We start from the raw sequence: 60,948 nt of genomic DNA on the forward strand, positions 1-60,948 counted from the left end.
TTGGACTAAGGCAATATATGTGTTAAGGTGTCTTGCCGAGTTTTTATGCCCTGTTCCTTTGTAAGTGTTCTATTTCCAGTCTAGAAAGAGGACCCCGCTCAGTTGCTGGTGTCTGTAGAACGAGAAGTCGGTTTAAAAACATCCAGCATAACAGTAACTTTAAAGATGATGTGACTGTTCAGCCAAAGTAGGTTAAATGTTTAATTCACGTAAGACTAGCGCCACAGGTTGGCCAGACGATTATTCACCTTGAGGGAATGGTCGAGTGTTGCCACCCCATTTTTTTCAATCCAGCTAAGGCCAGGGGTCGTATTAACAAAGATTCACAGAAGGGTTAAGAATTCTTAAAGTTGGGAAATTCTTAATTTTACTCTTTAAAATGCAGTATAGTGCCCCCGAGAATGCCCAGACACCCCTGCAAGGAGTCCACAGAGGAGCAATGACAGTGCGCCGGGACTTGGAGCGACAACGGCATAAGTCAACCTGGGCCGCGTGCCCCTATGACCCGGAGCTTGCCTGGCGCCACCATAGCAGGAATACCGGACTACCTTCCGGGCGAGCCTTCACCAACAAGCTAAGGGGTGGAGCTGCCTATTCAGATCCTGCCAGCACCCCAGAGACGGCCTGTAGCCACTCACCCCTCGCTAAGGAGACGGCCTGTAGCCGCTCACCCCTCGCTAAGGAGACGGCCTGTAGCTGCTCACCCCTCGCTCTCACCCCTCGCTAAGGAGACGGCCTGTAGCCGCTCTAAGGGTTTCAAGGAGATGGCCTGTGGCTGCTCTGAAGGTGTCTTCCTTGAGACAGCGTGTAGCCGCTTGCCCCTAGCTAAGGAGACGGCCTGTAGCCACTCTGAGGGCAATCGGGAGACGGCCTGTAGTAGCTCCCGCCTTCGTCAGGAGATGGCCTGTAGCCACTCTGAAGGTGTTCTTCCTGAGACGGCCTGTAGCCGCTCAAACCTCCTCCTGAAGGAGATGGCCTGTAGCCGCTCCCACCTTCATCAGGACACGGCCTGTAGCTGCTCCAAAGGTGTTCCCCCTGAGACAGCTTGTAGCCGCTCACCCCTTCTGAAGGAGATGGCCTGTAGCCACTCTGAGGGTAATGAGGAGATGGCCTGTAGCCGCTCCCGTCTTCATCAGGAGACGGCCTGTAGCCGCTCCAAAGGTGTTCCCCCTGAGATGGCCTGTATAGCCACTTACCACTCCTGATGGAGACGGCCTGTAGCCACTCTGAGGGTAATGAGGAAATGGCCTGTAGCCACTCCAAAGGTGTTCCCCTTGAGACGGCCTGTAGCCGCTCAACACCCCTGCTGAAGGAGATGGCCTGTAGCCGCTCCCTCCTTCATCAGGAGACGGCCTGTAGCCGCTCCCTCTTTCGTCAGGAGACGGCCTGTAGCCGCTCCCTCCTTCGTCAGGAGACGGCCTGTAGCCACTCTGAAGGTGCCTTTGGGTCTGCTGGCAGCCAGCCACTCTCTCAGGCCACGGCTAGTAGCCGGGCCTTGGCAACGGCCTGTAGCTGCGCCCCCAGGAAGCTATGGCCAGTAGCCGGGCCCTACGGCAAGAGGCGGCCTGTAGCTTCTCCTCCGCCTGGAACTGACGCCTTTTCCCCGACCCCCGACACAGAGGGAGTCTCGGGCCTAGAGGAGTATTCAAGAGGCCCCGCAGTCTCCCCCGGCCTCTGTTCCCTACAACTGGCACTGGAGGAGACCCACCTGACGGACCCCGATGCAGACCGGTGCCGCAGCCCCTTCCTGCAGAGAGGAGCATGTGGATGAAGGAGACAAATGAGGAAACGGCGTTGGAGTGTTGACGTGGATGTGACCGAAATCAGTAAGAAAAATACTTTGAGATGGTTTGGCCATGTGGAGAGGATAGAGAATGAGAGACTGACTAGAAGATTATGAGTCACGGAAGGGGGGGGGGAGAGGACCAAGCATGAGATGAAGGGATGGATTGGTGACACGAGAGAGGGTGTTTGAATTGGAGGAAGGGCAGCCAGATGGCTGAAGAAAGGGCGACATGGGCGCGATTTATTTGTGACCACCTCTTAGGGATTCTGGCGTCTGCCCATAGATATAATAATAAGTCTGTGTGCCAAAACTGACCTAGATGACTACATTAATAACACATCTTACCCAGCCTTCTTTCCAGATACTTATATAATCAGGAATACTATTTTTTACTCTTCATTATTAGATTCAGTCTAATTTGGTTGTGAAACACCCCGTACTCCTGTATGTAATACATTTTACAAATGCCTCTCTTTTATAACACAGAATATACCTTCTTTTTATCGAAGGGTATGTGGCTACACCCAAAAACCACGGTATGACCACACTCGCGAATGTCCAATCACTATAACTTTATATAACTGTATTGGCTGAAGAAGGTGGGGCAAGACCCATCACCTAATTCTTTTGTTGTATTAGCGGTCTGTACCTTTTACAGCAATAAATTCATTTGGTAACTAAGAGTGAATATGAATACTAAACACACGTGTTAAAATACGCTCAAGAAAGTATCATGTTGACAATGAAGGCGTGCTAAACATCATGAAATAAAATTGTAATGCTAGGTGTTTTTGGGTCAGCCTCCCGTCCCTAGAGCACCTAGTAAGTAGCTGGGTTCTCTTTCTAGACCGGAGCTTAGACAAATAAGAGAGAGGCAGGACACAAAAACTCAAGGCAACACCTTACGTGTGTATTACTAAATCTTACACAGGAACGAGCAGATGTCACAAATACAAACAAGCTGGACAATTATAATCCTTGGGCTGCAGATATGGAATAATAGTATCACCCAGGATACTGTACAGAACCAGATTGGTTAGGGGGAACAACACTTGAGCTAGACACTATGTTGGTGGGAGAGTTTAGATGTCCTAGGCCGGTGGTGGTGGTTGTCTCGATTTCCCAAGGTAGCGTTAACATTTTACACTGGGCCTAAGCGTGACCTTATCGAGACGTGCCGTCACTGTTGTATAGAGTGTTCACTGTACCTTGGCCAGTAGATCACTTTTACATTACTTTATGTACCCGGGTGGAGCTGGCGGTACTGGAACTTCAACTCAGGGGCCTATGTATGATCTTCAGTCTTACGGCGGCGCAGTACACTATGGTAGGCCCATCACCACCGGCCCACTTTACTCTGCCACTCCTACACTGTCTGTATGCTGCGTGTGTTCATTTTCACTCACTGTCAGGTCGGACGTGTCACAGTCAGGCGGCGGCGGAGTCTCAGCCTCCCTACTGACGGGGCTTGGATCCGCCAGGGGCGGCTAGGTCCTGGGGGGACAGCGCGTAGAGGCGCCCTCTCTCGTCCGGGGCTGCTGGGGGCGTAGGGGCCCGAGGCTTCCGGGCTCGGAGTGGGAATCTGGCCCTCTGGACTGGGGCCAAACAGTCGCCTGAACTTTTGAGTCAGGCGCCTGATGGAGGATGAGGATCTCCGGCGTCTGGGTGCAGGGAGGTCCCGCCTGGGAGCCTGAGGGGCTATTGGGAGGCTGCGGTCCCCGCAGGTCGGGGACGCCATCAGGAGTGTGCTGCGGTGTCAGCCAGTGTCGGGGTCTGTCAGAGGTGTCTCCACCGGCTGTAGGGAGACGAGCCTGGTGGTGGTCACAGGGCCTCCCCAATACTCCTCCAGGCTGGGGGCTCCCTCCAAGTCGTGGGTAGGTGGACCAGGCTCAGCACCTGATGAAGGAGTGTCTTCAGGCCGTCTCTAGCGGTAGGGCCCGGCTACTGGCAGTGGCTGTCTCGGGACACCTTCGGAGCGGCTACTGGCCACCTCCTGCAAGAGGGTAGAGTGGCTACAGGCCAACTCTCCAGGAGCACCTTCAGAGTGGCTTCTGGCCGTCTCCCGACAAAGGTGGGAGCAGCTTGTGGCTGTCTCCTGATTGACCTCTGGAGCAGCTTCAGGCTGTCTCCTGTAGGAGGGTGAGTGGCTACCAGCTGTCTCTCCAGGGGCACCTTCAGAGGGGCTTCTAGCCATGTCCTGATTGACCTCCGGAGCAGCTTCAGGACGTCTCCTGTAGGAGGGTGAGTGGCTACCGGCCGTCTCTCCAGGGGCACCTTCAGAGCGGCTTCCGGCTGTCTCCTGACGAAGGCTGGAGTGGCTACTGGTCGTCTACCTCTGGAGCGACTTCAGGCCGTCTCCTGTAGGAGGGTGAGCGGCTACTGGCCATCTCTCCAGGGGCACCTTCAGAGTGGCTTTTGGCCGTCTCCTGACGAAGGCAGGAGTGGCTACCGGCCGTCTTCTGACTGGCCTCCAGAGCAGTTTCAGGCCATCTCGTGTAGGAGGGTAAGCGGCTGCAGGCTGTCTCTCTGAGGGGCACCTTCCGAGCGGCTTCAGGCCATCTCATGATGAAGGCGGGAGCGGCTTCAGGCCATCTCCTCTTTTCCTCCAGAGCGGCTTCAGGCCGTCTCCTGTAGGAGGGCGAGCGGCTGCAGGCAGTCTCTCCGAGGGGCACCTTCCGAGCGGCTTCAGGCCGTCTCCTAGTTTCCTCCAGTGCAGCTTCATGCCGTCTCCTGTAGGAGGGTGAGCGGCTACCGGCCGTCTCAACGGTGCTGTTAGGAACTGAAGAAACAGTTCCACCCCGGTCTGATCTGTGGGCAGCTCGCCCGGCAGGTCGTCTTTTGTTCCTGCTATGGTGGCGGCGAGCGAGTTCCGTGTCATAGGGGCGCGCGGCCCGGGCGGACTTACGTCCCTCTCGCACGGAGCTGGACCGCGCGCTGTCTACCTCTCCGTGGGCTCTTTCTAGGGGTGTCGTGTTGTTTCCAGAGCCCAAACCCGGCATTTTAAAAATAAATGAAATGCATAAAATATAGAGCAATTTTGGTGGCCGTTACATTCATACATTGACAAAAGAAGGGGAAATTTGGCCGATACAGTATGACTACGCAGAATTTTGACCACTTCGTCTTGATGAGACAGAGGATTTGACCCGCTACCTCGTCACACAAGACGAAGAATTTTGACCGTTACATTCTGACACGACGGAGAATTTTGACCATTGTACATGGCACAGAATGGAGAATTATGAAACGCTGTAGTGTACGACTTACCTAAAAAAGAGCATCTTGTTTACTCCTCCAAGAAACCCAACTTAGTGCTAGACTCAGTTTCCAGTCCAAGTATACAGGAAATTATTCAAAAGCAACGTTCAGATCGAGGTTACTTGCTTCTTATGCAGCAACACTTCTTCCCCTGGTTATACGTGTCCCTTCATTTAATCTGCCTACATGCTTCCATTCCTTCGCATCAGCAAGTTTACTGTCAATCTCACCACAGCGCGTATCTCCGCACTCCGCGCCTCAGTAACTGCATCTCAGTGCCTGTGGTTATCTGGTCGTGCCTGAATTTTGCGTCTCCGAGGGTGAGTTTTGCATTTCCTTTCCTTTGTGTGATTGTGTCTCCGTGCGCGTGTATTGTAACTCCGCGCCTTTGCATTGTAGCCTATATCCGTGCCTGTGTACTGTATCTCCATATCTGAACTGTATACCCATTCCTATGTATTGTATCTCGATGCTTGAGTATTGCTGTGTTCCAGGAGCGATAGCCACAGACGTATTTAAGATCAATCCCCCTTCGTTTTTTTTTTTTTTTTTTTTTTTTAACATGAAAAATGTATACATCTTTTCCTTCATGCATAATAATAATAATAATAATAATAATAATAATAATAATAATCTTGCTTACATGAAAATTATTGTGTACTTAAAATTTGTTATTGAAGGAAGGACAGAGAAAAGTGTTTGTCATGTCTTTCTTCCAGCAAATGCACAAGAGTGGATTGGTAGTATAGTAGGTGTTGTTGTTTCTTCTTTTTCTGTTTCTCCTCCTCCTCCTCATCATCATCATCATCATCATAATCATCCTCATCCTCATCATTATCAACAAAATCATCATCATGGTCCTCCTCTTCCTCCTCCTCCTCCTTTTTCCTAATCTAGGCCATGTGTATTGTGTCTTGTACTGATCACTGTTCTTCCTCATTGATCTCGCCACGTAATCTAAATGTGCTAAGGTGAGTATTTGGGGCTAAGAATTACTTAAATGGGTCATGTGTGTGAATACCTCACGTGTCATTAGCCTCTCGTTATGAGCAACCTTTGATTTTTTTTTACTTTTCAGGTTCACAGACAAAAGTGTAGGCGAAGAGTTGACAAAGTTTGACATTAAGCGACCTTGATACGTGTTATGTTGGATGTTTTTATACCGACTTCTCGTTCTGAAGACACCAGCGACCGAGCGGGGTCCTCTTTCTAGACCGGAAATAGAACACTTACAAAGGAACAGGGCATAAAAACTCGGCAAGACACCTTAACACATATATTGCCTTAATCCAACTTCCTTACAATATACATACAATGATACACTGAATGTGGATCGGATATAGTGACAGGTCAGTTAATATTGGTACATTACATCACATAGGCACTATTCTTACACCTGAGTTATTACACAAGAGAATATCACATAGGTATGGTGACACTGTTCATATACTTGGTCCCGTGGACTTTGCGTGGTACACTGGTCTCTTTGCACTTGGGTATCGCCACACACTAGTATATTACTCTGGTTCCGGGGTGCTTAGGTACTACCACAGCTCTCTGAGTGGACTGGGGTAGAGACACTTTACGGGTGGTGATCCTGTCGCACTGTTTCTATAACACATACAGTCACTGTCACTATTGAGTCTCTAATACGACACTGGGGTCTTGTGGCGTCGTCACTGGACTGTCGGAGTCTGGGCTCATTTGAGGTGGCGCCCGGGGGTTGGAGGGAGCCCTACTGGTGAGCCCTCGTGTAGAAGCCACGGGACAGCTCTCAGGGGCGTCACGGTCCAGGGCGCGTTTCTGGTCGGGTGCAGGGAGGACCTTTCCAATCAAGGCCTCGACCTGGTGAGGGGCCCTCGGGGCTGGGGCCAAACAGTGTCGGAGTCAGGCCTGCCGCTACTTGCTCTGGGCAGAGGGCCGACGGTGAGTGGGTCTAGAGCAGTCCCGCCCTGAGGTCCGAGGGCTGGCCCTGGGAGGCCTGGGACTGCGGTCGCCTCTAGGTTGGGGCGCCGTCAGGGGTTGACTGTGGCACCTTGCCTGCGGGGGGTCTGTCAGGACCTGGCGTCGTCCAGGGGCGTGAACCCCGCCTTCAGCGACAGAACCTCGCCACCACTCCTGGAACGGCAGCATCTCCAGGGAACCACACCTGGAGGGAGAGACAGAAGGGCATCCCACGCAGCCACAGGGTGGAGAGTGGGCTGCTCAAGGGACCTTCTCCTCCAGGAGAACCTTCTGGACTGTGGGCGAAGGGCGTACAGTGGCTGTCCCTTTCCCCGATGCATACAGTGGCCGTTGTCGCGGTTCCACAGTCCCTTGGGCTAGCAGCAGAAGGACGTACAGTGGCCGTCGCCGCGGGGCTGCTCCCAAAGGAGGAAGAGGCAGATGAGGGACGTACAGTGGCCGTTCCCTCCCTGGCGCATACAGTGACCGTTGCCGCGGGTCTGCCTGCCCATCGGGAAGTAGCTGAGGGGTGTACAGTGGCTGTTCCCTCCCCGGTATGTACAGTGGCCTTTAACACAGTTTTGAGGTGTAAGCGAACAGTTGACCCAAGGTGTAAGCAAACAGTTGACACAGTTTTGAGGAGTACGCGAACAGTTGACACAGTTTAGAGGTGTATGCGAACAGATGACACAGTTTCGATGTGTGAGCGAACAGTTGACACAGTTTAGAGGTGTAAGCGAACAGTTGACACAGTTTAGAGGTGTACGAGAACAGTTGACACAGGCTTGAGGTGCAGATGGCCCATTGACACAATTTAAGGAGTAAAACAGCCACTGACTGCGATCGTACGTGAACCCTAGGTGGTACATGATGTGGGCCATGACTGAGACTACGCTAAGGCCCGTACGGGAGGCGGATCGGTACGTGAACCCACTAGAGGACCGGTACAGGGAATCCAGTTACCAGCTGCTCTCACACAGACAAGTAAGGAGAGAGAAAGAGAGAGAGAGAGAAAACATCGTAAACCCCATCTTGATAACATTCTTGCGTGATAAATGGGACGGCAGACTCCTTTTTTTTTTTTTTTTCTTTTAATTACCTGACGAAGATAGAAATTGTGTGTGTGTGTGTGTGTGTGTGTGTGTGTGTAAATTCACCGGGTCGGTCAGGATCACCTGATGGTAATTCACCGGGTCGGTCAGGATCACTTGATGGTCGTGATCGTCAGCTTTTACCCTCCCGGAAGGGAGCTGAGAGCTCATATAGTCCGATCTAAGGGCAAGGCTGTGACCTTCACACACGCACACACCTGTCCCCTTGCTCAAGGGGGACAGTAACCACCCACTTCGTCAGTGAAACTTTTCGCAACCTGAGCGAGGCGCGAACTCCCGCCTACCAGATGGCAAGCGAGAACGCTACCACTGCGCCAGCGAGCGGTGTGTGTGTGTGTGTGTGTGTGTGTGTGTGTGTGTGTGTGTGTGTGTGTTTTCCACATCGTACCTGTCTGAGCTCTGTAATATGGGATACAAGCTAACAAAATTTAAGAATCATAAACGCCCCACATTTGACCGTCAGAACTTGGGAACTGCTCTTTCTTTCTCGATTTCTAATTTAGCTCCTTCAATATGGGTAACGTTTATTCTACACTGGTAACATTCAGACGATTTTATCCATTTTCCGGGGGTGTTTGGAACTGGAAGGGTTATTTACAGCTTTCCTTAACCTCCAGTGCGAGAAGACATCCCTGACTTGAAAATCGTCAGGAAGTAGCTGCAGTAAATAAAAAGGTCACCGGACTGAAAAGGTTAAAACTACCGCCGAACTTGTCTTCATTTGTTTTCATTTTTTTTTTTTATGCTTCTCAGTCGTATGTTTTATATTTCGTATATGATGTAATACTGTCTTTCTTCGCTTTTCTTCACGGCCATTTTTCCAACGTACGGCCAACAGTTTTTTCATTAGTCTGTCTTCCCAGCCTGATTTGTCTTATGTAATGTAATGCGGCTGATACTATCTTGACTCTTTTTTCTTCCCAGTCATATTTTCGTGGAGCGTTCCTACTGCCCCCTCTCTGGTTTCCTTTCATGATTCTGTCTTTACTAGTTTTTCTTACCACTGTCTCTGTTTTCGCTTCATATTGTCTTTCTTCGTTTATCCCAGCAATATTATCTATTTTTGCATCACGATTGTCTATTTGTTTCCCTCCTCAGCCCCTATTCCCAACAGTATTTTCGCCCCATGATTATCTTTATTCGTTTTTCTTCCCAGCCATATTCTCGTGTAATGTTTGTCACTCTCTTTTCACTCCATCATCAGTCAGCGGACATGGACAGCGAGATAGCCCTACCGACGGAGGGTGGCAACTCTGATCCAGTTACTTTATCCTGGAGTTCCGTCAACGTCTACAGCAAAGATAGCCCCAAGTCCAACAGGCTGAGATTTCCTCTCTTCACTGACACGTCCACATTCAGCCCGAAGCGTCCTTGGCGATTAAACGTCCATATCCTCAAAAATGGTAGGTTAGGTTAGGTTAGGTTGGATTCCAGGCCTAAGCACCCTTAATCTCTCACATCCCCAGCAGTTGCAGGTTTGAATTATCGTGAACTCAACGAGGCTTTCCTAATTGTCCTGGGCAACATATTGTGCATAATGAACTTGATTATTTTTGCATGTTATTTATGTCCTTTCATTATCGACATACAGTAATTTCAAAAACCGAAAAACAAAATCGAAGAAAAGAAAATATTAACATGCTTTGTAAAGAAGTAGATTGGTAAAGAAAAGGTACTAGACAGTCTTCTTTGCCGACGAGAATACAGGCTTTTGATGTGAAAAGTGACGGTATTCTAAATGGCTTTGGAGCTTTCGTAACCGATGAGTCACCTATTATCTGTACTTCATATATTCCACTCCGACCTGTTCTACAAAGCAGCTATAGCTTCGCAAAAAGACTGCAATAAGCATTATACGCATCAAACACTGACACAGTACATAATGCTCCACGTACTTACATGACAGTGCATTTTTTTTATTTGTATGTGTATAGACATGAGTTATACACAGAAAATTTAAAAAATCCACCCATCGCTACTAGAGAATTGCAGCTAGTCACAGATTGGCTATCTAAAAATGGTGCAGGTCATCAGATATAATGAGTAAATCAATATTACAAATATTCTTATTGACAAAGAAGCATATTCTGAGCCTCCTCGCACCTCTCTTACCGTATGTCACCGACCCTACATTTCATCAAATTCTTATGCAGCTCCCCTCACACCTCACCCCACCCTTACTCAGTTCAAGCCTTTGTGAGTAAGGACAACTGAAAGCTCTGTGCAGGTAACGCTACAAGGAAATCACAACCACTCACAACTCAATATATTTACAATAATGTGCAGGTCATCAGTAACATACAACTGACATGAAGAATAATTCAACATTAGCTTTTGTATTTAGACAACAAAATACAGTTATCATGAATGTCAGTTTGAAAACCTCGCTCTAGTGGAATTACAACCAATCACAGCTTCGATATATATATATATATATATATATATATATATATATATATATATATATATATATATATTATAATAATAATAATAATAATGATAATAATAAATCTGGTGGTACGTTGGGGCGCTCACCATCCACTCACTCAATGTAGTGCAGCTCGGGTGGCTGTCCTTTTCTCTCTTCCTTCTTTCTTCCCCTCCTTCCTCTTATGTCGTTTTTTCCTTCATTCTTTCCTCTTCCTTCTGTCAACGGGTAACTCTGCTGAGTGACAAGCCAAATGGTTTCCTTTACACTAGGGAACCATTTACTACGCTGGGTGGTAACCATATATTTTTTTTTTTATAGATAATGAATTGAGGAAGGAAAACAAAGTAAAAAAAAAAAAAAATCCATGTGCCTAAAGGCATCCTCCATTCATAAAATATTTATAACAACTGGATTTAAATTGAAGTGGATTAAATGTTTGTGGGAAACAACTCCCAGGAAGTGAATTCCAAACTATGGCCCCTGGCGGTTTAGTAGGCAATTAAGGCGCTCCAAGAGCCTGTGTCGGTTCATATCCAGAAGGTGATTGGGGTTTATTGCTCACGTAATGCCACTCAGCGATGAGTGAGGCTGGACACTTTCATCTTAAATGTCAGGAGTAACTTGCCTAGCCCCAAGCTCCTACATTTCTCATGGGGCAACACAGGTTTAGATGATGTATGTATGTATGTATGTAAAGTCATAATTAATATAGCCTACAAAGGATATGAAGAATGATAAAGTATTAGCATTCTTATAGACAAGGCAATAAATTTTGAGCCTCTTGTTACTTCTTTCACTTCACTCATCCAGGTCATTTCAGCAGATCCTTTTGCGACTCCACTCACACCTCACCCCACCCTCCCTCATTCATTTCATCGATCCGGATGGGAGCCTCAGTGTGCGTGCATTTTTTCCATCAGTGTGTGGGTCGTGCCGGCCGGGGGAGCTGCTGGCCATCATGGTAGCCTTCACGTGCATTTTTTCCGTCAGTGTGTGGGGTGTGCCGGCCGGGGGAGCTGCTGGCCATCATGGGTGCCTCGGGGGCGGGCAAGACCACCCTGCTCAACGTGCTGACTTATCGCAACAATGACCGGCTCAGAGTGACCGGCGATCTCTTCGTCAACGGCAGCCGAGTCCAGCCGGACGACCTCACCAGCCGGTCAGCCTACGTGCAGCAGGACTACCTCTTCATTGGCATGCTGACCGTGAGGGAGCAGCTGGTCTTCCAGGTGGGTATTACAGTCCTACAGGTGGGTCTTACAAAGTCTGACGGGACAATCTCACCAGTCGGTCAGTTTACGTGTAACAGGATGACCTCTTCATCTGCATGCTGACTATGAGGGAGCAGCTGTCTCCCAGGTGGGTCTTACAATCTTATGGATGTCTTACAAGGTCTGACAGGACGACCTCACCAGCCGGTCAACCTATGTGCAGCAGGACGAGATCTGCTTCGGCGTGCTGACTACGATTGCAACTGGTCTTCCAGGTGTATCTTACAGCTTAGCAGATTGGTCTTCCAGTGTCATCCAGATGAATATTTCAGATGGGTCTTCCAGGGAGGGGTAGTTTGGGTTATCCAGGTATGGATCTTTCAAGTGGTGCAGTGAGGGTCTTCCACATGAGTTTTCCAGGGTCTTGCAGGGGCAGTGAGGGTCTTCCACACTGTTCCTCAAGGGTTTTCTGGGTAGGGCAGTGGGGGTCTTCCATTATGGATCATCCAGAGTCTTCCAGGTTGGGTAGTGAGGGTCTTCCACTTGTCTTCCAGGGTCTTCCAGGTGGGTCAGTGAGGGTCTTCCACATTAGTCTTCCACGGTCTTCCAGGTGGGTCAGTGAGGGTCTTCCATGTGTAATCCAGAGTCTTCCAGGTGTAGAAATGGAAGGTGTATCAGGTGTGTAAATCGTAGGAGGACTGAGGGGCCTTTGGGAACGGACTATAACACAAACTGTATATATATATATATAAATGATATGCTCTCGTCCGTCTTTCTCAGGCGATGCTACAGATGCCCAGACACCTGACGAAGGAGCAGCGGCTGAGGCGGGTGAGCAGCGTTATATCAGAGGTTAGTCTCTCTCTCTCTCTCTCTCTCTCAAGCCAGTAAGTGGTAGAAAAAATAATTTGTCAATCTTATTATATTTTGTTTTCAAAAAATTTATTATACATACAGTATATGGATGTGTGTTAACTGAAGTTTCCTTTAAAATTATTCGTGATAATGCAAGATCTACATGGGCACATCGAGCGTTTTAGAAAGATGGAACTTTTTGATTTTATTACACATAATCTCTGAGGATAAAATCACAAACGAAGGAACTGGAACACATGCGCTACTTTTTCCTCTTAGTGTGTGTGTGTGTGTGTGTGTGTGTGTGTGTGTGTGTGTGTGTGTGTGTGTGTGTGTGTGTGTGTGTGTGTGTGTGATATCTTTACGCTCACATTTTCAGTTTCTCTCTTTTTCCTTGTGCTGCCTATGCTGACTTTAATGGACGTGCAGCTTGGCCTACTGAACTGCCAACACAGCCTCATTGGAGAACCCGGGGAAAGGAAGTGCATATCCGGGGGGGAGAGGAAGAGACTCAGCTTTGCCTGTGAGGTGGGTCATGATACCTGTGAGGTGAAGGAGACGTGAGTGGGCTGTGATCTAGGCGACATAGAAGGCTTCGTGGCATCGTTTTGTTAGCGATTTATTAGCCTATTACACCATGACAGTCTCTGTTAAGCTGTTTATGTATGTCTAGTGCCGACAGTGTTTACCTCATTAACATACAAGGTGTAAGACGTAATATCTAAAAGTGATAGCATGATGAGAGGTGCTAGGAGAGTATGAGTCTATGCAAATACGACTCCCGTAGGTGCTGCAAAATATAATAAGACACAGTGATTCTCATGAATATTGAATCGCTGCAAGAACACGTTTATGGTACGCTAGTAATTTATTAAAATTATATAATTATATATGGAAGGGTGCAAGGAATAAATGTGTTGGGAGAGTTGAATGATTCTTTGATCACGAAGGAAGAAGTGGAGAAGGCAGTAAAGATGAAAACAGGGAAAGCTGCAGGTATGGATGGGTGTGCTGTGGAATGCCTGAAGGGTGGTGGAGTGACTATTGTTGACTGGTTAGTAAGATTGTTGAATGTGTGCTTTGAGAAAGGTATGGTGCCAATTGACTGGGCAAGTGCTTGTGTGGTCCCGTTGTATAAAGGTAAGGGTGATAAGTATGAATGTACTAGCTTTAGGGGTATAAGTCTGTTGAGTGTTGTAGGGAAGGTGTATGGTAGAGTGTTAATTATGAGAGTTAGAGAGGGTACAGAGGGAGTGATGAGCAGTGTGACTTTAGGAGAGGGAGGGGATGCGTTGATCAGGTGTTTGCTGTGAGACAAATGTGTGAAAAGTATTTAGCGAAAGGCAAGGATGTGTTTTGGGCATTTATGGATTTAGAGAAAGCGTATGACAGAATTGATAGGGAGGCTTTGTGGACTGTTTTAAGATTGTATGGACTTGATGGTAGGTTACTAAAAGGGGTGAAAGGTTTTTATGTAAATAGCAGAGCGTGTGTAAGAGTGGGAAATGCTGTGAGTGATTGGTTTCCCGTTAGAGTGGGGCTGCGACAGGGATGTGTGATGTCGCCTTGGTTGTTTAATATTTACATAGATAGTGTTGTAAGGGAGGTGAATGCAAGAGTTTTAGGTGGTCTGAGTCTGGTAAATGTTGATGGTGGAGAGAGGAATCTGAAGCAGCTGCTGTTTGCAGATGATACTGCACTGGTGAGTGATTCAGAGGAGAGATTGAGACAGTTGGTAGAGGAGTTTGGAAGGGTGTGTGAAAGGAGGAAATTGAAAGTAAAAGAAAATAAGAGTAAAGTGATGGTACGAGGTTGATAGATGGTAGGGGGATGAATATAGTTTTGAATGGTGAGTTGCTTAAGGAGGTAGATTGTTTTAAATATCTAGGGTCACATATTGCTGTGGATGGAAGAATAGATGCAGAAGTGAAGTTTAGAATAAATGAAGTGGGAAAGGTGCTGGGAGGAATGAAAAAAGTGTTTAAATGTCGTTTGCTTAGAATGGATGTAAAGAGAAGGCTGTATGAGGGTGTTGTGGTACCGACTGCATTATATGGGGCTGAAACATGGAATATGGGTGTAGCAGAGAGGAAATGTTTGAATGTAATGGAGATGAGGTGTCTGAGGAGTACGTGTGGAGTGACGCGTATGGAACGGGTGCGAAATGATGAAGTGCGAAGGAGAACTGGAGTTGTTCGGGAGATGGCTGGTAGAGTTGAGCAGAGGGTGTTGCAATGGTTTGGGCATATGGAGAGAATGGATAATGAGCGATTGGTGAAAAAGACAACTAGATCTGATTTGAGAGGTGTAAGGCTGAGAGGAAGACCACGAATAGGATGGATGGACAGTGTGAAGAGAGCGCTGGATGCGAGAGGGATGTCTGTTGAGCAAGGAAGAGTGGCTGTGCGTGACAGAAATAAATGGAGAGAAATTGTGAATGAATAAGTGATGACGCAGCCCTGAGGGGATATTCTCCCGCATTTGGTCTGATCAGCTAGTCAGGTCAGGTGCGGGTAAGGGGATGGGTCTGTTATGATGTGGCAAGGGTAAACCAGTTCTGCTGTCGGGCCCTGCTGCGGATGTCACTGATTGCATTGCGCAGTTGACCCTTGTGCGGTGTGGTTCGGTGAGGATCTGTCCGTTCTCCCCTTTGGAGCGAAGATGCGAATGAATGTGTTTGAATGGATGAGTAAATGAAGAGTGTGTCGTCCTGTCTCGGCTACCTCCCTTTCCCTGGGGGAAGCAGCCTAGGTATATAGATAGATAGATAAAAACACGAACCAGTTCCTAGTAACACATAGCTGTTAGGGAGACATGTTTATCGTGGCAACTGGTTAGGGTCTTTTCCTCTGAGACTTTGTCATCGCTACTCCTGTAGGTGCTGACCAACGCCTCCCTGATGTTCTGCGATGAGCCTACCTCCGGCCTGGACTCGTTCATGGCGCAGAATGTGGTGGCGGTGTTGAAGAACATGGCGGAGCGTGGCAAGACCATCATTTCCACCATCCACCAACCCAGCTCAGAGGTGTTCGCCATGTTTGACCGCCTCCTGCTGATTGCCGACGGCAGAGTCGCCTTCTTGGGGGACACAGATCAAGCCCTGGAATTTTTTACGAAGTGAGTTAATCTGAAATAAATGGAAAGTTTTTTTTTTTTTCTTTTTTAAATCAGTCTGTACTATCGGTCTATCTGTCTATCTATATCTATCTCTGTCTCTATCTATCTATCTATCTATCTGTCTGTGTACTTATCTACCACTCCGTTTAACATGATGAAAGGTTTCAGTATTAATGATGAACTTCCAAATTTTGATGAAACGTTACTTTCATGTTCCTTTGTTCATCCATTTCTCTTGTTAGGATGGGTTTGCCGTGTCCGAGGCAGTTCAACCCGGCGGATCACTTCCTGGACCAGCTGAGCTTCACACCCGGAACAACCCGAGCCGGGCAGGACGAGAAGAGAATCCGCTTCCTGTGTGACTCGTTTGGGGCCAGCTCGTTGGGTAACATGCTGGCAAAAGATGTAGCAGCCAACCAGCAACCACATACTTCGGTAAATATGAATGATTACTTGAAAATCTCTTATCTGGTACGCAAGGCATGGTTAGTTGCCAATGTCTCTGGGAGGTACAGTACTGCCGTGCAAATGAAATGGGGCCAAAATCCCTATGGTTAGTCTGGAACAACACTCACAGGTGGGGAACTCTTGTACAAGTTCAGTCTGGGACTACTACACATGCCCATCTCTTATTTAATTGTTTTTACTGTACCAAACCATTGTGTATATTACCAGAACATGCATTGTACTGTGCATACTTTTTTGACAGCGCTGCGTGTGGGATGGTTAAGAACACATTGGACCTACTTATGAACAGTGGACAGCAATAATTGGAGAACGATGATGATAATGATGATGAGGATGCGGATGATGAGGAGGAGGAGGAATACAATAATCACCATCCTTCCAGCAGACATGACCATAGATCAGTGTTGTTTGTTGCCTTCCACTTTTTCCCCACCGTCTCACTGGACGCCCCCACCCCCATCCCGCCCTCTTTCAGCAGTTTGTTACGCCTTAGAGTGTGTAACGTTACGCTGTTCGCTCTTCTCGGTTCTATTCGTTATGGGATTACCGATTATTGCATTTGAGTGTACCTCTTAAATTTATGCTTCTCTCCCACAGGATGGGTGAGTCAGCTGCTTGTAATACAGTGGATTGTCCATTAGTTTCATCTACAGCCATTCCTGTGTACAGAGTGATGATGGAGGGCGTGCTGGTGGGGAAGGTGTTGATTTACATCTATCCCTCCGTCACTGCATCTCCATCTGTTTTTGTTTCTGTCTGTCTTCATCTTTTTACGTCTTTCTGTATCTATTTCTACAGCGGAGGACTAGTGATGGTGACAGTGATGTTGGGGATGGTGGTGAAGCTGTGAAGTGGATGTTGCATCTATCTTTATCTGTCTCTATGTGTATATCTATCGTTGTCAACCTACATGTATCAGTTTCTACAGCAGAGGGATAGTGATGGTGATAGTGGCGATGGTGGTGGAGTGGTCGGTGATGTGGGCGGGCGTGGGGGTTACCGTAGTGGGTGGGCGTGGCAGCTGCGTTGGCTCTTGTGGCGGACTAGGTTGCAAGTCCTAAGGGAGCCGCGACTCATCAAAGTTCGCCTCATACAAAGCCTGGTAACTTCCTGCTGTTGTTATGTGCTCACGATATTAGTACCTTACCCTGCCTCACCCCTGCCTTACTCTCCCTCACTCTTCCTTACACCTGCCTTTTCCTGCTTATGGTTGCCTTACTTTGCCTTACGCAACCTTATCCTCTCGTTACCATACCTAACGTTGCTGACCCCTATCTTGCCCTGTCTCGACCCTGCCTTACTCTGCCTCTATTGCTTATAGTCTACTGAAGCAACCTTTGCAGTTCTGTCTGTCTGACTGTCTGTCAGACAGACAGACAGACAGAGACAGACAGACACACAGACAGACAGAACTGCAAGGGTTGCTTCAGTAGACTAGAGAGAGAGAGAGAGAGAGAGAGAGAGAGAGAGAGTGTGTGTGTGTGTGTGTGTGTGTGTGTGTGTGTGTGTGTGTGTGTGTGTGTGTGTGTGTGTGTGTGTGTGTGTGTGTATTTATCTTTCTGTCTAATTATTTATCTGCCCGTCTGCAAGTATTAGTCTATATCCTTCTATCCATCCACCTATCTGTATATCTATATATGGTATAAACTGATATACATTTTTTTTTTTAATTCGACTTGCCCTACAATTGAACTCTACATCTTGTGTGCTGAGTTATAACACTAGAATATCTAGTGGAAGTCACAGCGAAATACTAGGAAAAATATATAAAAAAACATGCCACCATCTTTTTCTGCCACTTAGCTACGTGAAATGTGCTGCAAAAGGGCGAAAATCTGGCTATGGAGAGGCCGTAAGACTAGCATTGTCCTTTTCGTCACTGAGGTACGTGAAATAAGATACAAAAGGACGATAATCTGTACCATGTTAAGGTGAGGGTGTGGCTGCTAAAGGACGAAAATCATGGCCATGCTAAGATGAAAGAACTGTACCGTAAAGGGACGAAGATTTGGGCCAGGTTAAGGTAAAAGATCCATGCAATGAAGGGACGAAAATCTCGGCCATGCTAAGATGAAAGAATTAGACTGCAAATGGAGGAAAATATGGGCCAGGTTAAGGTAAAAGGCCTATGCTATAAGGGGACGAAATGTGAAAGATAGGCTGAAAATGAAAAAAAAAGGCGAAATTTTGTACCAGGTTTTAAAGTGAAAGTACAGTGTGATCCTCTTCTTGTCGCAGTCCATGGCGGTGGTGATGGGGTTCTTGTATGGAAGGCAGGGCAATGATCAGGCCGCAGTCTTCAGCATCAATGGCTTTCTCGTCTTACTCACCTCCAGTTTGACGTATATGAATGTCTCGGCAGTCATCCATGTAAGTTGGTTATCAATCTGTAAGTTGTTTATTTGCTGGTGGATTGTTTGTTAGTCGTTTATTTACGTGAGATTTTAGAGATTTCGTAACTCCCTATCCGTTAGCGATTTATTTTGCACATTCCGTCTCAGTATCCCGTTATGGTCATTATTTCTTAACTCAACCTTTAGCGTGTGTGTGTGTGTGTGTTTTTTTTTTTCATATTAAACCTTATTATAATCTTGTATGTTATTGATAGAAACTGTGTCAGTATTAAAAGGATATAAACAACATAAACGTATAAGAATGAGTTAAGGTATACTGTATAAAATAAATTGCCAAGGAAGAGGTGATACGAATCTTCCTATGACGTCTAGAATTGGCCCATATAGCTTATTTTCCTTTTTCCTTTTTTTTCCTCTATTTTTCTTGTTCTTGTCCTCCTTCTACTGGGAGAAAACTCTTGAATGTCGAGATGTCAGTTTACGGTAGGTTAGCCTCGAACTCTCATACCTCGAGGTAAACAACAGGGTATTATTATTATTATTATTATTATTATTGCATGTTGTGTCTCCATATACTGTTCTCTTTTCTGGTAGACATTCACTGCGGACCGTCACGTGTTCTACCGTGATCACGAGAGCTGGATGTACCGTCCCTCCTGCTACTTCCTGGCCCGCTTTCTCACGGCCGCGCCCATCTTCGTCCTCGCCACCATTTTTCTTGTCGTGCCCACCTACTTCATCATGGGCCTCAACCCAGACCCCGCTAGGTTCGCCATCTATCTCCTCGTTTCCCTCCTTCTGGTCTGGTGCGGAGTGTCCCTTGGTGAGTCTGTTGATAGGTATTCTGGGTGACACAAGAGGGTTAGTTGCCCTTTTTTCTTGGCGATTTATTATTTTTCGTGCATGTTGATATTATCATATATGGTAATTACTTAATTTTGGTTATGGTATACCCTGCCTCAGTAACATGCAAGAGGGTTACGAAGGTGTGATGTGTAAAATGAATCATTACGAAATCTCCAAAGTGAATCATAGGGTTCCGTAGGGTCCTGAGAGTGTTTACTTAAGTAAAGGTCCATGAGAATATAATAGACAGCGTCAGCAAAATATACGAAGGAGACAAAACAATGATAAATTTAAGCAAAGACATAAAAAATGAGATAGAAATCACTGGTGGAATCAGGCAAGGATGCACAGGATCAACAACACTATTCAAATTAATAACCTTCGTGATATTAAACCACCTTGAAAGTGTAGGCCTTGGCTATAGAGATAACAGAGTTGAAATCAACACCTTGTTTTTTGCTAATGATGACCTACAATTTTCACAGACAATAACGGAGGCCAAAGCTAACATTAGAAGGTTAATAAATATTAGTAAAACCTGTGGACTAGAAATAAATAAAGCAAAAAGTAAATTCATTATATTCAATATGAAGGAGAAACCAACAGATATAGAGGGTATAGAAGTGGTAAATTCAATTAAGTATTTGGGGGTAACAATAGTGGATTCTAAAGACTGCTTTAAGGGACATAAAGAAAACATCATTATGAAAGCACGAAGACTAGCAAACTTAACCTACTCTGTTATGACTAGGAGCTGCAATAAAATTTTAATCGGTAAAACTTACTGGAAGAGCCTAGCACTCCCTGGAGTTCTGTATGCTGCAGAAGTAATTGATTTTAATAAAGAAGAAGTGGACAAACTACAGAAAATAGAAAATGGGGTGTATGAAACAATGCTGGGAGGTAATATGAGCACTGCAGTAGGCTGCCTGAGGGGCGAAGTAGGAGCCTCACTAATGGAAACAAAAATAAAGAGGGCAAAGCTTCAATATCTCCAAGGTATTTTAAAGAGAAGAAATAATGCACTATTAATTGAAATTGTAGAAGAGCTGAGGAAACGCAAGAGCAAGTGGATGAGGGAATGTGAGAAGGCACTAAAAGATCTTGACCTACAGTAAATACAGAAGGGTTAAAAAATATTACAAAAGATGAACTAACCAGGAAAATATATGATGAGGACACAAAAAGGTGGAGAAAAGACATGGAAAATAAATCAAGCTTAGAAGTATATAAAAAATGGAAGAAAGAAATAGGTGGAGTAGATGAAATATATGATAATACACCAGCCTCCATAGTTCTGTTTAAATGCAGATCTAATACACTAAATTTAGCAAATAGAAATAGATTCAAGGGAACTGAGACAAATTGTCCAATGTGTAATGCAGAGACAGAAGACGATACACTTTTTATTAGACTGCACAGGATATATGGAAGAAAGAACACAACTGGTAGAATTACAACAGCCATATATAGAGGAAAGAAATAGTATACTGGGGAACCTCCTATTTAATACAAGTGGTATTGAAAAAAAGAAATTAATAATATTTAAATGCTGGAAAAAAAGAGAAAGGAAGGTGAAGGAGCTCAGAAATTCAGGCGACTGATTATAGTTTACACGTAGTAAAAGAAGAGGTGTGACCACAGAAAGACACAGAAGAAAGAGAAAAGAGAAAGAAGGAAATCGATTAGAGGTGCCGTTGTAAAGGCAATACCTCAACAACATCACATCACATCACATGTTTACTTAAGGTAAAGCAACATTGCAGGGACGGTTGACTGAACGAAATATTTATTGTTGTAATGGTATGCAGAGTACATATACAACAAAAGGAGGTGGTGGTTCTTGCCACACACCGTCTTCAGCAAACATTGTTATACATACTCTGGATACAAACTTGCGCGTGCAGATAAGAGAGAGAGAGAGAAAAAAAAAGTGGGTCTTGTCACAGACCCCTTCAGCAGAGATGAAATTACATACAAGGGGCGATTTTTATTAAGCTAATGGAGTAACATACAAGGGACAATTTTGATTAAGCTGAGAATGCGTCATAAGAGCTTTAGAATGTTAAGCTTTGCTAATCTAACCCAACTAACACCAGGCGATTTTGTTGGGCTGATACTGAGTCACAGGAGCCTCGGAGTGTTGAAACAGATACAGCAGGATTTATTAAACCGAGTAAGTGTAAGATCCTTTGTGTTAAAGCTGATACGATGCGATTTTCTCCGGCTAAGAATGAACTTACGAGCCTGAGAGTGTTAATAGGAGTCACTGTTGCAGGGTACTTTATGTCGTGTGTGGCGCCCAGCGTAAACAGTGCCCTCACCATGGTGGGTCCCTGCATGCTGCTTTTCTTCATCCTCAGTGGATACCTCATTAATGTTAGGTGAGTCATGGGTAAAAATGTAAGTAAGTAAGGTATCAAGTAAGTAGATAATTAGATAAGTAAATAAGTAAGTAATCAAGTTAATTAGTAATCAAGTTAGTAGAATCCCCTCCATCACTAGGCTGCCCTCTTTCCGACTCACGCCCTATTCATATACCTGTCTACCCTATCCCTTCATCTCTTTCTCAGTCTCCCCCTCCTCTTCCTTCACCTCACATACACTTTCCTTGTCAGTCTCTCATCTTCCATCTTCTTCACAGAACCAAACCATCACAAAGTACTCCAAATGCTCTCCAGCACATACACATCAACGCCACAACACTCCTCCACTTCCTTATTTGCCTGTCTCTCCATGTAACTTCACACACTCCTCAGAATATAAAACACGTCATCGAACTGAAGGGTTAAGTGGGAGAGAAGTATGGAAGGGAAAGGTGGGATGGAAATGAAAAGCAGTGTGTAAGGAATGTTAAGCTGTATAAGAATGGTAGGAATGAGGCAAGGTTGTTTTTTATTATTATTATATTTTCTCTGGTTTTTGCAAATTCACCTAGTTTCTCTCTCTCTCTCTCTCTCTCTCTCTCTCCAGTATATATATATATATATATATATATATATATATATATATATATATATATATATATATATATATATATATATCAACCAATGGGCGGGAGTCGGCGTTGTCACCATCTTCCTCACACACAGCCAGATCTGCCATCTCTCTCTCTCATTAATTCTCTCCCTCCGTCTTTCTCAGGACCATTCCTACCGTGTTTCGAGTACTTCAGTACATGTCCTTTCTCTGGTACGGTACGGAGGCTCTCATGACGAACCAGTGGGCAGGAGTAAACAACCTCACCTGCGCAAACAGTTACTCTTGCTCTCCTGACGGTCACGCAGTCCTTGAACGCCTCGGCTACTCGAAGGAACTACTGCCTTACGACATCCTGGCCTTATTAGTGATCGGGTTTATTTTTATGTGTTTGGCCTTCGGGATCTTTCTACTGAAGGCGCGTAAGCATCGGATCGGGGCAGTGATCAGAAAATAGAAGACGTGTTTTAAAAATGGATAAATCCCAAGTTTTTGATGGTAATTTTTGAAGCATGTGATGATTCTGCAAAATGTCGTGCCATATTGTGTTGTTGCTGACTATCCTCTGTGATGTGTGCTGACTGTTGTAGTCTTCGTAATGTGAGATGCAGGCTGACCACATCTGACAGTTACAGGTGTCCTGTAAGAGATTGTCAAAAACTATGGGCTTGCTCACGCCTTCGAACGATATGTTAGTAAGTTCTGGTTTCCACGGAGCCACAGCAACTGCGAAACTTTCACTCTAATGCTTTGATCATTAGGCCATTTTTGTTTAAGTCTGCGGTCCTAACTTTTTCGATAATCAAACTTAATCGAAAAGGTTAGGTCCCTTAACATTACTGTATAATCTTTGTATAAGGTAGGTTGTTAGGAAGATGATAAAAAAAAAAAAAATAGAAGTACGGAAAAAAAAACATCATATTTATATTTAGATCTTCGTGAATACATCGCAGAATGCATACGAGACTGATTCATTGGGTTGTTATTTATGACAGCCTCAGAGACCTAAGAGACTGGGTATGAGTGTAGAAAAACATTCAGCTACATAGCCATAAGAGTCTGCCGGTACACCTCATCCGACTGTGGCAATGGAAGGTGTTACATGAACTATTTTCTTGTGGTAGCATTATGAACCACACAGCAGATGAGTGTGAAAAGGAAGGATACTCTTTCTCATTTGGGAAGGACTGAAAAATGTGGAAGGTAAGACAGGACACGGTGCTGCCAGAGGTATGTAGGCGGCTTTCTCTCTCTCTCTCTCTCTCTCTCTCTCAGCTTTTGTACGATGCTGTATTACTGGAATCTATGTATTGTAGAGCCACGTTGTATATTAAAATTAAAAAGATTTAAATGTATTGTATCAGTAACTTTATAGTCATGTAAATAGGGTAGATTTAAATAAACGCACACTAAACTACATGAGAGGCTTCGTAACACCTCTTCCTAAGCGATTTATTCTGCCTGTGACACTTTAACACTTTCTTGTAAGTTATTTATGTCGTTTTAGTAAGTGTTGGGGCAAGGGAGAGGAGGGGGAACAGAGTGTGCATGTGTTGGGATCAGAATCACTTAGGGTAGGTCAGGCCAGGTGGACCCACTTTGGTGTTGTTGGTCTCCTCTTCCTCTTCTTCCTCCTCCTCCTCCTCCTCCTCCTCTTCTCTCTCTCTCTCTCTCTCTCTCTCTCTCTCATTCGGTCCTCTATTGTCCCACCAGGAGCCTAGGGGCACGGGGCTAGGCTACTTTAAAAATTTAAGACGAGTATGACCAGTCCCTCTTCCCTGAGTAGTGTTATGTGAGCAGTAAACCCCAACCATACCTTGGATGTAAACCCTTTTGGCCCATATTTATTTGAAGCGACTTAACACTCGTTCACCAGGCGTCCATTTGGTTGTATGAATACCACTCAACGTTGTCAGCAATTTCCTGTGCTACAAGAAACCATTTGGCTTGTCACTCAGTCTAGAGTTACGTAAAGCAGTACTACATCAAGTTACTGGATAGTGCATCTTACCTCACTCTACTCTTATGTGGGAAGATATGGTCAGGATGATGATGATGATGATGGTGGTGGTGGTGGTGATGATGATGGTGGTGGTGGTGGTGATGATGATGGTGGTGGTGGTGGTGATGATGATGGTGGTGGTGGTGGTGATGATGATGATGATGATGGTGGTGGTGATGTTTATGATGATGATGATGATGATGGTGGTGGTGGTGGTGGTGGTGGTGGTAATGATGATGATGATGAACAAAACAGTTTTTACCACTTGAATTCATTCATGAGGATTATTTAAAAAGAAGCATAATTAAATTTGCATGTCTAAAGCTCTGAGACAAAAATAAAGGATAACGGAAAAATGAAAGTTATGGAGCAAGGATTAGGATGGATGATTGTGTCAGGAGTGGGCAGTAAGAGAGAAAGGACGTTGGTGTAGTGGTGTGTTGTGGTGTGGTATAGAGGTGTAGTGCATTAGCAGTGTTGTGCTGTGGTGATGTGTTGCAGTGGTGTAGTGTAGTGGTGCGGTGTGTAGTGGTGTGGTATGGAGGTGTAGTGTATTAGCAGTATTGTGGTGTAATGAGGTGTTGTAATGGTGTGGTGTGGTGTAGTGTAGTGGTGTAGTGATGTGTTGTAGTGGTGTAGTGTAGTGATGTGTTGTAGTGGTGTAGTGTAGTGATGTGTTGTAGTGGTGTAGTGTAGTGATGTGTTGTAGTGGTGTGGTGTGGTGTAGTGGTGTGGTGTAATGGTGTGGTGTAGTGGTGTGGTGCAGTGATGTGTTGTAGTGGTGTGGTGTGGTGTAGTGGTGTAGTGGTGTGGTGTGGTGTAGTGGTGTGGTGTGGTGTAGTGGTGTGGTGTAATGGTGTGGTGTAGTGGTGTGGTGTAGTGGTGTGGTGCAGTGATGTGTTATAGTGGTGTGGTGTGGTGTAGTGGTGTGGTGTAATGGTGTGGTGTAGTGGTGTGGTGAGTGTTCCTGTATTATAATCTCTCCATCAGTCCCACGAATCTTTTATTCTCCCCGACGAGGAGAGTATAATTTCATTTTTTTTTTTTTTTTGCTTGTCTGTTAGGATTACTCAAAAACTAAAAGAGACTTGGGCCAAGTTTTGTAGGTTGGTAGCCCATATCCCAGGGGACAATAGATTAACTTTTGGAACCGATCCGGGCCGTATTACAGATTCTGGATCCGGAAAACACTTTTTGCGAAACCCTAATCAGTGATAAGAAACTCTAACCCATTTTGAAGAGTGGTTTGGAAATTAGGTTGCCCTTGTCGGAGAGAGGTGCGCTCCACTGAGTGCCCCTCTAGTTTATCATGGAATGCATCGGTTCTGTTAGGTAAGTATTTAAATGTATCCTTTAGTCTGTTACCTATTGTGCATTTCATTTCGATTTGATATGAGACGATTTTTTTGCATTCAAAACTATGTGGTACCATGTAAAGCCTGTCTCCATAAACTTTTTCGAACAAGAGAGAGAGAGAGAGAGAGAGAGAGCTTTGTCCATCTACCTATTTATGTAGCAGAAATTTCTGTTCATCCTTTTAGTGAATTGTCGGGTCCATTAAAGCATCCATTTTCAAGACCATTCCACAAGCACATCTAAGTATAACATTATCTCTGCAATATCACCCTGAAAAATGAAATGAATAATAAATAATGCATAAAAATACCATAAAAATACAATAAAGCTTACGACAGTCAATCTTATCATTACGAATCCCACCTTAGGACAATACTACTTATTCTTCCTAAAAATAAATACACTAATCATGAAGTAAAAGAAAAGAAAGCGTACAACAGTGAATCTCGTAATTACGGTTGAGAATCGACACTGAGGACAATACAGCCTGTCATCATTATCCATGCTTTCCCTGTCGCTGTCTCCCGGCATCACTGCTTGATTTGAGCTTACTGTCTTATGCATCCTCACATCTTCCTCCCAACCCACCCCTCACCTCACCTCACATCCGACCCCACATCTCACCCAACACACCCTCACCTCACCGCCTCATTCGTCGCTTATTTACTGTGTACTGAAGAGTCGCACAGCCTCGTATCGGCCCGCGAGCTTGTTCAGTTAATCCTGCAGCACCGCCATTGTATGTGAGTCACAGTAGTTCACCTTTTTCCCTGTGAGCCGTTTTCTAGGTGGCATAGGATATTTCGTAGTGCCTCTTCCTTAGCGATTTATTTTGCATATTACTCTTCAACGTTCCCGTCTAGTATGGACATAACCTCCATCAGTAACCTACACGAGGGTACTGATATGTAATTATCGGAATAAATCTCTAAGGAAAAGATGTTACGGAATCTCCAGTCACTCAGAATACGATCTCTTCATTTTCCCTCTGTTCTCGTTACACTATTACCCCCACCCTCTTAAGTCATCGTGATTCATCTTATATTTCTCCCTATCCTATATTTCTTCGTTTTTCCCTTGTCACCTCTTTCCCCCATACATATCATAATTCTCGAGCTGATCAGTTTCACAGCCTCCTCCTTTACTGCTTATGCTTCTTCCACGCGTCTTTTTCCTTTGCTTTAGGATGCATTATACTGTGTTGCTATTACTAATGGGACTTGAAAAAATCATCATCATCATCATCATCATCATCATCCATCACCATCATTACTATGGTTGTTGTTGTCGTCGTCATTATCATCATCATCATGATCATTATCATCATCCAGACCCGACTTCCCACTACGATATGGGGTTTGACGAATCCCTAAACAGGACCAATAAAAAAGAAAAAAAAAGATAACTCTGAAATGGTTCATACATCCATTCACTCAAGATTCTAACCTTCGAAAATCTTGGCTCCATTCTTTTTTGGCCTTTTTGCAGCTTACTAAGTCCTTCAATGGGAGAGTTTGATTGTGTTATGGCTCTACGTCCCTTTTTATAGTAGTTCTTCGTGACTAGCATCATATTCTCGTGTTAATCGATTGTTAAAACTCATCATTCAAGAAGGAGGGATGGCAATTTTAGATCAAGGTAAAGTGGACAGATAATCCACTCCAACCTTACGTATGTCACCAACCTCTAAATTCTTCTTCAGTCCATCCTACGTACACCACATGCATTGCCTAATCCCTTCAGCCCGATGACGTGGAAAAAGTATCTCTGGTATTGAAGGAGTTAATGAATCCTATATCTAACTGCTGAAGTTGAAAAGCCCCGTCTCTGATGAATAACGTAGTCTGGAGATAACAATAATAAAATTTTAAAATACGGGTTTGAAAGGAAGGGGTTAAAGGCTTATTTCCATTACCCTCGTCATTGAATGTTTCCACAAATTTTTATCTTAATTTCATACTGACTGAATATTAATTTTACGCTGTTTCTTTTACTGATTTTATACGAATAATATATTCATGCCATTCCAAGGGCTCATGTCCGCACGTTCACCCCTGCACTCCGATGACGCACTTTATGCATACTACCGTCATATGCTTTGATTCAACTCAGGGATATGTGTTGTAGAGGGAGGGTTAATAAAGGCTTATCTAACTCCTCCGGTTCGAAAAATCTCTTACACGAAGGAAAATTGCCCGGAAATTTAAAAAAAAAAAAAAAAAAAAAAAAAGACCACTACGCTATCGGGCAGAAAGGTTTAACTCAATCACTACAATATCGTTTCTTCTCAGGAAAGGTGTTGGAGAAGGCTACCTTCACTTAACACCAACAAAAGTTCCTCAGCTCCTTCCCTATCCCTTGAAAAGAGGATGGTTGACTGTGAAAATGGGAAGTTCAGCCGTAAGTCCACTGGGGTCGCATTCAGATGAGCCTGAAGGTCTCAACAACAACCACTAGATAATGTCATGCTGTGTAAGGAAGAATTCGTTTAGTGATGAGGCTATAATTTATCTCCAGTGATGCGTTCAGCATAATGGCTCCTTTGGATATGTTAACCAGACCACATTACTCATTTCGGGGATAACACTCGTACTGAAGAAGCTTACACACACCATACTGTACAGTAGCCCCTTGAAACGGATGATGTACCCTTTAAGTTTGTTGTTGCCTGCTCACGGCATCTTAATCAATTCAAGAGAGAATTTTTGAACTTTGGGTTTTATATACAGCCTTCATGAACACAGCTTCATTACCCAGGTTGTTTCCAAGACAGGGGAAAATGTGTGGTAACAACAAGATTGGATTTGTAAGATGTTACAGCATCGAAAGGGGTCATGTTGGAGAATTAAATACTTATTACAACCTTGATTTAGTGAGATGGTGATTGCCGTCGTGTGATATGCTTCTTTTACTCCAACACGGCCTAAAATTACCCTCTCTCCATCTTCAGTGCTGAGTTTTGTCAATAGAATAACACGAATATGTTGCTAGTCACAATAAAGTTCTATGGGAATAATGCACAGCGGTCGCATTTTTTTTTTTTTTTTTTTTTTGTCATTGAACTTTTTTTTTAATGTGAGGAAGAAGGAACCAGAGGCAACGAGCCTGCAAAACTGCTCCTTCCAAGAGAAAAACAAAATACAAGAGAGAGCCAAATTCAAGATCCGATCATTTCGAGATGCCTGGACACACTGCGTTTAAAAGACTGGAGATCAAAGGAAGCAGGAAATACAGACAGAGGGAGACAGTTCCAGAGTTGACCTGTTGCATAATTGAAGGACTGGGAGTAACGGTTAACTCTTGCATTAGAGAGTTGGACAGAAAAGGGATGAGAGTTTACTACTTGAAATAAGCTAAAAAAGGACGAAAATCTGGGCCAGGTCAAAACGAAAGGACTATATCTGGTCAATCTGCAGGAAGGATAGGAACAAGAGAGCTTAGACTCTCCCTGTCTCCTTTTTTACCTGCAAAACAATTAATCTCAGTTACGGAAAATTATCCTAAGTTGTTTTTGTGAGTCTCATTCTTCAAAGGAATACGACGCCGTTAGATCCCGGAAAATTGTCCTAAGTTGTTTTTGTGAGTTTCATTTTTCAAAGGAATACGACGCCGTTAGATCCCATCCATTTACGCATAGACACGAACTCCTGACTTTAAATATGTATGCTTTCACGGCGGTCTTGCTCAACACTTATTGTCTCCCATCCTGTCTCCTCCTGTCTCGCTCCATGTCCCTCCCCTGGCCCAGTTCTTTGTCCCATTTTGTTCCCCATCCCTGTCCCACTTTCCTCTGTCCTTTCCTGCCCCCCCTCCCTGTCCTCTTGTCCCCCTTCCCTCTTCCCCTCCGTGTTCCTCTTTTTTTTCCTTTTTTTTTTAATAGGGTGGCTAGTAGGAAGAGATGAGATTTGGTAAAAAAAAGAGACAGTTCTCTCGCTGTCCCCCTCTCCCTGCGCCTCCCTGTCCCCATCCCTCTTCATTTCCTCGCCCCCCACCCTGCCCCCTCCCTGTCCCCCTTGTCGCCCCCCTGCCCCCCTTGTCTCCCTCCTCATTCCTCTCCCTGCCCCCCCTTCTTGTTTTCCCTCCCTTCCCTCTCTCCCTTTCCCCCCCTGTCCCCTCCTGCCCCCTACTTGTCCTCTCACTGTCCCCCCCGCGTCCCTTCCCTGGGTTTGAAGGCGCCACAGTCTCCGTGTTAAGGTGTCATATGCAGAGTCAGTCGCTGGAAGGTGGGCGTTGCGGTATTTCCACGGAAGGGGTAGAAAATGCCAGTCTCGCGGCGGCGCCACGAGAAGCCTTGCAAGTTCCCGAGGTGCCTGACCACACACATATACCTTTTCCAACAATATTTTCAAGTCTACAGCAAGGCCTGGATTCACAAACAGACTTAAGATCAGCTGCATGTCGTAACTATGTATATATTTTTCTTTCTTTATTTATATATTTTTTTAAAGGACAGAGAGAGTGCAGAAGCCTCCCACGTCACAAGTTCTTAAAAATAAAAATAATGATGATGATGATAATGATGATGATGATGATGATGACGATGATAATGATGATCCATCCATCCATCCATCCATCATCCAATCCTACGTTGCCCTGTGAGGAGCGTAGGAGCCCGGGGCTAGGCAAGTTGGTCCTGACATTAAGATGAGAGTGACCAGCCTCACTCATCCCTGAATGGCATTATGATGATGCATAATTATGATAATAATAATAATAATAATAATAATAATAAAAATAATAATACCTTTATGTTACAGGCAGTTGATTAATTGCTTCTTCGTGAATCGGGGTCCAAAATCCACCCTCAAAGCCCAGTCCCAAAACACCTTCACTCAGCAGTCATCTTTGCACCACTCCCTGAACGATTTATCTTCGGAACTACCCTTTAATATCCTCTTTTTCGCTTCTTATATCTCTTTCACGTCGACGTAGCTTGCATGATTAACACGTAAGAATATAAAAATGTGGAAATAAATCAGTAAGGAAGTGGTGTTAGTAAGCATCGTAGCCGCACAAGAAGACCGTCTCTGGACCATTAATTTCCCCCAGGTTTCTCAGATTATCGTTTACAGGAAGAACTAGAGACATGAAAAATTTTGTTCCCTCCATTTCTTGTCTAAACAACAAACAAAAAAAAAGCATGATAAATACCCTCGTAACTTCACTTTTTTCTCTATTATTCAAAATCCAGCGATGCGATCTTCCTAACTCCCACTCGTTTCAAAATATTAAGTTCGAGTTTCATAATAGTTCAAAGGTGGAGTGATATTATTCCCCAGTGCAGTTAGGGACAGGAATATCCCTCCAGCCTTTTGGTCGAAGAATAATGAAACGCTTACACAGTATCTGAAGATCGCATGACCAAATTTCGAAAGTCAGCGTTCAGTGTTTTGTTGCTAGTAGTCATAATGTGTATTGTTACTTACGTCCGTGAGTTCCACAGAGGCAGTCACTCAATCGCCTTGTCTATAACGTAAAGGGACACCGGCTGCGTTACCTGGTACCTGAATTACCTCACTCTTACACTCCTGATACGTGAATTATTTTCCACCATGTCTCATTATACCTGATACCTGAATTACCTCACCCTATGCACCTGATACCCGATACCTGAGATACTCCCTGATACCTAACACTTGAATTACGTTCCCCTCTCCTCATGATATCTTGCACCTTATACCTGATACCTGAATTACTCCCTGTCCTCTCCCACCCTGGATGTTCCTCTTGGATTCACATATTTTTTTTCTCTGACCGCAGTTCTCTCTTCCACCTTCATCTCCAGCCATGGTCTTACAAACCTGATCTGCCCTGCCTTCTCTTGCTCCTTCCTACTATGCTCCCGCCCTACTCTGTTCTGCCCTGCCCTGCCTTCCCTTGCTCCTTCCTACTATGCTCCCGCCCTACTCTGTTCTGCCCTGCCCTCCCTTGTCCCTCCCTGCTCTGCTCTACCCTGCCCTTCCTTTCCCCTCCCTACTCTCATTTGCCTTGTTCTCTCTTTCCCCTCCCTTCTTTGCACTGCTTTGTCCTGCCCTGCCGTCCCATGCCCTGCTTCACCCTGCACTGTTCCCGCCCTGTCCTATTTCATTTTATCTTGCCCTACTCCACCCTGCTTTGCCTCCGCCCTGCTCTACCCTATTCGAGTCCATCCTGCCTGACCCCAGTCTCTTTTGCCTCGCTCTGCTCTGCTCTGCCCTGCCCTGCTATGCTTCGCCTTAATCTGTCCTACCCTTCTCTGCCCTGTTCTGCCTCTCCCTTCACTGACCTTCCCTGCCCTGCTGTGCCTCTCCCTTCATTGCCCTTTCCTGACCTCCCCTGCCTCACGTTTACTCCCCGCCTCCCCACCTCAGGCACCTTCTAATCGATCTTATCAGTCTTTTAAAGCCTTGACAGATGAAAGCGACAATTACCAGGAACTGCAACATAGTCGGCCGGAGCTGGGCCGTTCTTGCAACTTAAATAAAAAGTCGTAGTTGCATGAAAATCTATGAACATTTGGTATAAGATCGAACAAGTTTCCATGGTTACTTGTCAAATCCACCCTCCAATCTGACTATTTAGCCATCGACTGAGCTGGAAGGGGTTAGGCATCTTTGTCAAGTTATAACAAACCCGCAGTTGTATAACCAAATCTGTGCTTCCAGCTAACTTTGACGTCTACACAGAATGAAATATAAGATATAGTATTTTGCAACTAACCTAAATACCAACGGGGAATTGATTGTGAGCCAGAATATTTTGCAACCAGTCTATCTACGTGGAATATAACGTGAGATCGAATATACTGAAGGAGGGGCAAGGTATGGTGACCGCACACACACCACAGGAGGGAGAAGAGACGGTTTTGTATTACATCACAACACCCCCCCCTTCTCTATCACTCCCTCATACTGCCTCTCCTCTAGTCTCCCTTCTCCCTTTCTACCCTTTCCCCACCCTTTCCTCACTCTCCCCCCTCTCACTCTTCTGTCTCCTCTCTCACTACCATTCTTAGCCCCTTCTCCCTCCTCCCTCACTATCCCTACCAATCCCCGTCCTCCCTTACTACCTTCCCACTCCATCTTTTCTCTCTCTCCTCAGTACTATTCCTCCTCCTTCTCCCTCCCTCCCCTCACTCTCGTCCCTACCGTCCCCCTCCCCTTCCTTTCCAGTCAGCCGTCCCCGTGAGCGTGAGTGTGAGGCAGTACAGTATTGGCTGGCTGGTCAGTGTGTTGTTCCGTTGTCTCACTCACTCCTGGAATTCATTTGGAAGCATAAATTCAACCGCTGGAAGGCCTCTGAGGTTTGAGTGTAGTGGGGCGCAATCTATTAAATTTCCGCTGGGTCTGTGGAGCGTGTTAGGTTTTGCGATATGTCCAGATAAACCGATAACAGTAACAGAAACATGTTAATTCACTACACTGGGACCTTTGACTGAGAGACGTAACTTTTATGGTCGTCTTTCCCTCCCGCTAATCTCTTGAACCGTGCAAATCTCACACGCAATGAGCGACGGAAACAGTGACAAGGGGAGTGACGACCACAATGGCTTTCGGCGGCGTTCTCTTCCGACGGAGGAGTTCGGAATGGCGGGAAATCCTCACATAATGGGCGTCCCCTTCTTCAGGCACATGCCGACGCTGGGTCAGGAGCATCAGGAGGAGCGGGCGTCGCTGCTAGGCTCCCAGCAATACGTCTTCCAGTCCTCTGACTCCGAGACTTACTCCACTGACTACTTCAAGGTGGGTTGATTGATCAGCTCCTTTAGTGCGGTGACCTTTTTGTTTATAGATTATTGTAAAATGAAATTAATTAAAACATAGGCTATAATGATCCCCGCGTGAAATCCTAGACAATTGCCACCTTCAGTGTAGGTCTTAATGGTAAATCCAGGGAGAGGGGGGGGGGAGTCCTGTCCCACCGTAACGATGTTCATGAAGACTGACTGTAACCCCAGTGACTAAGAATGACATGGTTTCGGGACAGATTAGAGCAGTGGTGGATCCAGAGGCAGAGTTCTGGGAGTGCGGATCCTGCCCCATCCCCCTGCTTTTGATCAATGGCATTTTTCTTGCAACAGATATGTAGAATTATCGAATGAAATCCAGGGGTTATGTCTGCAAATTTCTTATGGTATGAATTTGCCCTTGTGGTTGAAGCTTTGTAGGTTATTGCTGCAAATAAAAACTAATGATGATGATGGAAACTGATTGATAGTGAGTTTGTACACACAGGTTCAGTTTAACCCAGTGAGTCTGGTGACGTATTTTTTACCGGGGGAAATATCTCTTAATGTGGCCTATGCAGTCAGTCACTCCTTAAGGTTTTTCGGACTTAAGATGCTTCGTTCCGTAGACTTTAGCGACATTCTGTATTACAGCCCACATAGTAACTTTGATCTTGTTAACTTTTTATTCTTATTACAGCCGTGCGACCATATTCTACTTTGGAAGGACCTCTAGTAATCAATGGTTTAATGCAGGCTAAATTGCCTAACCCGTCCATTTCAAAAAGGTTATCTCAGGTAAAAAAAAAAAAAAAAGCCTGGATACAGCAACAGTAAATAAGAAATTATGTCATCGAATTAAAGACGGTTAGGAATGTCGCGAATAGACAATTCAATCATAATTTGAGTACAGCAGTTCAAATATCCTCGCTGAGTTTATTCGTTCCTTCTGTGTATAGTTTATCATAGTAGGCCTACAGTATGGCAAATTATCTCCCTAGTATTTTCTTCGCATTCTTTATGAACATCTTCAGCCCGAGGGAGTCATAGGAGCCTGGGAGTGTTAATAACGCTAGTGTAGTTGATAGGCACTGATCTAACCCTTCTATTTTTCCCCTAGGACGATGATGACGAAGGCTCGAGTCTGGCGAAGCAGTCTAGTCTTGGGTACGGGACGCTGCAGCAGGCGGGGGAGGGCATCACACTCACCTGGCGGGATCTGAGTGTGTACGTGCCGCAGAAGAAGGGGTGGTTCAAGAAGACTGGGAACCATAGGCCATTCAAGAGGGTCCTTAACAATGGTCAGTCTTGTGATCGTATTTGTTTTATTTTTCAGTCAATGGCCATAATTTGCATCTTATTCTTCCATTTTCCCTCTTCCTTCCTCTCTTTTTCTCTCCCTTTCTTGTTGCCTAGTCTGCTTACCCTAACCTTCTCCCCTTTCTTCTCTTGCTCCTCCGTCTGTGCATTGCCTTCTCCCCCGTCCCCTTTTTTCCTTTTCACTCATATATCAGTTTCTTCTTCCTCTCCTCCTCCCCTTTATTCCATCTGCCTTCCTCTTTGTCTCTCTATCCACCCTCTTTACCTTACCTCTGTTACTCCTTTTTTTTTTTCCGCTTTCTTCCTCCCCCTCACCCTACCTCTGCCAATCCCTTTTTCGTTTCTCTCCCTTTTTTCCCTGATCTCCATCCTCACCTTACCCTTGCCAGTCTTTTTTTTTTTTTTTCTCTCTCTCTCTCCTTTTTTCCTTCTCTCCTCTCCCCATACCTTATTTCTCTCCCTCATCTTTTCTCTATTCTTTCTTTCCATGTATCTCTCTCTCCTTCCTCCTTATCATATTTCTCCTCCTCCTTCTCTTGTGTCCTTTTTTTCCTCTCTCCTGTTCCAATATTATCCCCTCTCCTTTCCCCATTTCTTTCTCCTCAGCCTCCATTTCTCTTTCTTTCCTTTCCGAGTACCTTACGTCACTCTCTCCTTCCCTCCCTCTCCCCTCCCTATCTCCTCCCTCCTTATCTTACCTCCACCCCAGCATCTCAACCACAGTTTGGCCTCGAGGTCCACTCTTATATATCTCCTGGCCTTTCTTCTATGGATGTTGCCTTTCCCTATTCCCCTTCTTTGGTCGGATTAACTATACTCTTTTCACCTTAACTTGGATCAGATTTTTGTCCTTTTGCACCTTATTTCACGTAGCTCAGTGGCAGAGTCTCTTCATCCTTTATACAGCGATTCTTTGCTACTAGGATGATAATAATTACTAGGGTTAATCTATTGTTCCAACTCAGCATTCAGGATGGAGAGATGGCTGTCTTTGGCCAAGTTGGAGTAAAAAGGGTATAAGAGTCATGGTCGTAGTGTAAGTGGCTCTGAAGAATTCGAATAATTCCTTAGCGATTTATTTAGCACAGTAACCCTCAGTATCCTCCTCTGTGCGGCTGAGGAAAGCTATGACGATACTGGACAAAAAAAATCACTAAAGGCCCTATCACACGGTACCTCGTACCAGGAACGGCCGAGGAAGATTAAAGTGGAACAAAACTTGGACGCTATCACACATGTTCCTCGTATCCTCGGCAAAGGACATGCTTCTCACACTGTTGCCAGAGCCCCGTCTCGCGACTGTGGACAGTGATCGCTGTCGCTGACTCGATAAAGAATAAGGAGAAGCAACTTTTGTTTACAAACTGGTACACACGCGGAACTGCCTCAATTTCTCTATAAGGGCGAATTCAGCTGCCCTTGTCCAGGAAATCGATGATAAAGCCATCGGTACGTTGTTGTTGTGGTGGTGTTTTCAGGTGGCGACTGGTTCGTCTACTCTACCTGCAGTGGAGTCCTCAGTTGTAAACACGTGATATTTTATCGACATCACAGTTTCCTCGGTGTAGGAAATATTAACTCTTTATAAGGCCTTCAAAACGATTGATATTTATTATAAAATATTACTAAGTATTTAGTGTTAGGCTAAATGTTTAATAATGTAGTATGATATATCCTCTGTCGAGTAGCCTGGGTTTTGGTCACACTGTTTTGCCCATCGTATCGTCGCCGGTAGGAATCCATACAGACGGGTTCCAAATGCCCGTGGTATCGTCGGCAATTTTACCACGTTACCGTTCCGATTTACCATTGTATCCTCGGCAAACCTCGTATGAGGTGCCGTGTGATAGCCCCTTAAGATGAAGGTCCTACGAAGTCTCCCAAGCTACCTGGAACACGACCCTCATGATCAGTTCCCTGTCGTAACCTAGATTTGTTTTTTATAGGAAGGACAAGGGAAATGGAAAGTTTCTGCATCCCTCTTTTCTCTCCTGCAAAAAAGAAAAATAAATAAATAAATGAAATAAAAAAATAGATAAAATAACTCATGATACGTTTCTTCTTGCTCCTAAGATTCATTTTTGATGAGAGAAAAAAAAGTCACGACGAAATCCTACACCCTCCTCGTCTTTCCTGGAAAAAAAAAAAAAAAAAATCACAGTTACGAGAGAGACATTTGATCGTAAGACCGCTCTTGAATCTCAGAACTAAATTTTCGTTGCTTAGGAGACCTTCAAACATCTATTACCAGAATTTTTTCTTTGCCTGTTTCATGTGCTACACTTAGGTTCGTATCTCCAAGAGGGGGCTGGATCTCTTGTTTATTTGTTTATTTACTTACATTTATTTTGTTACTGTAATACCACCAAGGACACAGGTCGGTCGCTTAGCATTCGAAACTTCTGGATTGCTTGGTTTATTTTTGCGACTATATCCCTTTTACTCATACTTGGCCGAAAACTACCATTTCTCGTCCTGAGTACTGAGTTGTAACACTAGATTAACAGTAAAATATAATGCTAGTCACAAGGCAATGCTATGAAAAGGACGAAAATTTGGGCCAAGTTAAGGTAAAAGAACTAAAGAATTAATCACTCATTTCTTAGTTTGTACAACATATTATTTACTAGTTTTGATAATGTATGTTTCCGTTTTCTGTATATAAGCGCTTGATTTTTATTAGTTTGTGTGGTACTACGAATATTTGCCTCTTTGTTTATTATTATTTACGAATGTTGTCTGTTTTGCCCGGTCAGTGTCAGGTGCGGTGCGGCCGGGGAGTCTGGTGGCGCTGATGGGGGCCAGGTGAGTCAGGTCTTCTCTTTATCTCTTACTGTATTTCATTTTCTTCACCCCTACTCCAGGAAGCTCCTTATATTCCCAAACTTACCCTCCAATACTTCTCCAAGACTATTCGTTTTTCCTACAGTCCATAAACAAAGCATTTCTTCTAGTTTTACTTACGCTGTGCCTGTCTATACCTACCAGCCTAACTAGTTACATACCTACCTACCCCCCTTCTCACCACCACTCAGCAACATACACCACACACACACACACACACACACACACACACACACACACACACCGCACCACACATCACTACCGACGCACACCATCACACACTACTAACACTCGGCATTAATAAGCCACCACTACACACTGTTAACATATATCACCTCTCCTGTCTCCACCAACACAAATCGCTCCTAACACATAACACAAAACATCACTAACACGTGTCACCACAACTGATACATACCACCATCATTACTAACAGACCACTAACATACATCACCACACACATTCACAGAATAGATATCATAGTCATAACTTTATAACTATCTATCTGTCTATATACCTAGGCTGCTTCCCCCAAGGAAAGGGAGGTAGCCGAGACAAGACGATACACTCCCCATTTACTCATCCATTCAAACACATTCATTCGCATCTTAGCCCCAAAGGGGAGAACGGACAGATCCTCACCGCACCACACCGCACAAGGGTCAACTGCGCAAATGCAATTAGTGACATCCGCAGCAGGGCCCGACAGCAGAGCTGGTTTACCCCTGCCACATCATAACAGACCCATCCCCTTACCCGCACCTCGAAAAGACAAAAAGGTCTGTTGCTGTTTGCTTTCCCTTATTCATCACTCATCACCACCATCTCTAATGACACATACCAGTACTACCACTATGTGGAAAATGTGTGTGTGTGTGTGTGTGTGTGTGTGTGTGTGTGTGTGTGTGTGTGTGCAGGTGTGGTGTGTGGTCTTCTCGTGACTCCATGTGATACTCCGTCTAGGTAGGCTGTGGGGCTTCCCTCCCTGCCTTACGCCAGCCTCTCCTACCTCCCTCCTCCCTGCCTCTCTCCCCTGCTGCCCTCTCCCTTGCCTCTCTCTCCCCTACTTCCCTCCCTCCTACCTTTCTCTCCCCTGCCTCCCACTCCCCTGCCTCCGTCTCTCTTCCTTTCCTCACCTCTGCTTACCTTCCTCCAGCCTCACCTCACCTTGACTGACAGCCATAGGTCGAATTTTTTGTCTCCTTTTTTGTAATGCCTCTTGACCTCAATACGGATGTACTATGAACCAGTGTTATGAGACCGCCTGACATGAGACCCAAAACTTTATGAACTTAGTACCCTGCCACACTATAGTTCTTTTATTTTAACCTGGTCTAGATTTTCGTCCTCTCGTAGTTTATTTCGCGTAGCTCAGTGGCAGAACTGGACAATCTAGACCTCTATTTGCTTCCCGCAGCTCTTTTTCTTGAATTGCATCATATTCTACTGTAATCCATTGCTATAACTCAGCATTCAAGATGGAGAGATGGCAGTTTTAGGCCAGGTTAGTGTAAAAAGAGTATAGTAACGGTGGGATGCTTGATTAACACTCTCGAACTCTTATGACAATCTCAGTTGAATAATACGGTCTGGCGTTAGCTGGAATAAATACTAATGATGAAATGCTTGCTTTTACTGAAGTATGTAAACTAACCTGTGTCCCTTCTCGTGTGTGTGTGTGTGTGTGTATGTGTGTGTGTGTGTGTGTGTGTGTGTGTGCAGCGGTGCGGGCAAATCCACGCTGATGAACGCCCTGGCCTTCCGCATGCCCGCCGGAGTGATCGTGGACGGCGACATACTCCTCAACAGCCGCCGTGTGTCCCGTGCCATGACCTCCTTATCCGGGTACGTGCACCAGGATGACCTATTCGTGGGCTCCCTCACCGTCAAGGAGCATCTCACATTCATGGTAGGTTAAAGTTTGTCCATGCTCACTATGTTTTCTTGCGCCCGGCAGTTGTAGTTGGGTGGTAGTAGTAGTAGTAGTAGTAGTAGTAATCGTAGTGGTAGTAGTAGTAGTAATAGTAGTGGTAGTAGTAGTAGTAACAGTAGTAGTAGTAGTAGTAGTAGTAGTAGAAGCAGTAGAAGCAGTAGTAGTAGTAGTAGTAGTAGTAGTAGTAGTAGTAGTTGTTGTTGTTGTTGTTGTTCTCGTCCTAACCGGGATGCACAAAAACATCTTGATAATTATAAACACTAAAACTCTTCCGGACTGCAAGAATGATAAACTGTTCTTTAGTATCAGAGGTTTGGAGTTAGAAGGGAGAATGAGTGTGGTAATGAAAAAAAAAAAAAAACTATGCGTGAACTGATCATTCCAGCTTAATTAGATTAAAAAGAGTAATAATATGCTCCCACCACTGTGCAGACGTGAGGACAGTTTTAGGACAACTTAGATTAAAAAGAATGTAATGATATGCCCCCGCCACGGTATAGACGCGGCTCAGGATGGACCGCCGAAGCACCAAGAGGCAGAGGACGGTGAAGGTGATGGAACTAATGAAGGAGCTGGGGTTGCTGAAGGCACAGAACACTCGCATCGGCATCCCGGGGCAGGAGAAGTCGCTGTCTGGTGGGGAGAGAAAGAGGCTCGCGTTTGCCTCGGAGGTAATGTACAGCCGTAGTTAATTAGTCCATCTGTCAGCCATTCTATACCGTGTGGGGGATGTGGCTCTCTGTTGATTATTAATGACAACCGTGCGTAGTGTGATGGTGTAGTTCCCCCTCCCCCCGCCTCTCTCTCTCTCTCTCTACGTGTGTGTGTGTGTGTGTGTGTGTGTTCTTACCTTACCTAATTGTTCTTACCTAATTGTATCTTTACAGGAATGAGTCAAGCTCGTACTGTCCCGTGTCTTAAACCATATTTATCGTACATATCCTTAAATTTGTGAATTGTTTTGGCACACACTATTTCATTCGGTAGTGCATTCCATTGATCAATTGCTCTGTTTGGGAAACTGAATTTCCTTACGTCTTTATCACCTCTCTTCTTATGCAGTTTTTTGCAGTGTCCTCTTGCTGATGCTTCTCCATATGTTAAGTAATCATTTATGTCTATTTTCTCCTTTCCTGATATGCACTTATGTAGCATTATCATGTCACCTCTTTTCCTTCTCTCCTGTAGTGTTGGTAGATTCAGTTTATTTAGTCTTTCTTCGTAGCTTAGGTCCCTTAAGCTTGGTATCCATCTTGTAGCGGCCCTTTGAACTTTTTCAATCTTGTCTACATGCTTTTTGAGATGAGGACTCCAGACTACTGATGCATATTCCAGGGTTGGTCTAATGAATGATGTTATTATCCTTTTTAGCATGTCTTCATTTATGTATGTGAATGCTATTCTCATATTTGCAAGCAGTGTATACATGTTCCGTACCTTCTCGCTGATGTGGTCAGCCGGAGATAGTCTGTTATTGATAATCACACCTAGGTCTTTCTCTCTTTCTGATGTGTATAGGGTTTTATTTCCTAACTTATAATCCCAATCAGGTCTTTTTCCACTTTTACCAAACTTGATTACATGACACTTGTCCACACTGAATTCCATTTGCCATGTACTACTCCATTCATGAAGTTTATTTAATTCTTCTTGTAGCTCCCTACAAGAGTCTGTGCTAGTAATTCTCCTTTGTATTTTTGCATCATCTGCAAACATATTCAGATAGCTCTCATTTCCAGTGTTACTGTTTATATCATTTATGTACACTAAAAACATGATTGGTGCCAGCACCGAACCCTGCGGTACTCCACTAGTCACTTCTTTCCATGATGAGTAGTTTCCTCTTAGTACTGTCCTCATTTCTCTTTTTATGAGAAAGTCTTGCATCCAACAAAACAGTTTGCCTCGAATTCCTCCTTGATGGTACAGCTTCCATAAAAGTCTTTGGTGTGGTACTGTGTCAAAAGCTTTCTTCAAATCTAAATAGATACTGTCCACCCATCTTTCCCTTTCCTGTATTGTGTTTGTTACTATGTCATAGTAGCTCAACAGATTAGTAACACATGATTTTCCTTTTCTGAAGCCAAACTGTCTTTCTGTTATCATACTGTGTTCTTCTAGATGATTTACCCAAGCTTTTCTTATAAGTTTTTCTAATACCTTGCTTACAACACTGGTCAGTGATACTGGTCGGTAGTTGAGAGGATTTTGTCTATTTCCTTTCTTGAATAAGGGGACTATATTTGCTTTTTTCCAAATATCAGGTAGTTTCCCTTGACTCAAGGATTTCTTGAAAATTAAAAATAATGGTTTACTTAACTCCTTTGCACATTCTTGTAACACCCAACATGAAATTTCATCAGGACCACTTGCTTTTCCTCTGTCTAATCTACTTAACTCCTCCTGTATTACTTTTTCTGCTATTTGTATATCTGGTAGTATGTGTGGACATGCGTGTTCCACATAGTCCCTCTCAAAATTTTTTTCTTCTGTAAAAACTACTTCGTAATTGGAAATTCTTATTTAGTGCTTCACAAATATCTTTCTCTTGCGCATATGTGATTCCCTCGTCCGTAATGGATTGTATTATACCTTTTACTTTGGTTTTGCTTCTGATATAGCTGTAAAACAGCTTTGGTTGATCACTACTTTTATTTATTATATCCTCCTCAAACTGTTTTTGGGCTTCCCTCCTTATTCTTGTATAGTCGTTTCTTGCCTGTTTGTAATTATTATACGCCCTTTCACTATTGTGTCTTCTGTATCTATTCCACAACAAATCTCTTCTTTCTTTTGATTTTTTACATTCTGTATTGAACCATTTCTGTATTTTCTTATCTGCTTCTTTGTGCTGTGGGATGTACTTCTGGACTCCTATTTCATAAAATTCACAAAATTTTTTATATACAGCATTTAAATCTTGTCCTCTAAGCTCATTTTCCCAATCAACTTCTAAGAAATACTTCTTTAGGTCTTGATAATTTCCCTTTTTATAGTTTAGTCTCTTTTTGTAACTGTCATTGCTGTTTACTGTCATATGCTATCCTGAAGTTATAATTTAGTACTGCATGATGGCTTTTGCCGAGTGGAGGGTGATATATTAAACTGTCAATGTCATTTTCTTGCCTAGTAAATATTAGATCTAGCACTGAAGGTACATCAAGTCCTCTTTTTCTAGTGGTTTCCCTCACATGTTGCGTTAAGAAAAACTCTTGTACGAGATCCAGGAGCTTTTGGTCCCAACAGCTTTCTTGGCTATTTATATCTAGAGTATTCCAATTTATATTTGTATTGAAGTCCCCAGTTAGTATAATTCTTTCCGATTTCTCTTCCATTTTATGTAGCAAGGATCTTATACTCTGAATTGTACTCTCTGCCAGGTCCTCATATTCGTCTCTCCCATGTGTTTGATCTGGGTGGCATGTACAAATTGGCTAAAGTTACTTTACCTTCAGATGTGTCGATCTCTACTGCAATCAGTTCTACTTGTGATGGTATATCTAGGTTTATTTCCTTGACTTTTAGATTTTTCTTAGTTAATATTATAATTCCTCCTCCTTTTTTTAAATTTGTCTCTTCTCCATATATTGTATTCCTCTAAGTTTAGTATGTCATTGGATATCCTTGGTGTTAATTTTGTCTCAGTTAGGCATATTATTTGTGGTTCATTTTCTCTGACATAATCATTCATCTCTAGTAATTTAGATACCATTCCATCCACATTTGAGTACATCAACTTTATCATCTTGTTTATATACCCGTCATGACATGGTTCTACTAACTTCCTCCTTTTTCTTCCATCCTGTTTGTGTACCACTTTCGTACCTGCAATCCTATTACTTTGTAAAAAAAATTTCTTCTTCTCCTCTTCTGATCTTCCCTCATTTTTTGTTTTTGCTTCCTCCCTTTTCTCTTTCAGTAATTCCAGTTCCTCTTGTGTTAGGCATCTTTTTATCCATACATTTTTGAACTCCTCTTTTTCCATAAGATTCTTTGCATTTTTTAGTATCTCTTCCACAGTGTTTACACTCTGGAAAGTCACCTTTAGAGGTCTTGTCTCGCTTTTCTCGTATTTCCCTAACCTTTTGTGTTCCTCTATGTCTTTACTACAGATTTCCTCTGATACTTCTTTCAGTAAGCTCATTACATTTGCCATCTCCTTTTTGTCTTTAGTGATTTTGTTTTTAATTTCTTCCTCTTCTATACCAGTGATTACTATTGATTTATTTATTTCTACTGAATCTCTGACTAACTTTGGATTGTTTTGGATTATTCTTTTCACTTCCTTTTTAATGCTTTTTTCTTCCACCCTTGTTTCTAAGTCTTTCTTTACTTTCACCATTTCAGCATACGTGGTTTCTACATCATTTTTGTAGCTTTGCACAGCTTCATTCACCTGTGTTATCTTCTCAATATCACTGCTCTGGTCCATAAGACTGCTTGCTTGTCTAATTGTCTCTGTGTCATTTTTTAACTCTTCCATAACACTCTCGTGATTGACTACTGTACTTCCCATTTCACTCACTTTCTTCCTAAGCGTACTCAATTCCACTGTTAGTTCACTGATGGTTGTGTCTTTCTTATTGGCCTCCCTGCCTAGTTTTTCTGTCTCTTCCTTTTGCAAGTGCATTTTCTTCTTTATTTCATCCATTTCATTTTTGAAAGCCATTTCTAGTTTGTGTACATGTTCAACCAGTCTATTGTGAGTCTTCACTTCAACCAGTTCTTGGTAGAAATCATCATTTTGCTTTTTACTTTTATCCCTTTTCTTTTCCAAATTTGTTTTACTGAAGTATGTATCCATTTTGTAATACTAAATGAACAGAGTATGTACTTACAGAGTATGCACACTTTCCCCGTGTTGCTGTAGTATAAACAAACCCAGCTGACTCAACGCATCGTGGTTCTATGTTCTGTTTGAACCAGTCTTATTTAAACTTATTATTTCTTTTCCTTTTAATAATGAAAAATCATTTAGTCTAACCTGGTACAGAGCTTGACTCATTCAAAGATACTTATTTAGGTAATGCCTCTGGCCGTGTTGGTCTGGTATGGAGCGCCGGTAACGGACGTCTACCTCCGACGATGCCCTCTGTGTGTGTGTGTGTGTGTGTAATAGCACCTGGGACTCGGGAAATGGACAGGCTAGTCTATTTCCACAGCTGGTATAGTAAAACAGTAAATGCAGTATATATCCCAATACAGATCCTATTTATACCGTGGAGGGAGGGGGGGAGCTTCTTGTAGTTGAATTAAATCGTCTCGTGGACTGATGCCTGAATGACAATGAACTCAGTAATGTAAATGTACAGTAGAAGACTGTTCTGAACTTCGGTAGGCTACAGTTACAGATGTCCATTCAAGAAGCCACTTCAGATTAAGCAATACAAGTTCGTACAGTAAAATATTATATCAATGTATTAACTTTCACACTCAGAGAGAGAGAGTGAGATTCTGCTCTTCTTGGATGCAGACGCGGTCCGTGAAGGGTAGAAGTGTGTGATCCAAAGTAATTCAGCGTTCTAGGGGAATAATTTTTGACGAGATTTATTCACGTTTACTTAGGATATTTTGCAACACTATTTCGTCTGTTACGTTATCCTCTAGCATGTAATCTACGTCGAAACTGAAAGAGGATTGTAGTGGTAAAACATACTGTGTGCAAGAGGTTACGAGAGGTCTAATGCCAGCTAGGGTACGGTTCAGTGTAAATTTACTCCACTGACTGTAGTAAGTGAGCTGGGAATAATATTTAATATGAAGTTGGGCTGTTCATTTAAAGACAATATTCAGAGGCCTTGATCTTAATGTTAGGAGAATTAACATGTCATTAGAGCTGCGGCTTTGATCAATTTTATTTTGTCATTTTACCTAAATAGTTCTTACATAAAGAAACTATCGACATAACATCGCATCAGTTATCCATATTATTTTTTTTCTACATAATTTCTTCCAGCCACATACGTATTAAAAGGAGATTTAAATGCCTAGATGTTCAGTGAAGTTAAAGGTCCATCGGTAAACAAACATGGACACGCGGACGCGAAAAGTGGGGAATAGAAAACGCATAAACTGTATTCCAAGGTAAACATTGATGTTAGTAACAACAGTGATGATGATAAAGGATAGGAGTAGTGATGTGGGTAGTGGTAAAAGCAGTTATTATATGTTTCATTTATGGGATTTTTACGGTGAGCTTATGTGGTCCCATGGAGTCACCGCTGGTATACTGTAATGTACGGTGACATTTAACGTTAATTTTGCTCGTACTTTCTCCAATTGGTTCGACGGATTAAGGCTGCCCTACAGGATATGGTGGTCTGAGAAGTTGCTGAGTTTTATTCACAGTCGTGCTCAGGCAAGCCTTGCTCTAACAGATCTCGGACACCAGTGCCCCTGATGGGACAGTGAAGGGTTAGATGGTTTACTGATGGACTGACTTCATTTACATCAGTGTACAGTCTTACAGAAGTCAAGGTCATTTGGTCTCTTGAATTAGTCACAGCTAAATGAGAAATGCTAATTTAAGGAACATGTATATGGCTCTTAAAGCTATTGTTAATGCACATGAGGCTATGGGACCACAGATGGATCCCACCCTTGAATTTTAGGCACGTCATTAAACTATGTTAACTAATATTTGTGTTGATTTGCAAGAACCTTGGAGATTTTTTGGCTGAAATTATAGGCTACTGTACTTTTAGGGGCATCACCAGAAGGAGCTTTTCACCTGAATTAAGTTTATATTTACGTAAAATAATTTATTACGATGAGACCCACAGTATGGTAAATCTCCAGTGCCACTAAAACACAGTCATAAAACCCTCAGCATGGTTTAAAGTCGCTCCAAAGCCACTTAGAATGTGATAATGTCTACAACATGGTCTGCAAAATCTCCAAAGTCACATAGAGCGTTATCATAAGACTTCAGTGTGTTTTCTCTGCAGATCCTGACAGACCCACCTCTGCTGTTTTGTGATGAGCCCACCACAGGCCTGGATTCATACAACGCACGCAAGCTGGTGCGACTGATGAAGGACATGGCCAATCGTGGCAAAACGATCGTGTGTACCATCCATCAACCCAGCTCTGAGGTGTTTGCCATGTTTGATAAGCTGTTACTGTTGGCTGAGGGCAGAGTGGCGTATATGGGGTCTTCTGCCGGGGCGCTTGAGTTCTTGGACAGGTGAGAGAGAGAGAGAGAGAGAAGCATTATCATACTGAAAAAGGTTAGCTCAGTTTCCATAAGTGTAGGCTAACTCTGACATTCCCACCTTCCCACAGCCTTGGTCACAAGTGCCCAGCCACCTTCAACCCAGCAGACTACTACATCCACACCCTGGCTGTGCTGCCTGGCCATGAACACCGCTCTCGGGAACGCATCAAGCGGATCTGTGATAACTTTGCCGTGTCTGCATACTGCAAGGACATCGACATCACCATCCAGTATCATGAGAACCAGGCCCTTGCTCACTCAGACTCTGGTTCCAGTGTAGGTGCACCTTTGTTTAGTTCTAGTAACCAATATTGCTTTTTTTTTTCAATGTCTTTTGTGCTACTAAGTCTATGGTTCATGTAATTTACACAGAAAAATTGCTTCGTTAAAGTTTCAGGGCAACTGTAAGGCTGACTTGCTAGTGTCCCCCAGTTTACAATGCAGTTCTTGCTGTTGGGAGAAAGTTGTAATACTGTATAGTATTTTGTAACATTCAGTATTGCAAATACAGTACATACTGTATTGGTACTGTACTGAACTGGTATTCATTATTTACAAGTAGTTCTCATTTAGAGTGGTTTTACTAAGTCCTTTCCATTTTAGTAGCTTATTTTTTTATTTCATTGTTGCTGTCTCCTGACAGGTTTTTGTAGCATAAGGGAGACATCAAAATTTAGAGGTAAGTTGTCGGTTTCACCGTGAGAGCATGCATACAGTACCAGTCATCATATGATGGAAGGAATTGAAGTTGTTTCAGTATTGTCACGGATGATTCAGTTTCTATTTTGCACATAAAAGTTGTCTTGAAGTCCATTTTTTTGTTTTTCCTTTTACCTTTTAATAAGCCTTGAACTAGAAGCTTGGGGGCATTATGTTTAAAGCAATTTGTTGCTTTTACATATTTTCATTTACAGTATGGTCCATTTCACTAGACATGCTGTTCAGTGCTCTTCCACTTTTTTACTTTATGTTTTCTTTCTTTTGAATCCTGCTTCCCCAAATTTTTAGGTGGAGAATGGGGATAGAATGATAATGTTTGCTGTTATCCTGTATTAACAGTTATTTTTTCATATTGGTATACATTTTGCGCACAGTCCTCTGTATTATTGGTAGATAATTTGTCAGTGCATTGGTGTTGCACTTATCTCAGCTCATTTATTATATTTTCAGTAAGTTTGTTATCTTTTTTTAATTGCGGTGTTAAAGTCTGCATTAACAGTGCCAGCAGCTTTCTTTTTTTTCTTTTCATCATTCCAAAACAGCAAAATTATCTTTGTATTTTTATTTCTTTCAGTTCTCAGATGACCCTCTTCTCAAGAACATTCCGTGAGTATCTTTAGAAATGTTTAAGTACATGATACCGTAATTGGCTAAACCAGTTTACAGATTTCATACAAATGCCACTATGCAAGCAAAATGCAGCTCCCTTCACTTCACAAAACATTCCATACATCTCACTTTCACAGCATAATCTATGAACATGACATCTGGAAAAGATCCTATGAAATGCCCAGCCAAAGAACCTGAATATCTAGAGTAATGGAGCTCACAAAGTGAGGGACCACAACAGTAGCAGTAATGTACATCTTAGGTTAAGAATTTTTATGGATGTCTAATTTATATGGGTACTAGCCTCATGTAAGTCTGTGCTTTAAAAAAATTACTGTAATGAATAATCTCCAGAGAAGTCAGATATTGTTTGTTGGTCAACTATTGTCAGTTATAATTACAGTATGGTATATTTTTTTTTTACATGGGAGAGGAATGGAAGGTATCAGCAGCAGTTCTAATGAATTAAATATCATAAGTAAAAGCAGCGTTGGGTCTGGTTAGTACTTGGATGGGTGACCGCCTGGGAACACCAGATGCTGTTGGCATCCCTACGTGTCAAGTGGGGTTGGTGGAGGATTGGTGCCCCTCCCTGTAAAACAATTAACTCTAAGCCCTTGACCACCCCGTTTGGGATACATGGCGTCTGGCAATGGATGGATGGATGGAAAAAATGAACAGTTACATTGTATTAACAGTACCATAACTATCCAGAGATGGAGTGAAAAAAAGAAGTACTGTAGGCAGAAAACTCTAGATGGATGGATTTTTTTTTTTTTTTTTTCATGGACTTGGTGAAGTAGGTCACCTTCCCCTTTATGGTAGTGGTGGTGGTGATAACTCATGTGAGTTTGTTTTCATTTGATGGAACTGGGGCCTCTCCAGCAACTAGAACACTAAGTCATTATTGCCAGAAATTTGATGAGCCTTTGCTATGAGGTACAAGTAAGTTTCTGTGGTTGCTAGTCAGATCGACCTACCAGTCTTCACTTGCCCATCAGTAGAGTAGAGGGGGGTTTGAGAAGTCACGAGGTTAGAAAATATTCACAGTAACCACTAACAAGTCTATAACACATCCTCCTTTTCCCCCACTAGCCAGCGGCCAGGGTGGTTTGTGCAGCTGTGGTGGCTTACATGGCGTTCACTGGTGGACTCCTATCGCAACCCTGCCGTCCACTCCATTAGGATCATGCAAAAGATTGTGAGGCACTATGCATTTAATGTTTTGAGTCTAGACACCTTCACTATGAGTCTTTAAAAAAAAATGTGTGGTGACAGCATGAGTAGGATGTAAGACTCTTTTGTACTGGGGTGTTAATTCCCACAGCCCATGGATACCTTATCGTAATTAAATAAAATCTGCAGTATTAGTCTTAATGAAAGAAAGGAGACATACCTGGGCTGAAGGGGTTATAGAGAAAATTTCTGGCCCCTTCTGCTTCAAGATATCATAATGAAGCTGATTAAAATAGCCAGGCATTAGGCATAATAAAAGAAATAAGATGTAACCAGGCTGAAGGGGTTAAAGGATACTCTCTAACCCCTTCACTGTAAGAGGTCTCTAATATAGTCATCTGGTGGAAGCAAAACTTAAGTAAGAATGATGTCATTGTACTGAGAGGATAAAGATTATTCCACTACTGTACCTCATTCCTTCACCAGCAGTCACTGTCATACCATATCATATTGTTTATAAAGGCTCTGACATGCATGCATGCATAAGCCTTGGTCACCTAATGGTGGCTCTCTGTGCTGCTCAAACTCTGGCAGCCTCCCTTTTCATCCGAAGAAATACTGATGTGGTTTGATGAAAGTAAATCCAAGAGATGTTTCTGCTCAGGATAGCTTGGGAAATGTGAGAATTTAAGCAAGTAATTATTGGGATAATTTTGAGTAAAATGCTGTATCAACATGGGTCTAGTTCTTAACTGTTACAGTTACATAATGCACAGATGACCTTATGGATGAATTATGATGGCGATCATTTTAGCCCATAAGGTCATCATTAATTTGAACAATGTAACAGTTGAGAATGGACTCATGTTAATATAGTATTTATTACAGTATTGAAAATTATCCCAAAAATAACCATCTAAAGTTTCATACACATTTCTTGGGACACCCTGTTGAGTCAGTAGGGTCTCATTAAATTTTTGGTACAGAGCTAAGACTGGGAAGGCATCATTAATTCATGAATGCATTTTAAGATGGCAAAAGTTTCCTATGTCATCAAAACTCTTTAGACTCTGCCATACTAGTAAGCAGAATACAGATATGTCAGAATTATGTACACATTTTGAATCCTGTTGAATATTGTTTAGATTCTGACTGATTTAAATACGTGACTGTATATGTTAGTTTGGTGTGTTTTGTATAATTTACTAAATGACCACTCACTTGATGTAGAGCTGCTTTGGGTGTCTGCCCTTTCCTCTCTTCCTTTCATCCTTGTCTGTCTTTTTTTCCTTCATTCTTTCCTCTTCCTTCTGCCTATGGGTGACTCTACACTGAGTGACAAGCCAAATGGCTTCTTGTACACCAGGAAACCATTTACTACGCTGGGTGGTAACCACATAACCAAACTGTGGCATCTGGTGGTTTAGTGAGGAATTAAGGCTCTCCAGTCAGATTGAGCTTTTGTAGGTTTATGTCCAACAAGTGGTTGGGGTTTGTTGCTCACGTAATGCCACTCAGGAATGAGTGAGGCTGGTCACTCACATCTTAAATGTCAGGACCCACTTGCCTAGCCCTGGGCTTCTAAGCTCCTCATGGGGTAATGTAGGATTGGATGATGGATGGATGGACTAACTTGACTACATTTCTGCTTTCAGTTGATCGCCATTCTGGTAGGAATCTGCTATACCAATGTGACGCTGAATCAGGCCGGTGTGCAGGACATAGAGGGTGTGTTGTTTATCTTCATCACAGAGAATACCTTCCCATCCCTGTATGGCGTCCTCAACACGTTCCCCCAGGAGATGCCACTCTTCCTCCGCGAGTACAAGAATGGCATCTACCGTGCTGACACATACTACCTCTCAAAGATGCTGTCAATGGTGAGACTCAGGGTTGTATTCTAGGTGGCATAAGTGTTTCTTATCATCTCTTCATTAATGATTTGTTTTTGCACATCACACATCAACATTCTCTTAAATGTTATTTACAGTGCAGTATTGGTAGTTTGTCGCTATATAACATAAAGAGGATACTGAGGTATATTGTGTTCTTTCATGCCTGGAGACATTAAGATGCTTTAAAAAAGAGATACAGATGTTACCCTTCTCAGTGGCCTCTACTTTCATTTTGTAGAGGCTGAGGAGACTCATATCTGGCTAAAGAAAGATGAGATGAGGTTGTTGATGACTCAGGTAAATGCTGTAAGGGCGCACATACCATTCCTGAGGTTTCCAGTGATATGTCTACCCTTTGATTTTTTTTTTTTTTTTTTTTTTTTAATGCATGGAAGAAGGAACCAAAGGCTGAGGCTGCATGAACGCTCCTTCCAAGAAAAAAACAAAAACAATACAAAGGAGAGCCAAATTCAAGGTCCATTCATTTCTAGATGCCTGGACACACTGCGTTTGAAAGACTGGAGATCACAGGAAGTTGGAAATACAGGCAAGAGGGAGACGGTTTCAGAGTTGTCCTGTTGCATAAATGAAAGACTGGGAGTAATGGTTAACTCTTGCATTAGAAAGTTGGGCAGAAAAGGGATGAGAGTTTGTTGCTAGACAGGTGTTATGTGCCCGTCGCAGAGGTGGAGGGATGCAAGCAGACAGTTCAGAGGAGCAGTGACCATTGAAGTAACGATAGAAAAGAGATAAAGAGGCAACAGTGCTGCGAAGAGACAGAGGTTGAAGGGAGCCAGTAAGAGGAGGAAAGTTGATGAAACGAATGGCCTTTGACTCCACCCTATTGAGAAGAGCTGTATGTGGGAAGCCTCCCCACACATGAGAGTTGTACTCTAGATGGGCGAATAAAACCCGTGTATAAAGTCAACAACTGTGCAGGGGCAAAGAAGAGACAGAGTCAGCTTAGCACACCCAATCTCTTGGAAGCAGATTTTACAGGAGATGCAGCATGATCTTTCCAAGATAAGTCCGTGTGAATGATACCCCAAGCATGTTCAAGGATGATGCAGGATTGAGCTGGATATTATTAAACATTAGTGGGTACTCCTGTGGAAGATTTTGATGGGTTGATAGGAGTAAAAACTGAGTCTTTGATGCATTAAAAACAACCAGATTATTTTTACCCTAGTCAGAGATACGAGCTAAGTCAGACATTAGGTGTGCCATAGCCTCATCCCTTGTTTGTTGAAGTAACTGCTGAGATGGACGTTGCAGGAATTTGTTGACGTTCAGGTGATACAGTGCCTGCCATCCTGTGACATCTATGGGTGAAGACCACAGCGATGTCAGATGAACTCTGAAGAAGTTTGTCTGATGTGCTGTTTTACTCAGAGCAACATAATTATGGAGAAGGAGAACTGTCATTACCCTGTGTACAGGTGGAAAGCACTGTGTCTCCATTTCTTTTTTTATAACAGAAAATGGGATTTGACTTTGTATAAGTTATTTTTTTTATCTCTTGTTTTTGTTTCCTGGAGATACTGTACCTGTTAGGAAGGTTCACAAAAGTGGATGGAACCATGAGTTAGGGTGCTTTCAATCCAGTGGAGATATGTTGCTCCGTTGTCTGAGTACACGAGTATTGTAGGCATTTTGTTTGTGCAAGACAAATCAGTGCTCTAAATGCCTCTGTATTGCTCTGTAGATAGACACTAGAAGTTACGTTCTCACAGCATAAATTTTTTGTGTATGGTAGCCAGGAGTTATTAACATTTAACGTGTATTGGCATAAGATATTGTAATATGAATCATGAATTCTGAAAATAGTAGTGGTGGAACAAGTGCAGAAAGTAAACATATACATCTCACAAGACTGGTACAGGTATCACAACCAGTCTTCATCCAGAGATGTTTCCACATGGTAGAAGCCACTATCTGTAAACCAGGAAGGTTAGATTGCGGACACTACATTAGAAACCTTAGAAGTTTTTGTGCCATTACAACATTTAGTGGGACTGTTAACACATCGGCCTTTGTAAGCCTGAGATTGAGACTCAATAGCTTTCATAAAATGCTAGCTGTGGTTGTAGAGAAGGGCAACCTCCCTTCCTGGTGGATATCTTCTCTAACAAAAAGCAGTACATAAAAAAAAAAAAAGGAGGGTGGGGGGTCTGTCTAGAGAAATTTAATTTTAATTTGACCTAGATGGAATTTTTTCTTCAGTGTGGTACCAGTTTTTTGTAACTGGAGGGAGAAAAAATAAAATAAACTGGTGTCCTGTGCAGATACCTGGATTCATTGTGGACCCTGTTGTATTTTGCTCAATCTGCTACTGGCTGGTGGGGCTGCAGCGCCACGCCTACCACTTCATCATGACCATCCTTGTCACCATCTTCACTGCCAACACTGCATCAGCCTGTGGTCAGTTCAGGAACCTGGGATTTTCTACCATTAAGTCCCCTGCAGTACTCTTATGCATGTACTGTATTTGGGTGTAGTTATTTAGAGGAAGATGTACATGGGAGGATTCAGAGTATGCTTAACGATCTTCCTTATTACTGAAAAATTGTAAAAGGTCACCAGAAGAAGGTTTTCACAGGATCTTCATAATTGGTCTATGTTATACTGAATCAGTGTACAGTTTACATCAACTTTATATAGCTAGCTGATATTTTCCTCTTAATCAGTTTTCTGCTGTATTTTAAGGTTGCGCCATGACAGATGGTGCTGTGAGATAATGACCAGTATTTGTTTTTCTTGTTATCAGAGTTGGATTTTTTTTTTTTTTAATGGAAACTTAGCTTTTGTATACAATTGTTATGCATGCATTTGTCAGGTAACTAGATATGAGTATTTCTTTATATTATCACCCTAGCATTACTGGCTGTGCTGAATACAACAGGCAGTAGCTTCTCTTGCCTGAGCCCATTTCCCACCTCCAGGTTCAATGTTCTCAGCCATGTTTGAGAGTGTTCCCTACATCATGCTGTTCCTCATCCCTTTTGATGTGGTGCTGCTCGTATCAGGCGGTCTCTTCATCAACCTCTCGTGAGTATATTGCGCTTCTTTTCAGTCTGTTACAGTCAGTCTTTACTGTACCTAAAGTTTATGATGTTGGCTTGCAATGTGCTATTTTAAAGTTCTGAAACATACTTCTGATCTATGATTGAGGAATTAAAAAACACAAGATACTCCTATCTATCTATCTATTGCCAGACACCTCAATCCCGTTTGGGGTGGCCACAAACAAATCGCCTCCAAGTCACCCTGTCCCCCGCCATTTCACTGCCCTGCTCCCAACTCACACCCCCCTCTCTCATATACCTCTCCACCCCATCCCTCCATCTCATCCTTGGCCTCCCCCTCCCTCTTCCCCCCTCCACCTCACTCACATACACTCTCTTCGTCAGTCTTTCACCCTCCATCTTCTCCACATGGCCAAACCACCTCAGTGTGTTCCTCATAACGCTTCCTATCACATCCACATCCACACCACAACGCTCCTTTATATCCTCATTCGTCAGCCTGTCTCTCCACGTGACTCCACAGGCTCCTCTTAAATAACTCATTTCCACTGCTCTCACTCTTGACTTGTGTCCTTCCAACAATGTCCAAGCTTCACTTCCGTACGTTAGAGTTGGTATCACAGTACTGTCATGTAGTAACTTTTTCACTTCCATGCTCACTTCCCTGTTTCTTATCACTGCTTTCAAGGAACCAGCAACCTTTCTTCCCTGCTGTACCCTTTCAAGCACTTCACCCTCCAAACCTCCATCCTTACTCATCTCACTACCCAAATACTTAAACGTACTCACATTTTCCAATTCCTCACCATCTAACCTCGCTGTACATTCACTAACTTCACCTCTCTCAAAGACCATCACTTTACTCTTCCCTACATTCACCTTTAGGTTCCGTTTCTTACACACTCTCTCAAACTCATCCACCAAGCCTTGCAGCTCCCCTTCGTCTTCACTCAACAACACAGTATCTCCTGCAAACAACAGTACAGGGAGTTTCCAAACACTATCCTCTCTCACCAGGGCCACTCCAGCATCCACTACCCTACCTTGTACCTCTTTTATTACCCCATCCATGTACAGATTGAACAACCATGGAGACATGACACATCCCTGTTTCAAACCAACTTTCAAAGAGAAAAATTCACTTAGTTCACCATCCACACGCACTGCAGCCTTCGCACCATCGTACATACTCTTCACAGCATTCAACAACTTCCCATCTGCTCCATATATTCTTAACACTTTCCACAATCCTTGTCTATCCACCCTGTCATATGCTTTCTCCAAATCCATGAAAGCCGCATACAACTTCTTTCCCTTCTCTAGAAACTTTTCCACTAAAGATCTAAGAATGAATATCTGATCTGCACAGCCTCTTCCCTTCCTAAAGCCTCCCTGTTCTTCTCCAACTAATTTCTCTGTTCTTTCTCTAACTCTGTCTATAAGTATCCTACCATACACTTTTCCTATTATACTGAGAAGACAAATGCCCCTATGATTACCACACACTTCTTTTTCCCCTTTTCCTTTGTACAAGGGAATAATTATACCTGACTTCCAATCCTCCGGGACTCTACCTTCCTCCCAGGCCAATCTGCACATCTTCCACATCCATTCTACTACTATCTCTCCCCCATGCTTCAGCATTTCACCACACACTCCATCAATTCCTGGGGCTTTCCCTGATTTAACTTTCTTCATTGCTTCCACAACTTCTATCCTACTGATTTCTTCCTGTCTTCTCACCTCCCTCCTTCTCCTAGCCATTCCCCAGCCACTTATACTCGCATAAGTGTATGATGTAAAGATATCTTTATAATTAATCACTGTATTGGTGATAGGTGGGGGCACTTACCATCCACTCACTTGATGTAGTGCTGCTTTGGGTGTGTGCCCTTTCCTCTCTTCCTTCCTTCCTCTTCTGTCTTTCTTTCCTTCACTCTTACCTCTTCCTTCTGCCTACGGGTGACTGTACACTGAGTGAAAAGCCAAATGGTTTCCTGTACACCAGGAAACCATTTACTATGCTGAGTGGTAACCATATAACCAAATTATGGCATCTGGTAGTTTAGTGGGTATTTAAGGTGCTCCAGTCGGATTGAACCTGTGTAGGTTTATATCCAAGGGGTTGTTAGGGTTTATTGCTCACATAATGCAACTCAGGGATGAGTGAGGCTGGTCACTCTTATCTTAAATGTCAGGACCAATTTGCTTAGCCCCGGGCTTTTATGCCCCTCATGGGGCAACATAAGATTGGATGATGGATTGATGGATGAACTAGGAGTAGAGGAGGTGTTTGTTCATCAGCAGCTGAATAATGAAACTCTTAAAGTGAAACAATTTAAATGTAAAAGACAAAGAAATCTGAGTTGTGTAACAAAATTTGTAACAGTATGTGTGTCTTAGAGTGGACTTTAACTGTGTGGCTGAATATTTCCTGCGTGAGAGTAATGATTGTGTGGCTAGCTACTAAGCTTGCAGCCACACTTCATTCTCATAGTCATACTAATCTGAGTTGTGTAACAAAATTTGTAACAGTATGTGTGTCTTAGAGTGGACTTTAACTGTGTGGCTGAATATTTCCTGCATGAGAGTAATGATTGTGTGGCTAGCTACTAAGCTTGCAGCCACACTTCATTCTCATAGTCATACCTCCTAGGCTGATGATAACCACCCATCTGCTACCTTAAAAATATACCTGTTGAATTTTGTTAATGCGAGATATCCAACATGCCTTTTTATAACCTTTAGTTTTAGTCCATTACTCAAAACAAATCCAGTTTCTATTTACTCATTCAGAATGATGATATCATAATTATTTGTTCTTGCTACCTTGATTTTCTTTTTCATCTTAGGGAAATTTTCCTTGTTGAATGGGTTAGAAGCAATGTCTGTCAGCTAAGCTCTTCAGCATTATAATGTCGTTTAGTAATTTGTACCATGAATTTTTTTTTATTCAGCTTTGGGTAGACCTCTTGCAGTCAGGGGAAGAAGAAATGATGCAGACCTTCAAGAATAATGGTTGTGTCATGTGTACTGATTGAGTTTTCTGTGCCCAGGTCAATCCCGTGGTTCATAGGGTGGGTGAAATACATTTCGTGGTTCATGTACAGCAACGAGGCTCTAACCATCACACAGTGGTCTGACGTCACCAATATCAGTGAGTATATCAATATATTCCACCAGTTATTTGAACTTCCTGTATGTCTCTATCTATCTGTTGCCAGACACCCTAATCCTGTAAGGGGTGGCCACAAACAAATCACCTCCCTGTTGCCATGTCCTCCACCATTTCACTGGCCTGCTCCCAGCTCACCCTCTCCTCTCTCATATACCTCTCCCCTCCATTCCTCTATCTCATCCTTGGCCTCTCTCTCCCTTTCTTCACCTCACTCACATACACTCTTCTCATCAGTCTCTCACTCTCCATCCTCTCCATATGGCCAAACCATCTCAGTGTGTTTCTCCTAACACTTCCTCTCACATCCACATCCACACCACAATGCTCCTTCACATCCTCATTTGTCAGTCTGTCACTCCATGTGACTCCCCATGCTCCTCCCAAATAACTCATTTCCACTGCTTATGCTTTTTACCTGTGTCCCTCCAACAAGGTCCAAGCTTCACTTCCATACGTTAGAGTTGGTATCGCAATACTGTTATGTAGTAACTTTTTCACTTCCCTGCTCACTTCCCTGTTTCTTATCACTGCTTTCAAGGAACCAGCAACCCTTCTTCTTTGTTGTACCTTTTCAGGCACTGCACCCTCCAAACTTCCAACTTACTCATCATATTATGGCCTACTCAAAATACCGTATGACTCAATGAAGTCAGTATTGTGTGTATGTGTATCTGCATTTACATAGCTATAGAGTGTAGGATTTGATCCAAATGCATGTTGTCATGTCTCCATACCTCATGAATCTAATATCGTTTTGAAATAGTATGCATATATTCTTTGCTTGCACCATTCTTTCCAAACTGCTTGAAGTATTTATAGGTTTGTTTGGGAAGCTAAACTTTTATACATTATTTAAATACTGTATTTAAATCACTCTCACCTTAAATTCACTCTCATCTTGAATGTCAGGACCAGCTTGCCTAGCCCTGGGCTCCTATGCTCCTCATGATGCAATGTAGGATTGGATGATGGATGGATGGATGTACTCTTCCCTAGTTTTATGTTCATGTCCACTTATCCTTCCATCATTTTTCACAAAAATATCACCTTTTTCCATTTTTTTGCAGTCCTGTTACTCCTTGAAACATTCCAATCAAATTTCCCCTTTCTCATACTTGAGGTTGGTAAATTCACCTTCTCCAGCCTCTCCTCATATGACAAGTTTCTCACACTTAGTATATGCATGTGGCTATCCTCTGTACCTTGTTCAGTTTTTACCATAATGTGTGCATCCCACTCGCATACACTTTCCTAGTAGGTGTCGTACTTTTCATTCACTCCAGATTTTCAGTGGTGGCATTTACATTACCACACTTAATAGGGTCTTATAGTAATTCCTGTTTGAAAGTCAGATTTTTTTTCCATAATACCACAAATTTCTTCATACAGTAGGAACTGGGGAGACTAGCAGATGAACTTAATAGGTGGCAGGGAAATTTTTATTGATGCTTTTCAGAAATTTACTATAGACTTTCATCAAAAAAGAACATCAAAACTGGCTAGTTGTTATTGCTGCTGCTGATAATGATGTGGCCCCAGACCCATCTGAATGTGATCCAGGTGACTTGTAGACTGACATTATCCTTCTCCTGCAGTCCACCATTCTCCTTGTGGGGGATAGGAAGTGAGTAGAGGGATGCTTCGTATAATCAGGCACCACTTGGTTATATCATTGTCCTTCTCCAGCACCAAGGTGCCTAATAATGAGGGCTTACACTAATGTATTTCCCCAGCTTGTGATATGCCACCTGGAATACCCTGCATCACCACTGGCCTTCAGGTGATTGATGAATATTCCTTCAAGCCAGCCCATCTCTCATTTGACTTCATATTCCTCTTGGTACTGTACCTTGGCTTCCACCTTATTGGATTTATTGGTCTTCTTCTCCGTACCCAGAAGAAATAGACATATGGACTTGAAGGGAGTAAGTGGGTTTTTATCATGTAGATTATGACTGAATATTGTAAATTTCATATTGCTCACATGCAAGATTACAGGCATCAGACTTTGTTTTGGTTTCACAGTTTAATATTGCTCAAATATAATAATTATATCCATGTATGGAAATGTTCACTGGGAAGATACAACAGTTTTGGCTTGACCTAGACCCTCATGAGGTGTGATACTAGAAAAGGGTCCAAATTAGGCTGAAACTGTTACACCTTCCCAATAAAAAAAAATTGCCATATGTGGGTTGGTGAACTGTAATCCTTCCTGCCAGAAACTGCCACATTTGATCATATTACAGTTTTTTGCCCCAATACATTTTAATAACTAGATCAGATGGAATTGCTTGATGAAGATTGACTACAGTATTAATGTACAAATAAGACTGGAACTGTGAAGCAAATAAAATTAATTCTCGATGAGTTTGTACTTAAAGTTGAATACATAATAGCTAAGTTGTAAGTATTGACCCTTCTGGATAATTAAATTTATACACTGCTGATATTTAGATTGACACAGTATATATATATATATATATATATATATATATATATATATATATATATATATATATATATTATATATATATATATATATATATATATATTATATATATATATATACATATATATATATATATATATATATATATATATATATATATATATATATATATATATGTAGATCTATTTGTCTATCTGCCTGTTCATCTATATATCTGTGTGTATATATACAGTATATTTTATATTATATATATATATATATATATATATATATTGTATCTATCTATATGTCTATCTATGTCTGTCCATCTATCTGTCTATATCTATCAATCTCTCTATCTGTCTATATCTATCAATCTCTCTATCTGTCTATATATATTTTATTTCCGATGATTAATGTAGAGTGTGGGAATGTACAAATGAGTGTAAAGTTCTGTAATATATTTTGGTACAGAGACATGAGGACACATAAAAGATGGATAGCTCAATGTCATCAACCCGTTTCTCCATTTCCCAGTTGTATGGGATGAGGAGATTCCTTCATCAGGAGCATCATTACCATTATCATCTTCATCATCCTAACCCTTGTTCCCAACTACAGTAAAAAGTGGAGTTAGGTAGGAGCTACAAGTAAAGAGAAAGCACAAAAGTAGAACTGTCGGCCAGCTTCCCTAGTGGAATGGGCCATATATTCCAATGACCACCAGGTTTTAAATTTTGAAAATGTTTGAAACTAACTTGGCTGGGCAGATTTATTTTAGATATTACTATTGTCTGTACTGAGCATTGCATTACTGATGTTCAAATTTCTCAGCATGGGCAAGAGAGTGTTCTCGCCTTGGGGTTGTGTCAGGGATCAAATAGGAGGAGGAGGACTTACATTTCCAGTTGGCCAAGAGTTGCTGATCATTCCCTTCCCCAGGTGTTACTCTTTCTTTAAGTGATCTTGTGGCTAGTTTCACTGGGGACAGTCTCAGTTGTGCTTTCTCATCCTATGTGTCTGGATCCTGCTTTGTCTTATATCTTGGGTGAGACTCAAGTTAGGATGATTAGCAGAGTTTAACATCAGCATAAGTGAAGCTTGGTATTTAACAGGCAGGAAGAAATAAACCATAATCTTTTATACTGCAGGTCATTTATTTGATAAATAAATCTT

The 60,948-nt window shown here is 43.1% G+C and overlaps 2 protein-coding genes across 2 annotated transcripts; both read left to right on the forward strand.

The window, feature by feature from the left end:
• The first annotated feature begins 7,858 nt into the window (after nt 1-7,858).
• LOC145409283 (protein white-like) lies at nt 7,859-22,818 on the forward strand. Its single transcript, XM_080279762.1, has 12 exons — nt 7,859-7,972; nt 9,305-9,503; nt 11,522-11,760; nt 12,523-12,594; nt 13,027-13,125; nt 15,476-15,714; nt 15,957-16,149; nt 17,111-17,284; nt 18,421-18,552; nt 19,131-19,359; nt 21,661-21,766; nt 22,527-22,818. The coding sequence occupies exons 1-12, from the start codon at nt 7,859-7,861 to the stop codon at nt 22,816-22,818; spliced, it is 2,088 nt and encodes a 695-aa protein (XP_080135888.1).
• A 10,385-nt stretch (nt 22,819-33,203) lies between these two features.
• LOC145409256 (protein scarlet-like) lies at nt 33,204-59,331 on the forward strand. Its single transcript, XM_080279739.1, has 14 exons — nt 33,204-33,440; nt 34,545-34,725; nt 37,501-37,549; nt 39,311-39,497; nt 40,022-40,192; nt 46,469-46,707; nt 46,806-47,013; nt 48,032-48,063; nt 49,162-49,267; nt 50,898-51,122; nt 53,423-53,558; nt 54,080-54,185; nt 57,220-57,320; nt 59,075-59,331. Exons 1-14 carry the CDS (start codon nt 33,204-33,206, stop codon nt 59,245-59,247), a joined length of 2,151 nt encoding a protein of 716 aa, XP_080135865.1. The 3' UTR covers nt 59,248-59,331.
• The last annotated feature ends 1,617 nt before the right edge of the window (nt 59,332-60,948 follow it).

The sequence above is a fragment of the Coenobita brevimanus genome, chromosome 80, assembly GCF_032717465.1.
Source record: "Coenobita brevimanus isolate Jiangsu-jjx chromosome 80, ASM3271746v2, whole genome shotgun sequence".
Classification (NCBI taxonomy): Eukaryota; Metazoa; Arthropoda; class Malacostraca; order Decapoda; family Coenobitidae; genus Coenobita; species Coenobita brevimanus.

Coding starts and splice junctions, on each gene's coding strand:
- LOC145409283 (XM_080279762.1), top strand. CDS start 7,859: ATGTGGGCCATGACTGAGACTACGCTAAGGCCCGTACGGGAGGCGGAT. Junction 12,595..13,026: donor TGAGCAGCGTTATATCAGAG/GTTAGTCTCTCT, acceptor ATGGACGTGCAG/CTTGGCCTACTGAACTGCCA. Junction 17,285..18,420: donor TTCGCCTCATACAAAGCCTG/GTAACTTCCTGC, acceptor TTCTTGTCGCAG/TCCATGGCGGTGGTGATGGG.
- LOC145409256 (XM_080279739.1), top strand. CDS start 33,204: ATGAGCGACGGAAACAGTGACAAGGGGAGTGACGACCACAATGGCTTT. Junction 33,441..34,544: donor ACTCCACTGACTACTTCAAG/GTGGGTTGATTG, acceptor TTTTTCCCCTAG/GACGATGATGACGAAGGCTC. Junction 40,193..46,468: donor GGCTCGCGTTTGCCTCGGAG/GTAATGTACAGC, acceptor TTTTCTCTGCAG/ATCCTGACAGACCCACCTCT.